Source organism: Punica granatum, chromosome 1 (assembly GCF_007655135.1).
Source record: "Punica granatum isolate Tunisia-2019 chromosome 1, ASM765513v2, whole genome shotgun sequence".
NCBI lineage: Eukaryota > Viridiplantae > Streptophyta > Magnoliopsida > Myrtales > Lythraceae > Punica > Punica granatum.
In genome coordinates, this window is record NC_045127.1 from 162209 (window position 1) to 234297 (window position 72089).

The window sequence follows — 72089 nt, forward strand, 5'->3', positions numbered from 1 at the left end:
GACTAGTGTGTAGATATATATATAATAACAAACACCTGTGCTAATCTCTTATGCCGCTACTACTTCAAAAACTGAATCGAGCTTGTTCTCATCATCACGTCATCAAAGTTATGTAAATTTCCTTTATATGCAGCAATGTCATCAAAACATAATCTCCTTTACATTAAGTAAATTTCTTTAATAATTATTGAGGAAATATTCTCATATAAATTGTTATAGTATAATATATGGTAAATGACACCACATGTCATTTTTTTTTTTGGAATTTCACCTCACGTCATAAATTTAAATATTTTTCACGAAATGTCACAGATTTTCAAATATTTTTCACCGCGTGTCACGCCGTCAACATTCCATAAAAAATTAAACGGAATGCTGACGTGACTCTATTTTGCATAGTTGGACGCACGTTCATGGGTCCACTCCCTTCTCCCTCTCTTAGACAGTTCCAGCTCCTAGCCCAGGAGTTTCTGCCATTGGCGAAAGCCAATGATTTTTCGGGAACCTAATGATGTTAGTGCTGGCGGTGGGGTAGTGGTGGTGGACAGCGTTCGTGGAGGAGGAGACCCAGTAGGATGAGGCAGGGGATGGAGCTGAGATCCTCTCGAAGAAGTCCCCAAACCAGGTGGAGATCCTCTCAAAGAAGTCCCTCGAGAAGCTTCGAGTCCCAAACCCGACTGACCTCGACCTCGACACCTTCCTCTCGAATACCGGGAACTTATTGCCGGTCCCATTTAATAACTTATAAGAGATAACTGAATGGACAATTGTCTGTCGATGTTATTACTAATGAGAACGTGTACATATAGGACCAAGTACAAGGAGAAATAGGAAACTATAAGTAACAGAGGAAATATAAGTAACTAGCCTAAAATACTAATATGTACATAATGACACAAGATGCTCAGAATATTCTAGAGAATCGTAATACTCCCCCTCAAGTTGGAGCGTGAGGATTCCGAACGCCCAACTTGCTGAGAAGAAAACGAAAACGCTCTCGGCCTAATGCTTTAGTAAAAATGTCCGCTAATTGGTACTTCGTGGAGACATGAGCGGTAGTGATGGTGTTGGAGCGAATATGGTCTCGAATAAAGTGACAATCAATTTCAATGTGCTTGGTCCGTTCGTGAAATACTGGATTCGCAGCAATATGTAATGCTGCTTGATTGTCGCAAAAAAGCTGAGTAGGTCGGGATGATGGAACTTCGAGAGAAGATAATAGACTGCGCAACCATATTACTTCACTGACCGTAGCAGCCATTGCCCTATATTCGGCCACAGCAGAGGAGCGAGAGACAGTAGTTTGTTTCTTTGTCTTCCAAGAGATAGGGCTACCTCCAAGAGTGATGAAATAACCCGTCAGAGACCTCCTTGTCATGGGACAACTGGCCCAATCAGAATCACAAAAGGCAGATAGCTCGAGAGAATTCGGCCGGATAAAAATTCCTTGTCCAGGCGACTGTTTGATATAGCGCAGTATTCTAATAGCAGCATCCCAATGATCTTGTCGAGGATTCTGCATGAATTGAGTTAGAATCTGAACAGAGTAACTAAGTTCCGGCCTGGTTATTGTGAGATAAAGAAGTCTTCCAACTAGACGGCGATAACAACCTGGGTCAGAGAGAACATCCCCTGAGTTGAACGCAAGACGATGATTCTGCTCCATAGGAAAATCGGACGGTCGTGATCCTAACATCCCGCATTCAGATAGGATATCTAGGGCGTACTTGCGCTGACAGAGAAATAAGCCGGAATCCATGCGAGATACCTCAATGCCAAGAAAGTATCGCAAAAAATCCCAAGTCTTTGATGCGAAAACATGAACTGAGTGCTAGTTTCACGGGGCGCAACGGAAGCGTAAAAGGAACAGAAATTCAAAATTTCCTACCCGTGAAACTAATTCCAAGACCTACTAGAAGAATAAGAGTAAATAAAAACGTACCTGGAATATTTAAAGTTGTCGACCGAGCGTCCCACGCGTGACGCCTCTACTGGAATCCACACCGACTTTGTCGACAAGTTTTCGAGATCGGCGGTGCTAGCGACCAACACTCGAAAGAAACACCAATGCGACACCCGAAATTTTCAGACTAATGGACCTAATTTGAGTTGAACAATTCAACCCAAATTATATATATATTTTATATGCACACATATATGCACGTACATATATATCTTAGCATATATATATATAATATGTGTGCGCTTTTATATATAAGCATATATATATAAAAAAGTAATCTGCCCCCTTTTTTTATAAGCAACAGGGGAAGGAAGAAAACCAATTCTAGTCGATGTGGGACAAGGAAAATCAAGGCTCCAAGTGACATGTGTCCAAGTAAATGTCATTAAACCATTGGCCCATGTGTCACCGTATTAATCGTGCATCAATTAGGTCCATTTAATCTAATAAATCGAGTCTAATTAATCGATAAATTTAATCTCATTAAATATTCGATTAATCGGTCACACCATAAATCATCTAATCTCAATTAGACGATTTTATTATTTCAAAATATCTCGTCAATTTAGTCGTCGTGTGTGACCCTGTAGGTTCCCAATTACGTTGATAGTAATATCGAAATCTCTATTTCAATATTACAAACAGTGAGCGGCATCTAGCAATGCATCAATGTTACTCAAGTAATCGGAAAGTCAATTTCTCGACGAACCTCGTGACCTACGTTACCGTGTAATATAATCCATTGTCCTCTATATCTCTATTGAGCCCAAGGCATGGTCGATGACATCCTTGTATGGCTCAATATCTCTCTTTCTTGGTTTACTGGGTAAGTCTATCATAACAAATGAGCTCGATATCATTATATCGACTCATTTGGGTATGCATACACTTTTAGACTTAACCACCAAGTGGCCGTGAGATATCGCTCCCGTTTCGTAGGAGGGACAAATCCTATCTTGGTTACTCACATTCCTCTCCATGCTCTGTGATATACCCAATAACTGTCTTTATAACCATCCTGTTACAGTGGCGTTTGACAGTATCAAAGTATATGACATTACATGTAGGAATCTATGGTGACCTCAAGTCAAAGGACCATTACACTATAGTCACTTTGAGATATGCTAATGACAGTCACGTAACAACCCATGTAGCAATCTCATGGTGGGTCAGTCCAATACACATTACTCTTAATGTATACATGTGGTGTGATTTGATATCTCCATATCCATGACCTATGAGACTTGGTCATCAATCAACACTCACACTAGTCTAACCGTATTATCGTTGTCCTAATTAACGATAATACTTTGACTATGGACATTTAGGAATAATGTTCATTAATTATAGGATCTCACAATCAAGTCACACTTGATGCCTATTGAACCTACTATTCCAAGGACATTATTGTGTAAAATCATATTTAGCGCAATCTACACAATAACAGATATGCCTCGTAATATAATGAAATAGATATCATATTACAGAACTGATTATAGATTGCCTCTAGGGCATACACCAATTCCCAACAATCTCCCACTTGCACTAGAGCCAATCTGGCATCTGTCTAATGCCAATAGATCTAGTGTGAGCCTCGTGCTTGCGCTGCACAAGAGGCTTCGTAAGTGGATCTGCGAGATTCTCATCTGTTGGTATTCTGCATATCTTCACATCTCCTCTGTCGATGATCTCGCGAATGAGATGGAAGCGTCTGAGTATATGTTTGGATCGCTGGTGAGACCTGGGTTCCTTAGCTTGCGCAATGGCTCCATTGTTGTCACAATAGAGATCCACTGGGTCTGCGATGCTAGGAACCACAACAAGTTCTGTCACGAACTTCTTGATCCAAACGGCCTCTTTTGCAGCGTTAGAGGCAGCAATATACTCGGCCTCTGTGGTAGAATCGGCTACTGTCTCCTGTTTGGAACTCTTCCAACTCACAGCACCTCCATTCAGGCAGAACACATACCCTGACTGCGATCTACTGTCGTCCTTATCGGTCTGGAAACTAGCATCGGTGTAACCTCTTACAACGAGCTCTTCTTCGCCTCCATATACCAAAAACATCTCCTTAGTCCTTCGTAAGTACTTAAGGATGTTCTTTACTGCAATCCAGTGTCTTTCACCTGGATCTGATTGGTATCGACTCGTCATACTCAAAGCATACGAGACATCTGATCGAGTGCATAACATAGCATACATGATGGATCCAATAGCTGACGCATATGGAATCCTATTCATGCGGTCCTTCTCCTCTCGAGTAGAAGGACACTGAGCCTTCGAAAGGCTTATGCCATGTAACATAGGCAGCGACCCTTTCTTAGAATCCTGCATGCTAAATCGCCGAAGCACTTTATCTATGTATGCACTCTGACTTAAGCCAAGCAGTCTCCTGGATCTATCTCTATAGATCCTGATACCTAGCACGTAGGTAGCTTCGCCTAAGTCCTTCATAGAGAAACACCTTCCCAACCAAGTCTTCACAGACTGTAAGGAAGGAATGTCATTCCCGATCAGAAGTATGTCATCTACATATAACACCAGGAAGATTACTATGCTCCCACTAACCTTCTTGTAAACACAGGGTTCATCTTCATTCTTGATGAAGCCAAACTCTTTGATTGCATCATCAAAACGAAGATTCCAGCTCCTAGAAGCTTGCTTCAGCCCATAAATAGACCGTTGTAGCTTACAAACTTTTCTGGCACTATGTGGATCGACAAAACCCTCAGGTTGCGTCATATACACATCCTCGAGGAGATTCCCGTTCAGGAAAGCAGTTTTGACATCCATTTGCCAGATCTCATAATCATAATAAGCTGCAATTGCAAGCAAGATCCTGATGGATTTAAGCATAGCTACCGGGGAAAAGGTTTCGTCATAGTCAACACCATGAACTTGTCTGAAACCTTTTGCCACAATTCGGCCCTTAAAGGTAATCACATTACCGTCCATGTCAGTCTTCTTCTTGAAGACCCACTTACACCCAATGGGTTTTGCCCCTTCAGGTGGATCAACCAAAGTCCATACTTGGTTAGTGTACATGGACTCCATCTCAGATCTCATGGCCTCCAGCCATTTCTCAGAGTCTGGGCCTATTACGGCTTCCGCATAGGTTGTAGGCTCATCATTATCTATGAGCAATACGTCATTGTCTTGAGTCACGAGAAATCCATATCTCTCGGGCTCATGACGTATCCTACTAGACCTACGAGGCTCCTGTGTCACCTGTGTAGAAGATTGTGCCACAACAACTTGTGATACTTGTTCTGCAACATTGCCCGTCGATTGGTCAATGTCATTTTGTGTTAGAACTTCCCCAAGTTCTAATTTCCTCCCACTAATTCCTTTGAAGAGAAACTCTTTCTCAAGGAATACCGCAGTTCGAGCGACAAACACTTTGCCCTCGATGGGATTATAGAAATAGTATCCTCGAGTTTCCTTAGGATACCCCACAAAGTAACATTTGTCCGATTTAGGGCCAAGCTTATCCGAATATAATCTCTTCACATAAGCTTCGCAACCCCATATTTTTAGAAAAGACATCTTGGGACGCTTCCCATACCACATCTCATATGGTGTCCTTTCAACTGATTTCGACGGAGCATTGTTTAATATGAGAGCAGCTGTCTGTAGAGCATATCCCCAGAAGGAGTCAGGTAAGTTTGCATGACTCATCAAAGATCGAACCATATCTAATAAAGTTCGATTCCTCCTCTCAGCTACACCATTCCATTGTGGTGTTCCAGGTGGAGTCAGTTGAGATAAAATCCCACACTGTTTAAGATAGTCAGCGAACTCATAGCTCAAATATTCACCTCCTCGATCTGATCGAAGAACTTTAATGCTCTTACCCAACTGATTCTCCATTTCATTCTTAAATTCTTTGAACTTTTCAAAGGATTCAGATTTGTGTTTCATCAAAAACACATATCCAAATCTACTGAAATCATCAGTAAATGTAATAAAGTAGAGATACCCACCTCTAGCAAGCTTGTTCACTGGTCCACATACATCGGTATGTATGAGAGCCAAAAGATCACTAGCTCGCTCACCTTTTCCGGTAAAAGGGGCCTTAGTCATTTTCCCCATTAAGCAAGGTTCGCATGTCTCGATCGATTCTAAATCAAACGAGTCCAGTAATCCATCCTTATGGAGTCTAGAGATGCGATTCTCGCTAATATGGCCTAAACGACAATGCCAGAGGTAAGTCGGGTTCGAATCATTAGATTTGAGCCGTTTGGTTTCCACATTATAAATAGGCGTATCTAGATCAAGAACATACAGACCATTACTTAAATGTGCACTGCCATAATATACATCATTCATGTACATAGAACAACACTTGTTCTTGATAGTGAAACAAAATCCCTTCTTGTCCAAACAAGAAACAGATATTATGTTTCTACTAATAGCAGGTACATAATAACAGTCGTTAAGATCTAATACTAGCCCAGTAGGCAAAACTAGGTGATAAGTCCCTACAGTTAATGTAGCAACTCTTGCTCCATTTCCAACTCGTAGGTCCACTTCGCCCTTTGCCAATGATCTAATGTCCTTTAGGTCCTGCATATTTCCACAAATATGAGCACCACACCCGGTATCTAATACCCAAGATATAGAAGTAGTAGATACATTAATCTCTATAACATGGATACCTGAAGTGGAAGTCTCACTTCCCTTCTTCTTCTTCAACTCTTCCAGGTATATCTTACAATTCCGCTTCCAATGTCCAGTGTTGCCACAATGGAAGCAGTAATCATTCTTCGCCACCTTGGCTTTAGGCTTCAACGCATCCAAGTCATACTTGGATGCACCTTTAGCCTTCTTGCCTTTACTCTTGCCCTTGCCCTTTCTTTTGGTCCCCTGGACCATTAGAACGGACATCCCCTTACTGATATCATGCTCAGCTGTTCTCAACATGTTAAGCAATTCAGGCAATGGTTTATTATAGTCATTCATATTATAGCTCATAATGAACTGACTATAACTGCTGGGCAGTGACTGTAGGACTAAATATGTGGCCAACTCTTGACCCAGAGGAAATCCCAGTCTTCCCAGAGTCTCGACGTACCCAATCATCTTGAGTACATGAAGACCCACTGGGCTACCCTCAGTCAACCTTGCCTGAAAAAGTGCTTTAGAGATCTCGAATCTCTCATGTCGGGCCTGCTCTTGATAGAGTTGCCTGAGATGCACGATCATATCGTACGCCATCATGTTCTCGTGTTGCTTCTGAAGCTCCGAGTCCATGGTGACTAACATGAGACATCCGACGTTTACGGCATCATCATGATGCTTACTATAAGCATCTTTCTCAGCTTGGGGGGCATCGTCAGGTGGTGGCTCAAGAAGAGGTTGCTCTAAGACATATAGTTTCTTTTCTTGGGTGAGAACAATTCTCAAGTTTCGATACCAACCAAGGAAATTATTCCCCGACAGTTTGTCCTTATCAAGGACGGATCGCAAACAGAAAATACTAGAAGTGCTCCCTGCCATGGTAACTACCACAGAAATATGCAAAATAAGTATTATGACACTACAATATTTAATGAGGACTTTATTAAATATTGCTCCTACTATTTATATCAAATCAATGACCCTCACCATTGATTCAGAGAATATCATTCTCATAGTACTTCAAGATCCATATCTCACCAAGCTCTGAGTCAGCGAGGGCTGATTCACCCAAAACTGGCTATTTAGGTAGGGAACTCACTTTCCCAATTGCATCACATGCAACTCTTGATTAGTTGGGTGAATAACTCCTTATTCAAATTTATCTTGTAGATCGATGCCTAACTACATGCCTCTGAACTCCTAATCCTATTAGGCTTGCTCAGTTAAGTCCGACCCATTGGTAAACACCACGTCTTACTAGGATAGATGAGGGCATCCTGCGAAGGCAAGGTCTACACACTCATCGATCTTGGTCTTGACGAGCGTTACACGGTGGAAGGATAAGGACTTAATATTTTGAGGGATTTTATTAACATTTAATCGATCTCACCATACACTATTATGTAACAATTACATAATAGTCCACACGTATAACTATTATACTAACACAACTAGGACCTAGTCCATGTCTAACAGTCATGCACCGCAAATATCAAATATAATCATACCAGTACCAAGCATAAAATCATATTTTATGCTATTATCTACTCAGATTCTAACTAGCTAGGCTCTGATACCAATTGCTAGTTCCACGGGGCGCAACGGAAGCGTAAAAGGAACAGAAGTTCAAAATTTCCTACCCGTGAAACTAATTCCAAGACCTACTAGAAGAATAAGAGTAAATAAAAACGTACCTGGAATATTTAAAGTTGTCGACCGAGCGTCCCACGCGTGACGCCTCTACTGGAATCCACACCGACTTTGTCGACAAGTTTTCGAGATCGGCGGTGCTAGCGACCAACACTCGAAAGAAACACCGATGCGACACCCGAAATTTTCAGACTAATGGACCTAATTTGAGTTGAACAATTCAACCCAAATTATATATATATTTTATATGCACACATATATGCACGTACATATATATCTTAGCATATATATATATAATATGTGTGCGCTTTTATATATAAGCATATATATATAAAAAAGTAATCTGCCCCCTTTTTTTATAAGCAACAGGGGAAGGAAGAAAACCAATTCTAGTCGATGTGGGACAAGGAAAATCAAGGCTCCAAGTGACATGTGTCCAAGTAAATGTCATTAAACCATTGGCCCATGTGTCACCGTATTAATCGTGCATCAATTAGGTCCATTTAATCTAATAAATCGAGTCTAATTAATCGATAAATTTAATCTCATTAAATATTCGATTAATCGGTCACACCATAAATCATCTAATCTCAATTAGACGATTTTATTATTTCAAAATATCTCGTCAATTTAGTCGTCGTGTGTGACCCTGTAGTTCCCAATTACGTTGATAGTAATATCGAAATCTCTATTTCAATATTACAAACAGTGAGCGGCATCTAGCAATGCATCAATGTTACTCAAGTAATCGGAAAGTCAATTTCTCGACGAACCTCGTGACCTACGTTACCGTGTAATATAATCCATTGTCCTCTATATCTCTATTGAGCCCAAGGCATGGTCGATGACATCCTTGTATGGCTCAATATCTCTCTTTCTTGGTTTACTGGGTAAGTCTATCATAACAAATGAGCTCGATATCATTATATCGACTCATTTGGGTATGCATACACTTTTAGACTTAACCACCAAGTGGCCGTGAGATATCGCTCCCGTTTCGTAGGAGGGACAAATCCTATCTTGGTTACTCACATTCCTCTCCATGCTCTGTGATATACCCAATAACTGTCTTTATAACCATCCTGTTACAGTGGCGTTTGACAGTATCAAAGTATATGACATTACATGTAGGAATCTATGGTGACCTCAAGTCAAAGGACCATTACACTATAGTCACTTTGAGATATGCTAATGACAGTCACGTAACAACCCATGTAGCAATCTCATGGTGGGTCAGTCCAATACACATTACTCTTAATGTATACATGTGGTGTGATTTGATATCTCCATATCCATGACCTATGAGACTTGGTCATCAATCAACACTCACACTAGTCTAACCGTATTATCGTTGTCCTAATTAACGATAATACTTTGACTATGGACATTTAGGAATAATGTTCATTAATTATAGGATCTCACAATCAAGTCACACTTGATGCCTATTGAACCTACTATTCCAAGGACATTATTGTGTAAAATCATATTTAGCGCAATCTACACAATAACAGATATGCCTCGTAATATAATGAAATAGATATCATATTACAGAACTGATTATAGATTGCCTCTAGGGCATACACCAATTCCCAACACTGAGATACTCCTTGAATGATGCACATTGCCTAGACGAGTTCCCAGCAATGATAAGATCATCCACATAAACAAGCACTGCAAGAAACACCGTACCTCTAGAGAAGGTGAAAAGCGAGTGATCTGCTCCAGATTGCTTGAAGCCAAAGGTGTATAAGGCGTCAGCCAGTTTAGAAAACCAATTCCGAGATGCTTGGCGAAGCCCATATAGAGATTTATGAAGTCGACAAACTTGTCCTGGTTGAGTAGAACAAAGACCAGGCGGAGGAGACATGTACACTTCTTCGTCCAGATCACCATGAAGAAATGCATTGTGCACATCCATTTGATGAATTTCCCATTGCTTAGCTACTGCAACGGCAAGAAAGCAGCGGACAGTCACGAGCTTAGCGACTGGAGCAAAAGTTTCATGAAAATCAATTCCTTCAACCTGCGTGAACCCTTTTGCCACGAGACGGGCCTTGTATCGCTCAACAGATCCGTCAGCTCGCCGCTTGATTTTGTAAACCCACTTGCAACTAATGGGATTTTTGCCTGGAGGTAATGAAGTGAGAGTCCAAGTCTCATTTAACTCGAGGGCTCGAAGTTCCTCATTCATTGCCGCTTGCCAGCGAGGATCTCGAACTGCATCTCGATATGTCTGGGGCTCTGTATCGGAGTCTATAGCCGCCAGGAAGGAAACATACTTATCAGAAGCATTGGAATAAGATAAATATGGTTGTATTGGATAGGACATACCTGAGGAGGATGACGAAACTAGTGAGGCCAAAGATGGAGGGGGGTAGTGTGTGGCAGTGTGGCAAATAAAATCCTTAAGGTGGACTGGTGGTCGCCGAATACGATCTGAACGCCGTATGTGAGAATCAACTGGGCTGGAAATATTACTCTTCTCTTCAGAATTATTTTGTGATGGGCTGCTGGAATCCTCCGAAATCGGGCCGGCCCCAAACTGAAGAGAATCTGCTGATTGAGGCCCAGGCGAAGAAGGAATCGGGTCGCGTGCTGAGTGCCGGGTCGGATTCTGGAAGCCCGCAACGGAAGGCAAGTGACCGGGCCCTCGATTCTGGGCCATGTTTGGGCCGCATCCCAGCCCAGTGGACTCCTGATTCAATATATCTGGGCTGGGTGACTCCCCCTGTCCAATAACTGGCGGAAAATTTAATAAAACCGGATCAAAAAATGGTGTATCTCGAATTGTCATATCTCGACCATCATGGTGCTGATCCGCAAATGGGAAGGTATCCTCGTAAAATTTGACGTCCCTTGATGTAAAAATTCTTTTAGACTCTAGGTCATAGACTTGCCACCCCTTCTTCCCATAAGGGTATCCAACGAAAATGCACTTCCTTGCCCGTGCTTTGAATTTATCCTTCGACAACGGTCTGATTTGTGCATAACATAGGGACCCAAATACTCGTAAACGCGAGTAATCCGGAAGCTTTCCAAAAATCACCTCATAGGGACTCTTGCCTTCGAGAAGTTTTGTCGGGGTAATATTAATGAGATAAGCCGCTGTTAGAACACATTCTCCCCAGAAGCGAACTGGAACCGATGCTTGGATCAAGAGGGCCCGTGCCACATTGAGTATGTGACGATGCTTCCTTTCTGCACGCCCGTTTTGTTGGGGTGTATCAATGCAGGAAGTCTAATGTATGATACCATGTTGCGAGAAAAAATCCTGCAATTCTCGAGAAAGAAACTCCGCTCCATTGTCACTGCGAATTATCTTCACGGCCCGATTAAATTGATTTTTAATGAGATTGCAGAAATTAACTAAATAGCGCTTAGCTTCCGATTTTTCTCGCAATAGGTAAACCCACAAACCTCGACTGAAGTCATCGACGATTGTTAGAAAATAGTAGGCCCCTGAATAGGAACGTGCTCTATATGGTCCCCATATATCAATATGCACCAACTGGAACAAAAAACTTGCTTTATTCATACTATTTGGAAAATGAGATCGAGTCTGCTTAGCCTTGTGACAGACCTCGCATTCCTTATTCACGAATTCATTTGCCGGTAGGCCTCGAAATAAAACATGAGGAGACGGATGTCCGAGTCTCTTATGCCACACATCATTTGTCTTGACAGTTGCAACAAGACTAACGTCGACCTTGGATGCCACACACTTCATGTAATAGACCCCCCTTTGGCGCTCACCGATTCCAATCATCCTCCTCGCACGGTCCTGTACGAGGCATAATTCAGAAGTAAATGTTACTTGGCATCCCATCTCATCAGATAATTGTGACACGGAGATTAAATTGCAAGTAAAATCAGGAATCCATAATACTCCAGATAAATTGAGAACTCCACCAAGATGCACTTTTCCAACCCGTTCAGCTTGAGACGTTTTTCCATTCGGAATGAAAACAGGTGACTTTCCGATAATTGGTGATGCATCGAATAAGTAACTTGAGCAACCCGTCATATGCCTAGAGGCACCAGTGTCTATAATCCAGTCATTGTTACAAGCAATAAATTTATTAAATAAGTTACCAGTATGCATTTCCGCTTCATCAGCACCTCCATTCATTGCTAGGAGACGGTGAATCTGCTGGATTTGGGCCTCCGAAAAAGGAAACCCATTCTGGACTGTTGGGCTGCTCGAGTTTGCTGGGCTACTGAAGTTGGGCGTTGTTTGGGCAGCATGGGCCTGATTCACACGGCCCGGCCCAACTGATTTCTCGGGCTTCCTCCCTGTTCTGTCCCGATATGCCCGATTCTCCCAACTTCTATTCTCCCAGTTTCTTCCTTGTCTTTCCCAGGTATTAGGGTTCTCCGCCGCAGGTTGTCTTCGAGCTGGAGCCGATCGATTGTCTCCAGAAGCCGGTCTCCCATGGAGTTTCCAGCAGGTATTTCGTGTGTGACCCAGTCTATTGCAATAATCGCACTGTGGGCGATCGCCGCTGTTCTGATTTTCTTTGCTTCCTTTCACCATATATGCAGCAACTTCGGGCCCTGTCTCCTGAGCACGAACTACCATTCTTTGCCGTTCATCATGAATAACCATTTGAAAGATTCGATTAAGCGAAGGAAACGGCTCAAGGTTGAGTATATTCGACCTAACCGTTGAAAATTCAGAGTTCAAACCCATTAAGAATTGATGAGCTTTCTCCTTCTCCCTTTGTGTAGCTCGGGTTGCTCCCATCCCGCATACACACGCACAGGTACAGGCGGTGTCTTCAAGGAGATGATCAAGCTCGTCCCACAATCCTTTGAGCAACGAGAAATACTCCGAGGCAAGTCTCCCTTCCTGCCTTAAGAGACATATTTCACACTTCAATTGATAAATACGAGTTTCGTTACCTTGGGAAAACTGTTGTTCCAGGTCATCCCAGAGAACTCTTGCGTTCTCGATGCAGGCAATGCTAGGTTGAAGGTCTTTCTCCAATGTGTTGGCGATCCATGTGACGACTGTCAAATTTGCCATCACCCATAGAGCCCTGTTCGGGTCTCCTTCTCCTGGTTCAGGTAAGGTTCCATCAATGAATCCAATTTTGTTTTTCGCACGAAGAGCTATCCGCATCAATCGGGACCATGTGAGATAATTGTCCCCATTCAGCTTGCAGTTGATCAGCTGAATCCCGGTGCTATCAGATGAGGTGACAGTGTAGGGAGAAAGAAGTGCTGTCAACTGTGCCTGATTCCCTCCGTTGGTCGGAGTGGCTGCAATAGTCTGATCAGCAGACATATTGTATGATGCTGAAGAAGAAGCAACGAACGTGATGAGCTCGCCCTTAGGCCCGGAGCTCTGATACCATAATAACTTATAAGAGATAACTGCATGGACAATTGTCTGTCGATGTTATTACTAATGAGAACGTGTACATATAGGACCAAGTACAAGGAGAAATAGGAAACTATAAGTAACAGAGGAAATATAAGTAACTAGCCTAAAATACTAATATGTACATAATGACACAAGATGCTCAGAATATTCTAGAGAATCGTAATACCATTAACAACGCCAAGGCTTTGCTCCTCGAAGGCAGTCAAGGTCTTGGCCTTCAAGTCCCCTCCTCCCAAAGAGAAGGACGGCTTCTCCCCTTTCCGGAATATGCCCAACTTGGAGGAAGGATGCCACCTTCCACCTTCCTTCTTTCTTCCTTCTGCCTGCATTTCCTCCTCCTCTCTCTCGGCTAAAAAATAGAGTCGCGTCAGCATTCCATCTAATTTTTGACGGAATGTTGACAATGTGATGCGCAGCAAAAAATATTTGAAAATTTATGACATCTCGCGAAAATATTTGGATTTATGACGTAGGGTGAAATTTAAAAAAAAATTGTGATATGTAGTGTTATTTACCCTATAATATATTCATAATGTTTCTTTGAATATATTCATAGTGTTTCGTTGACAGGACAATTCTTATATCATGTAACCACATTATATCAAGGAATTTTTTTTCCTCTCATATCGATTTTCCTAACGTGATATATTTGTAATATATCGTTGATAGGAAATTTCATTTCTCACATCACTGAATCATCAAAATAGAAAATTGTTGTTATAATAATTCTCATATATCATATTTTCTTTATTGATACAAAATTATACTTACTTTTTTCGGTAGGAAAGCGGGGCTAATGCCCTAAAAGACTAAAAAGAACAAAGACGGGTGTGGTGACCCCTACAATATCTCCTAACAGTAGTATCATATTTTTAAGTCATTACTTTTACTAAAACTAAATGAAAACGCGAGCATTGCGCAACAAATATTTCTAATTTTCTTAATTGAAATAATTATATTATAGTAATATTACATTAATAGTAATCATGTTACATTGCTATAATTTAGTTTGTGTTGTGGAGTATTGTGCTTTAGTGGTTTCATTCCACCAAAGTGACAACAAAAAAATTTAATAAAGGTTGGTTGCTCCTCCGCGACCACATAATCTAAAACAAAATCTTAGAAAAGCAAAAAAATTGGAAAGTACATATTTGACTTGAGAAAAGGAAAGAATATCTAAAAAATTATCTTAGGAAAATAAGACTCATTAAAATTTTTTATAATTTTCGGTTGAATATATATAGATATAATTATATAATTATAAATAGAGAACCACAAAAAATAATATCTATCTGTCACATATTTATTGGATAATGTATATTCAGAATTTGAATATCGTGATCTTCATAAGTATCAAATTTCAATTTCTTAGCATATGGATGTCTATTGCAAAGTAAAATTTCCCAAGACTATACAATATCCAATAAAATAAAATAATAATCAAATCAAATATCAAACATTATTTTTCAATATATTCATATAATATCACTTGATAATGAGAAAATTATTTGTGAAATAGCGAAATACAAAAAATATTATTATTTTTGTTTCTTAGTATCAAAGTAAATAAAAATGCAACAATTCTACAAAAAATAATTATTTTGGAAAAAATATTACAAATATAATTAATGTCTAATCTTTCATACTACATCTTCTCAATGTGATATAGTTATCGATATTATAACAAGAACCCTAATGAAGATTTAAGTACTCAAACCGAAACTCCTAATGAAATATGAAAAGAGAAATTGGATCCTTTCTTGTATAAATTGTTCTTATATAGGTAGGACGTCATCTCATTGTAGTGTAGTATATTTGGAGTCGATCACATCCTCTTCCACTTGAATTTGGAGTAGGACTTTGGTAGTTTGAAACATAATGGAGAAAATATGCTTGTGACAATCCATCAAAAAGAAAGAAAAAAAGAGAAACGACTTTTATTCGAGAATCTAAAATTTGTTTCTTGTCAAAGAACTCAAGCAACATGAAGTACATATTTTTAGTCAATAAAGAGATATAGAAGTCTAAATTTAATAAAAGAAAATATAATATTTAAAAATTCTATAATAATATATACATACATACATAATTAGAATAGAAATATCTGCATACACTATTATATTTTTTTTTGTAATTTTTTACTATTTTATACGATTTAAAATATATATTAAATATAAAATTTTCTATAACTAAGTCCAAATGAGAAATTTGATTTACTGAATATTTTAAATACATAATTACGAATATATTATATATAGCTGCCAATGTATATGTTCAGTTATATATAGTAACTATTAAAACGGCTACACATATATATATACATCTGTTATATATATCAAATATTTAATTGTATATCAGATATTCCACTATATATAATATTTATATAATTAAGATGATGATGCGACTTTGTGAGAGGGCCTATGGGAGATAACTTGACTTTTCCGCATTTCATTTTGATAAATGATAGCGTATAAATACTAATATCAACTAGACACTATCCCTCTCAAGTGATCATAAACAGTGTTGTAAAGACTTATGGCACGTTTAGTAGGGAGGAAAGGAATTGATTGGGAATAGAATCAATAGAAAAATGAATTGATGAAGAATGGATCCACCAAAGAATAAAGAGATTTCCATAGTTTGGTAGGGCGGAATGGACTCTCGGAAAAACTAGGAATGAAAAAAAAAACTAAAAACTTGAAAAAGACCAAAATGCCATCAATATTAATATTCTTGGTAGCAGAGCTTTGAATGCTACTGATACACTATTTCAACTAGTTTTTCCGCTCGTGCATTGCACGAGTTATTTTTATTTATATTTATTCATGATTTTATTTTATCTTGAATTTTATTTTATTTTCTCCATTATGTAAATATTATATACTCATGCTTATATAAATTAAAAAAAGAATTTTGTATGGGTTATTTTTATTTTTACTTTTATCATGAATTTTATTTTATTTTCTCCATGGAGTAAATATTATATACAAACACTTGTATGATCAAAGAAAGAGAATTCTGTCAATTGATAGGACAAAACAAAATAATGACAAAAAATTTTAAAATTCATGAAATTATTGAAATCGTCAAATTAAAGTAAAATACAAACCATTAGAATTATGAAATCATAAAATTAATTCAGTTTTATGAAACTATATAGTCAACAAAAGATATCAATGGTAATAATTTTCTTTGTTGCGCCATAAAATATTACGAAAAAGAAGAAAGATAATAAGAAGTCATAAAAAAGGGAACAAACTAATAAGATTTCGAAATTCGATTACGCAATATTGTATAAAAGCAAGCATCAAAAATACTTGTGGCGTATATATTAGGGTTGTTCGATACAAAAATTAAATAAACGGGATTGTGTCAGAGTAACCATATATTCTCATGAGTTTTATAAGGTTGATTCTAGAAAATAGGATGTTATAAAATTTATCTTGTCATTAGATATATGAATTGTGCAGAATATTATGTCATGCAAACATTGCTTGTGGATTGAAAGAAATAACATATATATTTTAATATGATATTATAGAATAAAGAATCCAAGAATAAAGAATCCAAGAGAAATATATAAATGTCGTTGGAAACATAATTATTGGTTGGTACATATTCTTGCAAATTCCCTATATGGTATCTCACATCATCCAACTTTTGCTACTTAATTCATATTTATTACAATATTTACTGCATGAGATTAGTGTGCTAACTATACATATTTAAGAGGTGAGATTTGCATAGCTAGAAGCCAAATGAGTAATTATAAAAAAGATAAAAGATAAAATAAATTATGATTTCTCTTATATTAGAAAATACAGTATTTTATTCTTATACAAATATTGGCGAAGGTTCTAGGATGAACTAAAAGAGCAAATTCATTAATATGAATTAAAAAACACATAAATAAATTAAATCTTTATCTTGAAGATTCAACCAGAGCTTATTAGCTTAAAAAATTAATTATATGGGAGAATGAATATACTAAAAACTAATGTATTTAGCGCATGGAACAAAATTACTTGATACCTGATAGAAACAAAGCATGGACTCTAAAATGGGAAGACTTCATTCTTCTTATTTCATAGTTGACTCCATAAGATGCACCAACCTTACACCAAAGCAAAAGCAAAATAAATAAATAAGAAATATGAGAATTATAAAATAAATTACATACCATTGTAGCAGGAAACAGAAAATGGGGGAATATCAAATCATGATGTCCGGCTTTGGCAATTGAGCTTTCTAAACCTGCTTGCATATATGGTGTCTGACCAAGGATGCAATTGATTGTAGCAATTACTTCCCTTAAAAGTATCACCAATTTTAGTCATAATAAAATCCAATTAATATCAAATTTTTAATTTGTAAAAACAGTCACTATAATTCACCCTAAAAAAAATTGTTACTGTAATTATTCCTAAATGACTGTACGTAAATGCTCCTAATATTAAATGTTATAGTATTTACTAAAACGGTTATAATGTTGTCATTAAACATTATATATATTTTTCATATTCTTTAATTCACATTTTTTTGGCAAAGAAATTGTAATTCAACATAAATTCTTCTATTTAATCTATAATTATATCTTATCGGTACATTTGATGTTGAGCCTGAAATTTTTTTTTTATAAATGGTAGAGACTTTCATTAATCAAAATGTATGTACATCAAGAGGCCATTTACCCAACAAAACTACCAAAAACACCAATTAGCTATAAGCTATATCAGAATGGTTAAACATGTGACTAACTATGATAGCATTTACAATTTTATGAGAGAGTCGGAGGTAAACACAGAACTTCGCTTTCACATCTGCAAAAATCTTCCAAACTACAACCGCTAGAGATAAGCTTTGCCTTTGATAAATCTTTACGTTCCTTTCACGCCATATACAGTATATGGAGTGAGTCCATAGAAGCTTCAAACAAATTACATCGAGCTTCTTGCCCCGAAGAGAAGAAATCCAACAGAATTTCGTATTCCAACTCACCATAGTACGGTGCAAGCCAACTCGAGCCAACAGACTTCTCCAAATTTCTTGGGTGACTGGACATTCAAAGAAGAGGCGTTCGCGAGTTTCCCACTGTGTATTGCAAAATTCGCATTCAACTGACGCAAGCTGAATCCCCCATGTTAATAGTCGGTCCTTTGTAGCTAATCTATTATGTACACAGAGCCAACTAATGAAAGAAGAACGCGGAAGCTGTCCATCAAACCAAATCGCATTACTCCATTCCAATGTCTGAAATTCAGGTAAAAAAGAAGTCCATAAACTAATATATACGGGCCCGTTTGGTTTCATGATCAAATTTTAGAATCATGATTTTGATTTTAATTCTACCCACTATACAACAAAAACACACGTTTCCCAAGTCAAATTTATAATACAATCTCATTTGTCCTTTTCCATAATCAAAATCAAAGTTACTTTAACTCTGAAACCAAACGCACTCTACATATATATAATAAGTTTTTGGCAAAGATAATGTAATTTAAGATAAATTATCATTTTTAATCTATAATTAGAACTTATAAATGTGTCAATTTTTCTCTAGATCAAATCAATACATCAATTAGCTATACTTTTAGTATAGCCGAGGGTGAGATTTGGGCCAGAAAGAACTCCGTTAACTAAAATATATTTTGAAAGTCCAAAAATTATGTATTGTAGATTTTTTCAGATAGAAAAATCATTTTATTTTTCTTAAAAGAAATTCATTATAATGATAAAGAAAATTAATTCAAATTTCTCTCTCTAATTTTCTTATCTTGAAACTAAATTTGATATAAATTAGACGTTTTTCAGATAGATATTAATTTTCTTTGTTCTTAAAAAAATCATTATGATGATAAAGAAAATTAATTCAAGCTTGTCTTTCTAACTTTCTTTTATCGAAACTAAATTTAACATAAATTAGACGTAAATAATTCTAATTTGATAAAATCATTTTCTTTTGTAAAATCTCTATATATATAATAATATACATATTAGTCAAATATATATAGTAGTTAAATGGGAATTGATCAACACTTACAAATTAATCAATATAAATTTACCTTTCTAACCTCACAATATTATTACATTTACTTATATGACCATATTTAGTCGGTTACAATTATATATATATATACTTATATGCCTCCTGACACTGGTTCTTCTCGAGATCGTTCCTCCTGATCTTTTCGGTGGCTCGGAGCTGTGCGAACCCCTCGTGGATTGGAGTTGGCGCTCCACGACGAGCACTGTCAAAGGATCTCAAGCTATCTTGCCTCTCGCGAGCTCGGGTTCCCAAAGCTCACTAGGTAGGCCTGATTAGGCGAAGAGTCCGGATTTGGCTATTCCGGCGCTAGTCTAGGTAGTTGAGGTGCCTCTGATCATCGGAGGTGGAGCGCCGGAGCGGCGCCGGCGAAGAAAGGGGCGAAGGAGGGGATGAATCGAATGGCACATGCAAAGAAAATTCAAAGGATAATTGAGGGCAAAATTGGTTTTTTAGGTGGCATTAGTTTAAGCATTGGACCGGAATCAGGCCCTATCCGAAAAGCTGAAGAAGGATCCAAATTTGCAACCTAACCAAGGAATGGGCTTTCAGTACGGAATTGGCCCGAAATAAGAAAGCCCATTCTGGGCTACCAAACAGGCCATTATAAATTGCTTATGATCTTTAAGGTATAACTACATAGAAATTTAATGGTCCGTTTGTTTTTAGAGTTGAAATCACAAAAATTTTAATTTTAACTTTAACTCAACTCACTACACAACAAAAATACACATTTTCCAAATCAAAAATTTTAACTTTAACTTTAACTAAACACACTACACAACATTTGTCCTTTTCCACAATAAAAATCAAAATTACTTTAATTCTGAAACCAAACGCATCGTAAAGGTCGAAAGCAACTTATGAGAAAGAAGTTGTAGGTTTTTACATCACTCAATTTCGTTGTGTGGCTTAAGAGTTTTTGCGTAATAAAAATTTTCGATTTTATGACATAAGTTCTAATTTTGACATCATTTTTTTTATGTCATTCCTTATAATTTCGAATTTCTAATTGATAATAAACAGTAGTACTTCTTTTTTATGATGAATAAAATGATGGGCAGTAATAATGGCAACATTCCCGCCTCCGGCTACGCAATGTTTGGACTCTCGTGTTCAACCGCGAACATATCAGATGAACTGAATAATCACTGCAAATATTGGTCATGTCAGCGTAACACCGCCAGAGACCTAGTATAGTTCACGAAAACCAGAGATAACCCTAAGCCTAAGCCAAAAGCCCATCCTAGCATATGTCCCCTGGGGATTCGAACTCGAGACTTGAAAGTCTCCAAACCACATAGGAGTGAGCTTGAAACCATATAAACTGTACTGCTCCATACAAAGTTTCCAGTGATAATAAGAATACCCCAATCGGAGGTACGACGAAAGGGAAAAATGTTCCTGAAATTGATACTTTAGATAAGAAGAAGAAAAGTCTTCAATTTCAGGGAGAGGGGGGACCGTACATAATTTTCACTTAGATCAGGGAGTACCGTGCAAAATTTTGAAAGTCGGGAGGTAAACCTAAATGTAGCCCATAATAGTTCAGGGGGCAAACAGGATTTGCTTCTTTTTAACTGAAACCATTTGCGGCTTTGGGTGATCAAAGTCAAGAAGAGAGTTCGGCCAAAAAGAAGAGTCGCAGAAGAAAGTCAGAGGTTCATCGCGTATTCTTTTCTTACGGGATCTGGCGTCCCCTTCCCAATCCCATCTTCAACGTTACAGCATCTGTCTGGTGTGGCTGTGAAGGTGGGGGTGCGTTAAATTGTTAGTCTTTGTCCCTCTATCTATAATGTCATCTTCCTCCTCCTCCTCCTCCCTCCTGTTCTTGCTCGTTTTCTCTCCGCCCAATGGCGCAGTACGATCCATGATGATCCGTTGATTAATTGTGGATTGATAAGGTCCTCACTGTTTTGTTTTTCCCTCATTAGTTTCTTTCGATTACTACTTACGTTACTAATGCATTTATTTTAGGAATTGTTTGCAGATCTGCTTTCCAAGATTTCCCTTCTGTGTATCTTTAACGTACTTTTGCCTCGACTTAGAAGTTTTCCTATAATCTTCGTGCACTGTTTCTTCTTTTTTGTGTCGAAAATGGAGATAGATGCAGCCCCTGACGAATAATGCGCAGGCTTCGTTTTCCCTCTTTTAATCATGTTCTCGAGAATATTATGAATGAATTTTTTGTTCTGCTTCCCTGATTGAACGTCAATCATCTAAAATATAATGAATTTTTTCCTTCTTTTTTCTTTTGGCAAAATTTTTATTATATGATCTTATGAAAATCTTTTCGGAGAGACTCCTCGAGTTTTAGGTTTTTCTTTTTATGTACTTTCGATTGCTGGATGCTATATGAACTAAATGCTGTATGAGATTTCATTGTCTGTTGGGAAATTTGTTATTTCGCCTTGAAATCTGTAATAGTTTCTTTTCACTTCTTCATCATATTTTATGCATTTTGGAGTTCAGCAATACTGCATTTCGTTTGGAATCGTACTGTTATGCGTTTAATCAACCGAGCCGAGGAAGGTTTGTCATGTTTTCTCTCTTTTGGTGTTGCAGGTGTCCCGATGGGAGATGGAAGCCCTATGGCCACATATACAGTTGACGAAGCTCTGACTGCAATGGGTTTTGGGAGATTTCAAGCTCTTGTGCTTGCTTATGCAGGCATGGGCTGGATTTCAGAAGCAATGGAGATGATGCTTCTTTCTTTTATTGGGCCTGCTGTGCAGTCTTTATGGGGACTATCTGCTCAGGAACAAAGCCTCATAACCAGCATAGTTTTTGCCGGCATGCTAGTTGGAGCATACTCATGGGGAATTGTTTCGGATAAGCATGGGCGAAGGTCATTTCCTCTTCTTCATTCGAGTTTCTTGTGATCTACTACCTGATCTTAGAAGCTTTGACAGGTTTTAGGATCTTCCGTTGCTTTAAATGTTCAAAGTGCTACTTATCCACTATGGCCGTTGGATCACTTAAACAGAATTTTTTTTTTTTTTAAATCTCTGGATACCAGTGTGAAATTTATTTGATTGAATGATAATCTTCTCAATATTAATAGAAGGAATGATGCTTGGAATAATAAGCACCAGACGAAGTATGTCTTACTCATATAGCAATATCTTATGAGGAAGTTCAGCCACTTGTTCTCGAGTGCCATTCTTTGAGAATGTTATTATGATTTCCCTTTATCTCATGAGCATATGGTTCTGTGACATTCGAGAAAGGATTATATGATTTGAATGACTTGGTTAGTTAGTTTTATATTTGAGGAGCAAGCTTGCATAACATTGAAAAGACATTTCTGTTTCCTGCTGTGCTTTCCCGGAATTCAACTGAATACAGATTCAGAATTACTTTTGTTTCCTTTTGAATTATTTTATCATCCCCCTGTGCGTGTTTACTCTCCAACCTTAACTTGCAAAATGATATGCCGTCTCCAGATTTTGTAGGCCCAGATTCTGTAATGTCGTTGCTGTTTACCCTCATTTCCACCTTGACACTCTAGCTTGACTAACAGTGCATAATTCAATTTCAGATAGAGAGCAAAAAGTAGACAGAAATGAAGACATTTCTTTTCCATTAATGGGCAATGTGCACGTGGTTGACAAAGATCTTCCTTATAAATTACCTGAGGAACTTTATGACTTACCATCTTGATGGAGAACCTGACTATCTATTGAGTTTAAATTCATTTGGATTTTCTTTTGTCTGTCTGTTTATACTTCAGGAAAGGCTTCCTTATTACAGCAATAGTAACTGCTGGAGGAGGTTTTCTGAGTGCCTTCAGCCCAAACTATATCTGGTTGATATTCCTTCGATGTTTGGTTGGTGTTGGTTTGGGAGGTGGTCCTGTGCTGTCATCCTGGTTCCTCGAGTTTGTCCCTGCTCCTAATAGAGGTACCTGGATGGTTATATTTTCAGCCTTTTGGACCGTAGGAACAATTTTTGAGGCATCACTGGCATGGGTATGTTTGCCATTCCTCTACTTCTCAGTCCTTTACTGTAAGTTAAATATTCCGAAGTTTGTGAAGCATCTCCTATAGATTTTTAGGGTATTGGCTCCTATTATATGAGGTAGAGGTATTGCAATCCAAGGATTGCATCATTGATGTCCATAGTAGTTTCTGCATTCACATTGATATCTTTATTTTTAACATCTTCAGCTGAACTTTGCATCCTAGTACCTGAGCATGTTGAAGGGCTCCGTCTTTTGAAACAAAAGCTCACTAAGAGCTCCAATGACTGCACTTTCTTTTCTCTGGTCAGAGAATGCAGTTTAGAAATGCTAATAATTGGATTGTACTCTTGATAGAGTTTCTCCAGGCTGTGGGTCCAACAACCTTATGTCATTTGATATTCTGACTGTAACTCGTGTGAGGTGGGTAAAGTCTTATCTGTGCAGGCAAAGGGAGATTGTCATGCAAGGTGATGCAACCAAGTTTTCAGTCTTGGGTCCGACAACTTTTATTAGAAGCTATGAACTGAGCGGTATTTGTCCTGTTGAATGTTTCCTTTCTGCAGTTTGTGATGCCAACATTGGGGTGGAGGTGGCTGCTTGCACTATCTTCTCTACCTTCAACAATTCTCCTTTTATTCTATGGGTTGACACCCGAGTCTCCCAGGTACTTATGCATGAAAGGCAAAATGACCGATGCTCATAGCGTGTTGAAGAAAATAGCAAGACTAAATGGAACAGAGCTACCTTCTGGAACTCTCGTCTCTGATCACCATATTCAATTACATGAGAAGAATATTCCATCAGAAGACGTAAAATTGCTTTCTCCAAGAAGAGATGAAGGTGAAGATCAGAAGAGCTTGGATCATAGCTCTGTGGGTCTCTCATCATTGTCCATGCTTCTTTCACCTACCTTGTTGAAGTCGACTTTGCTTTTGTGGGTTGTATTTCTGGGAAATGCTTTTTCATACTATGGATTGGTATTGCTAACTACTGAATTGAGCAAGGGACGGAACCAATGCTCCTCGAATGATTTGTATTCAGAGAAATCCAATGATGTTAGCTACAGAGATGTCTTCATCACTAGCTTTGCTGGTAATAGTTTCCTGTTTGTTTGTTTGTTTCATTTTGAATTTTTTTTTAAAAAAAGAGATGATCTTATGATTTATCTGAACTATTAATATATCGTGTTTTTCGTGGCTTTTCCTTTGCATCATCACCTCCCTACCTGAAACCGAAGAGCTTCCTGGACTTGTTATAGCAGCTGCAACAGTAGATAAACTTGGACGCAAGCTTTCAATGTCAATGATGTTCTTCTTGTGCTGCATCTTTCTTCTGCCATTGGTAGTCGATCAGCAAGCTGGTCTGACAACTGCCCTCTTGTTTGGAGCTCGGATATGCATCACAGCTACTTTCACCATCATCTATATCTATGCACCAGAGGTAAGGAGAAGCAACAATTACTTTTCTAGTCCCCCATATTCACCAAACCGAACCTGCCTCTGATGATTAGCACATTTTTGATTTTGATGGCATGCAATGCAGGTGTACCCGACCTCAGTTAGGACGACTGGTGTGGGAGCAGCTAGCTCAATGGGTAGGATCGGTGGGATGATTTGTCCACTAGTTGCTGTAGCTTTAGTGCATGGATGTCATCAAACTGCATCCATACTTCTGTTTGAGGCCGTCATTCTCATGTCTGGAATTTGTGTACTCCTCTTCCCAGTCGAGACAAAGGGGCGTGATCTAACCGATAGTGTTGCCACTGTAAAACACATTGATGTGTTAGAATGAACATAATCATGTTACTGCCATAAATAAACTATATATATGTACGCAAATACATAGAGCAGTGGCCTTTGTGGTATATGTGAAAAATACCTTCTCCATGATGTAGGAAGTGTGACCTGACCACTCCCATGGAATGAAAATTTCATCGGGAATATGTAAGACTAGTGGTAAGTTAATTTCATAGATAAGATAAGAAAAACAACTAGGACTATAGTACATGAGTTATAAAAGAGGTTAAAAAAAAATTGAAAAATTCTTGTCTACCAATTTCGAGAGAAAATATGCAAAAAAAAAAAACAAAAATCCAATCACATTACATAGTGGAGTGATAGCAATATTTTTTTTAGAGCTAGATCAGTCGTATTCTGCGTGAAGTACGTCCACTGTTTATAATGTATCATACATAATTAAATATAGATAATGCATTATATATATATATATAATGAAATATATTATATGATTTATATTTTGAAAAACAAATACAACGCATCATATCTATGAAAAATATGATCAAATTTATTTTTTGAAAAGTAAAGATGATCTTAATTTGTATTACCTGATCTTTTCATAAAATATTTTTTATTTTATTAAAAAAATCGAGAAAAGTGGCAGTTGATCCCCTTAAAATTTTGATGTATATAAAAAATCATAATTTTTTTTCTTTTCATTTTTAGTGAAATTACTTGAATTTATCCCCTAACTCAACAAAGTTATTTACTCTTTTGCCCTCTTAAAGACTCATCTCCGCTCGACCAAAATCCCAAGTCTGTCCCTGCTAATGGTTGTAACTCTGTTGACTTTCTATCAACTTTTACCTTTCTCTTGACATTCCAGTAATCGGGACAGCGTAAACATAAAAGAAAACGTAAATGCTAACATTGTATCCAATAAAGGCAGTTGTTAGGTTGATCGCCACTCTCTAAATGGATCTATGCAAGGTCTGACCTCGAAAGAGGTCTGAGGATGCTGGCTATGAATCACTATTCAAAAGATAAGGGTTAAGAAAAGTAAATGGAAAAAAAAAATTGACAGCATCCTGTTTTAGCAAGCATTTGAAACATTACTTGGTCTTTTTTTTCTCTACAATCAGAACATCAGAATAGATTTGAAATTTAATTAAATGATGAACTATCTTATGCAATCAACCCGGTTAGTTTTATCATGCAATATATAGTTCGTGTCATTAAATTAATCTGCAAAAAAAAAAAAGAAGGAAGGAAGGAAGAATATAAAGAATGAAGCAGATGTCCATGTCATTTGTCAGACGAGACGAGGACCATGGGAGCAAACTGTCAACTTTGAAGCCGCAACCTCTCCCCTCGACTATGGAGTTAGCGCGGAATCGGATGCAAAGAATCCCCGCTTTTTCTCTTCCCTCCCACCCCCAACAACCAATATATATATATATATATGGGCACACCTACGTTTTCAAAATAAATAAATGCCTACGTCAATTTCTTCTCTATTATTATAAAGTTTTGGAGGGCACCTTTCCTCTCATTTTTTCCTCCAAAATTACCCATACTAATTATCTTTAGGGTAAATTGCACCGGTGGTCCAAAATATTTTACAAATATTTCATGATGGTCCAAAAAGTTTTTTTCGCTACATGATGGTACAAAATGTTTCAAAGTTGTTTCATGATGGTACAAACCGTCAACTCGAGTTGACGCCGTTAACATTTTGCTGACGTAACGCGTCCTATGTGTCACTTTTGTTACGTGGAACCAATCATAGTGCGCCACGTCATTTAAGACAAAATAAAATTTTAAAAGTCCAAAAAAATATAAAAAATAATTTTAAAAATACAAAAAAAAGAGTAAAAATTTTGAAAAAAATAAAAAATATTTTAAAATTTTGAAAATTTTAAAATTATTTTTAAAAATTTAATTATTTTTAAAAAATATTAAAAAAAAATACAAAAAAGAGTAAAAATTTAGAAAAAAAAATAAAAAAAAATTTAAATAATTTTTTTATTTTTTAAAAGGGTAAATTTTAATATTAAATTTTAAAATTTTAAAATTCTTTAAAATTATTTTTAAAAAAATTATTTAAAAAATTTAAAAAAATTTAAAATTTTAAAAGTATTTTTTTATTTTTTCTAAATTTTTACTCTCTTTTTTTGTATTTTTTATATTTTTTTAAAAAAATTAAAAAAAATTTTAAAATTTTCAAAAATTTAAAATATTTTTTTTTTTTTCAAAATTTTTACTCTTTTTTTTCAAAATTTTCTCTTTTTTTTGTATTTTTTTAAATTATTTTTTGTATTTTTTTGGACTTTTTAAAATTTTATTTTGTCTTAAATGACGTGGCGCACTATGATTGGTTCCAAGTAACAAAAGTGACACGTAGGACGCGTCACGTCAGCAAAATGTTAACGGCGTCAGCTCGAGTTGACGGTTTGTACCATCATGAAACAATTTTGAAATATTTTGTACCATCATGTAGCGAAAAAAACTTTTTGGACCATCATGAAACATTTGTAAAACATTTTGGACCACCAGTGCAATTTACCCTTATCTTTAACAAATCAGAACCATTAAATAGAAAATAAAATAATAAATCTTACCATAATAACTGCCCATTTACCTCTTATATAGTCCTATCCATCAGATTTGGGCTCCTCTTACATTTATTTGATTTGTTCGCATTTCTTATATGTAATTTCCCCGTGTAAGGTGATCACATCTAGCTATTACAAATTGGAGAAAAATATTAGATGGTCTAACTTTAACTTTTTTTCTTTCCCAAACTTATCCTTCTTCAATTTCTTCTTATTATTATTTTTATTAATTTCAATTGTATTTATTTAATTATGTCCCATTTTGTTGGCTTCGGGAATTGTCGATTTTTGGGCAATTTCTTGGTCTTTTAGCAAGTCAGAGACCTTTCAAATGGTCGCTCGTCTCGATCACGCCAACCCCCCAGTTTAGTTTAGTTTAGTTTAGTTTGATTATGTCCCAGTTTAGTAGGTTGCCATACCTGCAACCAACTACCATTCCTCAGCTCAGTCGTTACGTTGTTTGTATATATTCCTCTCTTCCCTCCCCCCCGGCTGATTAATTAAGACAAATAACAATCCCTCCACACCAAATATCATATGTGTAACGTAACACCCCCGTTGGTATATGCAGAGGAGAGCTAGGCTAGGACTAGGAGTGGTTAAATCCTAGCTGAACAACTCTAACTATTCCGCTCTACAATATCGGAACTGTTCTAGCTAATAAGATAATTATTATGTTCTCTCTCCCTGAGACTTTCATAGACTAGACTAGACTGATGGAGTAGTTACCCGCCCCCTTTGCGTAACTGTACTAATTCTGCACAGATATATAAAGCGAGAGATGACCATATGTTACATTACATTTAATAATAAAGTAACGGTCTCATATGGCACGGCGGGTACTTTCAAATCAAAATAAAGGAAGAACATGAAAAATATCATCCATATTATATTTTCCCCAACCCCAACCACCCGGTATCTCTCGTCCTTAATTTACGGAAGAAAGTAGGAATCCGATCTAGCATGTAATAGAAAATGGGAAAATAATCGGTTGTATATAACATCTCTCACCATTGAGAATTGAACATCTGTTAAAGCTAAGAGTTCTACGCCCCTTGACCTTCCAAGCACCGGTTGAGGGTACCCTTTTCTACCATGGTTGTTTCAATTTCTATATATATAGAAAGAATATAATTAACTGGTTATCATATATGCATACGAGAAGAGAAAAAAAGGTTGTTGCAACTAGTCAGTGTCATGACTAAGAGCGCTGCGGTGGTTGAGAATTTCTTGTGCGTGCCCAAGTCAATCATGAAGTTAATTCAATATATGCATATATGATGATTAGTAGAGATTATCAAGATCATAAGGTACGATTTCAAGCAATGGCTTCTTGAAACATACAGAGCATATCCTATATTAAATCAGTTGGACAATTATGGCCGCATGCTAATCCATCCATATATGTAAAAGTAAAATTGAATCCCGCAATATAATAAATGACATATTATTAGTGAAATAAAATTATTAAAATTTTTTTGTAAAAAGGTTAAGAGATTAGATTTAATCATGTTAAAACCGTTTTATTCTCTCGACTTATTAGAAAAATGCCAAATTCAAAAAATAAGTGACATATAAGTACGCTAACAATAAGTATTTATTTGAATGTTAACCTGATTTCTATTATAAGATTTTGTTATTATAATGAATGTATCAATTTGTTATAAAATTAAAATTAAAATTAAATACTTGAAATAAGGATATAATAAAATTTTATATCAAGGAAATGTATCACCGAGTTTGTGTTAGTATTTATGGAAAACTGTCTAATAGAAATTATTACAAGAAATATATACAATGCATACTATTGGAAAATATTTATTCAGTTATTCGAAATTACTATAATTTCATCAATTAATATTGCACAAAATTTAAAATTAATCATTGAAAATATTTTATTGGTTAAGAAACAAATATGTGCTAAAAAAGTTAGAATTTGCCATAAGAAATAATATATAAACTTGTTAAAACGAACATATACGATGTGAAAGATATAAACTACAAAAAATTAAACTGATCATATAAAGAAATTATAGAAAAAAATTATGAACCTGTAATACATATACATATATGATGCATATTAATTAAAAAAGGTAAAAAAACAAAGTTTTAATCTAATTATTGAGTTTAATATAAGTGACATATCTAATTAATAATTAACTCAAATATATGATGCATATTAATTTAAACAATTAGTTTCAAATTACTATTATTATAATTAATTTACTCTAATTTGTAAAAAGATTATTGAAGATTGCTATTTTAAAAATTAAGATTAATAATTGAAATTATTATAATTTTATAAGAGAATTAGTATTTCAAAATGTAAATAATCACAATAGAAACTATAATTAATTTGTACGGTGCACGGGACAAAAGACTACTATATATAAATATTATATATGAATAAACTATGTATACCCATGACAATGCCGCAAGAGTAAACTAGCAATTACTAGTAGTTAGGGATGCCAGTTTCAAAATCATGTCACTACATGGATCGATATCATTATGCATTAAATAATTTTACATATTGAAGCGCCTATTGTAGATTTTCAAGTTGTAAAAATTTAGTTGCATGAAATATATATGTCACAAGAAAATGACGAGCACTCTGTTAAAATATATAACTCACTCACTCTCTAAAACCTTATTATGACTGATTTTAAATATATTTATGCATCATTTTTTATTGAATAAAAGATATTTTAAAATCTTCTCAAAGAGTGGACATAGATACGCAAGAAAATACCTAATAACATAGGAAGAAAATAAAAAGAATACAAATGAAATGAAAATTAATAAAAAGTTTGTAAAAATTCTTAAAATAAAAGAAAATAACGTTGGGACATGGGGTGTCATGTTGCACACAGACAAGAGCGAACATAGATATGCGAGAAAGTACCTAGAACAAATTATAAAAAGAAAATGAAAATGATAGAAATGAAATGTATTAAAAATTTGCATAAATTTTTTAAAATGAAAAAGTTATGGTCCACGTGCATCATAAAAAAATTAAAATTCTTAGACACGTGGCATCATATGATGCACACGGACTTGGCCCTTAAAATGAAAGTAAAAATAAAGTCGGGACATGTGATGCTGCACAGGGACTAAGAACGGGTATGGATATGCGAGAAAGTATCTAGAAAAATATTACAAATTATACAAAGAGAATGAAAATGATACAAATAAAAAAATAAAAGTTAAGAAAAAAGAATTTGAAATAAAATGGCTCTAGTCCGCACGCATAATAATAGAAAAAGTTCCGAGACACGTGACATCAATGCATCATTTGATACACATGAACCGTGTATGAACCGGTTTAGTGAATTTAGTATTTAGTATTTATTAATTACTAATAGTATTTTTTTATAAGAGAGATTTATGAATTTTATACAATGAAAATATAAATTTTAATAATTAATAAATGAGTGAGAGTGCGTCATTACGCTACATCATATTTTCTAATTAATAATAGTAATAGTAAATTAGTAATTAGTAATTCTTCCAATCAGCGAAAGGGAGCTTGAATTTTAGTGGCCACTGATAATTTCGAAGGACTCGTTCTGGAACTTGCTATCAGTGCATCAGAAAGAGATTCAAAGTTTTTGTCCATTTCCTTGGTCAACTTTCCCATTTTTGGAATGATCTATGTAATTATGTACATGCATTCATGAATATTACATATAACTACCCAGCAAAAAAAAATCTTTTCAAAATTGATACAAGATAGGATTCCACTTGTTGAATCTGCCCATACGCTCTTCTAATGGGGTCGACTCAATAATCAACTAAAATAAATGAAAAGGAGAAAAAAAGAATTATACGGATATTATAGAGATTTTTACTTAAAATGGCTCATGATTTACTCGTTTTGTCAAATCTATCATATGTTTTTTCTTGTCAGCTATATCTTATGATTTACATTTTGCTTTAAATCTATTATGCCGTTATCTTTTCCGTCGACATCTAACGGCCGTGCTGACGTGGCATCCACGTGGCAAGTGGGGGCCCACTATCTCTCCACGTGCCACGTCAACACAACTGTTAGATGTCGACGGAAAAGATTACGCCGGGATAGATTTGATACAAAAATTAAACCATGAGATATATCTAACAAAAAAACATATAATAAATTTGATAAAATTAATAAATCATGAGTTATTTGGGGTAAAAATCCCTATATTATATGTGGAAAACCCTTTCTTTATAATGAGGGTAACATTCACGATAAGAGGAGACTCGTTATGACTTCTTATTCAACAATAACAGCGGAGCATAGAATGAGAGGAGGTATTCTGAAGGCATGAAAGCCTAAACCAAAAGATCAAACCTAACTCTCAAGAGATATCTTAGACTCACACAAAATACTGCCTTACTCTCCCTGCACCCATACATCAAAGCTCTCAACTCTATGTATAGGACCTAACATCAATATCCCATTTTTACCACTATGTATAATATTCCTAAAATACAATATTATCAAGATATTATTCCGCAAAAGATAGAGATTTTAAATTTAGAAAAAATCTCCGTAATTCACCCGAAAATTAGAAATAAAATTGGATCAAAATTCAAGATACACTTATAATAAATATCAACATTGTCTTGAATTCTTCAAGATTTTGAAAGTAATATGTAACATCACCTCACTCAATCCAAAATATTAATCGAGGGAAATATTCACCAGTAAAGGAGGCTCGGTGACTTCTCATTGAGCAGAAAACTAATGGAGAGAACAAAATGAGAGGTGCTGCCCTGCGATATGATGGCCTAAACTAAAATATCAAAGGCCTCTCACACTCACACTAAATACTCTTCCGCTCATTAGGCTCTTTTCTCACACCTTATATAAGGTAGGGGTATAAGTGAAACAGAAAAAATCGATCCTACTCGACCAAAAAAAAAAACCTTAGTTTTGGTACCTGTCAGCACCCAATTTTGGTCCATCGGTTTCAGAGGGGCAGAATCGTCGTTTTTTTGCCGCCCGTGAGGGAAGTATTTCCGATTAATTACCCGAGTATTCACGACTTTTCGGAGATAGCACATTTTCCTAATCTAGCACCAATTTTATGATTTTTCAAAAATAATACTATTTTGGGACGTTTTCAAATTTCGCGTACATCGACGTCAATTTTCAAAATTCGGGACAAAATTCGAGATTGAAAATAATTTTATCGCGTAATATCGATCATCAAATTTTTCGAAGCGTGATGGCGGTCTCGAATTATTTTTCCGACGTCCGATCAAGAAGACGAGATTTTTAAATTTATACGCGCGTCGATTTTGAAATTCGAAAAAAAAAAAAAAAAAGTCAGCAACGGTCAGAAGTCACTGACTTCTGACCGCTGCTCCTCTTTCATCATTTATTTTCCTGTTCTTCTTCTTCCTCTTTTCTTCTTTTCTTTTTCTTTTCTTTCCTTCTTCTTCTCCCTCCTGGCAGGGACGGACCCGAGCCTCCCGCGCCGCTGCACCCGAGCCTGCCACACGCCAACTCCTCTGCACACGCCAACGTCTTCCTCTGCACACGCGAATGGATTTCGTGCACGCGATCTCTCTCTCTCTCTCTCTCGATTCCGGAACAAAACCGGAAGCTCACACGAAAAATGGGGGGGCGGACAGAAAAAATTCCCGGGAGCTTAGGTTTCGTAGATCATATGCCTTAGCAATTAGGTGTACCATGTACCCCTAGACCCGGGTAACTTGCCGGCCCTCGACCTTCGGATCGTAAAATGGCAAGTGGCGACTCCTTCTCACGTGCGTCCGTCGCGCGTCCCCGGGAAGGTGGACACTCCCAAGCCACGTTGCATAGGCGCGCGCATTGCGTGCCCCGTCGAGATGAAAATTCGGGTGCGCACAGTACCCTAAATCAAACTTGGGTGGTTTCTTAAGCTGAAAAAATCACCCGCTAGAATTAGATACCCAGACCGAAAAAAAACCGAAGGAGCCGACCCACCAACTAGGATTTTAAATGATTATTTTATACTTAACACTTCGTATATAAACCTATTCTTCCTTGCCTAATCTCACTTTATGAGACAATGTTTTAGTATTTTGGACGTGAATGATGTTTAATTTATCTTGATGAACTCATTTAAGTATCGAGTATGGTGTATCATCTCATTGTGATGTTTTTTATTCGTTAATTTTTATATTTGATAATTTATAATGTCAAACTCGGAGACCAAAAAAACCAAGTCCATTAGCAGGTGGTTTTTCATTCCCAAAATATATTTTAGGCGGTTTTTTTTATTTGAAAAACCATTCAAGAAACTTGGTACCCACCCATTTAAGTAAAAAAAACCCACCCACCCACCCATTTATACCCCTAATATCAGGACTCTCAATACACATATAAATATCAAGACTCTCAATACACATATAGAATCCCTATTCACTTTCAATATAAAAATATTCATTTTATCTTTGTTTATAATTAATATCCAAAAATAAAATATTTTGAATATTCTGTGCATACATATTACATTCCCAAAGTGAGAGATATTTAAGTCTAAAAAAACGAGAAACGAAATTGAGTCAAAATTGAAAACACCAACTCAACAAATGTCCACATTATCTTGAATTCTCCAAAACATTAAGAGCAATACGAAGTCAGAAACTGAATCGTGGGTCCTAAATTATTGTCTTTGCCAAAAGTCAGAAGCTGAATCTTGGGTCGCCTTAGAACTTTTCCATGTCGAATTTCACTGTACTCATCCTGGATTTGGTCGACTACAGAAAAATCATAACCTTGACTATGGCTCTGATACCAGTTTATATGTTATCGACTCAATATAAACAACAAACATAAGCGGAAGAGGGAAGAAACTGCATATATGTGGTAATTAAAACCCTTTCCTTACGAAGAGAAAAATATTCATGGGTAAAGAAGGCAAACCTCAAGGCACAGATGGCCTAACCAAAAGGAGGAACCCAAGACCCTAAAAAACTCTCGTTTGACACAGTCTACTCCTACATTCACTAGGTGCCTTTTCCTGGTTTGAACTTCATTCATTCCTTTCAGGTTGCAAGATTATTTGGACAGATCATGCCTTTCTTCACTAACAAGGCAAGATCCGAGAATCGCACATATAGCCTGTAAACTAAAACTATGATCGATTTAATAAAGTTAGAATATCCGGGCTTAGGCCCCGTAATTTCCCAAAAAAAATCAAATTAGAACATTTCTTCATTATTCGTCGCGGGCAAATTAAGGAGAAAAAGGGACCTCATGGGATTGATGGAGTAGTAGGATTTTGCATATGTGGATAAAAAGAAATTATATTACCGTGGTTCACAAGCTGGGTTGTTGGCAAAGTACAACTATATGCACACTATAGGACGACGCTTGCACTGCGATAGTGCTATGTACCAACATTACATCACATACAGGTAGGATCGATGATCCTCCAAGCTGATGAATAGTATATATTTATTTATATACGTACTATTATGGCTTAATTAGGTAATGGAAGGTCAAAGGCCTGAAGACATGAGCAGCCTCCATCTCAATGGAGAGGAGCTGCCATTTGGGGAGGTGCATGTAGACAATCCAATCGTCATTGTCAAGTGGACTGGGCATAGGCATAACGTAGCCGGCATCCCCTCCCCATGGGAAATGGTATGACGCGAACGCGGGCCTCCCCCACCCAAAGTTAATATCGGCCACAGGGAACCTCTGACCGGACGACACCACGAAAGCGGGGCCATCTTCAGTCCCCTTGCAGTAGATCCTAGCCAGGCTCGGCTCCGGGCGGTGAGCTTCCACCCAGTCTATCAGCCCCAAGAAGTGCTCCTCAGTGGCTGCAGCCTGGAGGAACTCGTGGACTCCGTCAGCTATCCAGCTAAGAGGCTTCCCAGCTAGCTCGGACACACTCTTCTCCCCGAATGGGATGGACAGGACATTCCCAAAGTAGGAGCTCAAGTCTCCGCGCAGCTTGGTCCGCCCATCCACCACGATCCCCATCTTTGAAGTTAATGACATCCTGGGATTGCTGCTGCTAGCTGGGTGGTCTTCTGAGCGGAATGAGGAGGACTGGGCCACCATCTTCCAGAGGAAGGAGCTAAAGGACTCTAGCTTAGTCCTCTTGCAGTCATTGGAGCTGGCGGCCAGCTGGAGCTGCCTGAGCTGGTCCGCAGGCACATAGTAGATGCGGCTCACAAGTTGGTCCTCGCCCACATCAGCTGTTAATAATGGGCTCTCGGGAGGGGGAGGAGGAGTGGACAGATTGGAAAGGGTCACATACATGTCGTCAATGGCTGGGTCCAGGTGATAATTAGAGGTTGACTGGTGTCGAGGATATAGGAGAGAGCGGCGGAAGGTTGGGTGGACGGAGATGGAGGACGAGCGGCACATCTCTGCCCATGATGAGAGGAACATGTTGGCCGAGTAGGCATCCGCTATGCGATGATCAAACGTGCACGCCACTACCAGTCCGCCGCACTTGAATTCTGTTGCCTGATCCCATATACGAGGGTAATCATATCGCGAAATTAATATACATAACATATAACATGTACGTGTACTGCTGAAATACATCGTTCCGATGTCATGTGTGTGTGACTGTGTATATATGCACATACATGTATCTATATATAGTTATGTAGGAGATAATTATTCGATTATGCTTAACTTACAGAAAACAACTTTTTCCTAAGAATTAGGATTGATTAACGAAGTATATAGCTGCACGTAGCCAGCAAGTAAACGTAGAGAAAGATCAGATAGAAGACCTGAACAGCAAGTACGCCACGTTTCTTGGAGGGTACAAGTTTGCCTTCAACGGAATCATCAGGATTATAGAGGTTGAGGTGATGGAGGCGGATGTCAGCGAAAGCTTCGATGAAGTCGACGCCAGAGTTGTTACAAAGGAGCTCGGGCTCGCCAGCGGAGTTGACAACCACCTCGCCAGCAAAGGCGTAGTATGAAATCAGGACTTGTGCCAGGGACACCTTCAGAGCCCCAACCATGGACCCAAATGTGGGTAGAGGCGCCGGCGGGGTGGTCATCATATCAATATCTTTATCAATGTTGCTATTACTGGCTGTGGCCGGGATGTAGCAAAAGAAGACGCTCACATCCACTGGAGGCAACAGCAGGTCGAGGTTAGAGAGCGGAAGCCAATGCTCCTGCAAGGGCAGCACCGCTGCTACCACTTCTCTCTTGCTGACCTTCACCCTCACCATGGCCTCATCTCTTTCCCCTGCACCGCCCATCGATCCCATTCTAATGGCTCACGAAAGGACCAAATTAAATGGGGTGCGTAGGAAGAGCAAAATTCCTATGCGTGTCTATGGGGAAATGATGACCTTCCTTTATTTATAGGCCAAAATTCACTCGTGATTGGTAATTAAAACAATAATTGTGGGTCCAATCTAGCTATCAGGAAAAAAAAAATGTGGATCCTCGTTTAATAACCAAAAGATTCTTGATTAAATATCCAGTGGGACTACTCGTGGCGATTTATTTGATACTATGATTTTTATTTCATTGTACTAGGCCTACAAGCCTTCATTGTAATTGAATAAAAAATGTATGTCCTATTAGGGAAAAGAAAATGTTTGTCGAGCGAAAATGAGTTAAATGCAATGGCATAAGAGATGATGTGCAAACACTTTTTCAAGACTGTTAAATTTTTTCACTTATATAAAAATCAATAAATAACTAGCCATCTAATGTAGTAATCTATATATATATATATAATATAATATAATATAAACTTGAATACAATTGCATTAAATAGTGGCCTCATTGTAAATATTGCAATTAATTCACATTAGTAAACTATTTATGAAATAAATAGATAAATAATAAAATAAATATATATGTTCTGAATATATATATATATATGAAAATCTATTTTGGTAATTCTTTTAAATAATTATCGGTAAAAAAATGATCGTATATATTTATAGATATATAAAAAAAATTATATGTTCGTTAGTTTATTTAAATTGTTTATATTACTAAAATACAATGCAATTTTTCACTTTATATAATTTTACACATTTATTATAATCATAATTTAAAAAAAAGATATGAAAAAAAGGTTCACTTTTAGAGTTAACTATTTTTTTTATTATAATATAATTCTTATGATCATCATAAGATCTAAAAGAATTCATATGGTATATTTTTAAGAACAAAAATATATTTACATACATACAAAACACATACAATTTATTAATACTATGTAAATGTAAAATAGTGAAGAATTGTAAATAAATTAAGTACTCTGTATAAAAAATTTGTATGTTAGATACATTTGTAACTATAAAATCCACATTACAAACATTAATAAATTCAATTTCTTATATTATAATGAAATGAAATTTTCTATCGTAAATTTTTTTATAGACTCCGTGCAACGCGTGGGTCTAAAAATCTAGTAATGTTACTAAAGTTGACAGCACTATACATTAATTGCACCATAGATGAAATTTAATTCGTTTCTCATGATATTTATACCATGCCCCATATTATTCACAGATGACATTTATAACCTTTTCTTTCGCTCGATTATGACATTTATAACCTAATGAATGAATAAAATACTACTGTTAGTCTGCCCTTCTGCCCTTCAATATTGCTTACTTGTGGAATTTTTCTAATTAACTTGGTTAATAGCTTGTTACTTCATGTGCGTACTGACGTATTACTTCTAATAAATTCGAACACACACAATCGGGTTAGGTCGAGAGAATTAATTAAGTAAATCTTCCGAAGAGGAGGGTCCGAGGCAGGTGAAGACTTGGGCAAAATGATGGACGAAAAAGTAGCCTTCAGGGGGCTTTTAGGTAGCAACATTAGATACCTGTAGGTGCATGGAAACACTTCGGAAACGGGGTAATCGGGGTGTAATTACCTTTCCACCCTATACTTAGGCACGGGACACTATTGCCCAGTTGTTTTTTTGGCACATTACTTAACAATCAAGATAACGGCACTTACTTTAAGTGACTCGACACTTGTTCCCCTTAAATAAGATATCGACTTCAAGTTTTGTGAATAAAAAAAATTTACATTGAAATAACTTTATTTCTTAATGAGCCGACTCGGTTACCATCTTTCTCTGTTAATCTATATATCTATCTATCTATCTATCTATCTATCTATATATATATATACACACATAAACAAAACGTAAGTCGAATTCTCACTCCGTCACATCATCAAAAATAATAAATGAAACTCTCTCGTTTTGCCACATCATCACTTATGTATTAAAAAAATTATCATTAATTATGCAATAATATATATATATATATATTATTTGCGTATAGCCCAACATAATATATACTATATACCTCAAATACTATTCAAGAAAATTTTGATGTTGTAGTAATCGAATTGTCGTTATATATTGTAGCAAAATATAAAGTGGAAAACCAATATTTACTAGGGCTTATAATATTTATAGAGTTGTCATTTGCATTACAGACAAATATATTCTTATAATATTAACCACAATCAAATTCTTTTGTTTGTGCATACAATCAAATATATTCTTATATTATTTATTTATTTTTACTAATCTAACATTAAATATTCATATAATATTTTCTTATCTACTATATATATATAGAATATGTAGATTATATTTTCTTCATTTTAGAAATATATATATTTATAGTATACATATCATATATTTAGACTTAGACAACTATTACGATTATATATATGCCGTATATATTGTATAGTGGAACTTAGACTATAATTTTCTGATATAAAATTTTCATTATATTGGAACTTTTATATTCGATAGGAAATTTTCATATTAATATGTATGACGTTTGCACTATATATATTTTCCATGTTTATTAGATATATTACCACCGATATCTTACATCAATGTGGTTGATTCGCAAGACTTCATCAGCATTTTACTATGTTTCGTTAGGTTTTCTCGAAATCCATATTCATCAAATTCATTTTTTTATAAAAGTAAATTTTTAGGGTGTTATTTGGATGTTAGTTTGTTTGGTGCGTTAATTGCACGAAATTTTTCTTTTTTAATCTATACCTTACTAGATTATGAGGTGGTACAACGGTTTATCATATATTAAAAGAATTTGGACGGAAAAAAGTAACAAAATTATCAATTTTGATATGATTTTCCTTGATAAAGAGGTATATTATGCGTGTTTGACTAAGTATAAACTTTTATTAATCAAAATTAAATTTTTATTAATTTATTGTTTCTAATGAAATTTGGATTTATTGATGCATGTAAATATAAAAAAAATTCGAATTGCTTTGTTTCGGGCCTTACTTTTAGAAGAAAATTATACACAATTAATAATTTCAAGATAATTACACTCTCATCGAAGTATCATCCAGTTGATATTCAAGTAAAGATATTATTTTTGCTTAGTCGATATGAATGATTTTTTGTATTTTGTTGATATCCTTAACATAATTCATTTGGTTTTAACTAAATTATATTTATGCATAACATGTAAAATTATTTCTATTTGCAATAAAAATTATTTAATTGCGCCCGCACAAAGCACGGAATATCAATTAGTTCCCCTCTATATCTCTGTCTTCCTCTCTCAGATGGTTCATTGATCAAGTTAAATGTTGCTACAAAGCTACTCGGTTTTAATTTTATTTATGTCTAATTAATATGTTTCCAGTTCCAGTTCACCGAAAAAAAAAACATTTTTTTAAGCTCCTCAAAAAAACAAAGCCCCATAACATTTTGAACAAACTCCCGTTCACAGTACACATCAAAACCACTGAGATTTCCCATCAAAAAGACTCCAGCACATGAAAATTTTTAGCGGCTTAATATTAACAAACATTAGGATATGGTAGAGCTCTAAAGTCAATATATATGGATGCCCTGAAGAAGCGAAGCTACTGAACTGGTCTGGCTTGAATAGTTCTTTCTTTTTTCTTTTTTTTCTTTTTTTGCCCTCCATCTAAACATAATTAATTAATAAGAATGACAGCTCCAAAGAACTTCAAAGGAAAATTACCTCAAGGCCAAGTTTGGAGGAAGTTACCCAAACCAATTCCGCAGCTCAATTCACCGATTCATCAAGACCAAATTATGAACATAAAAGTCATAAACTCTATTAAGAAGAACGTATTGAAATTCATCAAAAAACAAAAGAAGAAGAAGAAGAAGAAGAATAAATTGTCACCGAGTAACAATGAATTACCTATTCTTAGTCAATTTTATGTAAGGCATGCAGGGTAGTTTCTGAAAAAGAAGTGGCTAGCTAGTTAATTACGTCTTTGCTTATGCTATAATTTGGAAAAACTGCCACTTTCCTGGAAATTAATTTGGTAGAGGTAGTACGGTGATGTAGTTGAAACCAGCAGCACCATCTCCTTTAGTGTGAGTAAGAGGTTGCGGTACAAACTCTGCATTCAATTGGAGCGGTTCAATCATAGTGCGTATGAAACTGAAAAAAGAGTTGGTTGCTTCAGTAGGCTTCAGCACATAGGAGGATTAGAATATATATCGGGGTTGCGCACAGTATCGCATGTACATTTAAAATTGCACTTCGTGTCAGTTATCATGAATTCAAAATAAAATGGAGAAAGAGGTGTAAGTTGACAAGAGAATCGCATATATATAAGGACGACATGTTATTATATATTTTTCATTTCTTCTAAGCATGACCAAAGCAATTTATGATTAATACTTATATGTATTAACTGTTTAAGATATACATTTAAAATCAGAATAATATTCTTCTTCATTTTAAGTAATGATCATAACTTTAGCATATAAATTTCGTCAGTAGTTCTTTTTATAGAAATTTTATTTAGGAAAAATGATACTAATGGTCCTAAAAATTTGTCATTTTTTGACATTGAATCCTAAAAATTTAATTTTAAGAAATTAAATCCTAAAACGTTTGGAAAAGTGAGAGTTTTGGTCCTTTTTGTCTCTGCCCTTGACGGAACTGCCAATATGAAGATGACGTTATTAAGTGCGTCTAGGTGGCCGTTAAATGCTGACGTAGCACGTATGGCTCAACACACAAGCTGCCAGATTCCTCATCAGGCTCAGACTCAGAACCTCTCTCTCTCTTTCTCTCCCCTCCATTGTTGATTCCTCCTGCTCGACCATGCGACCAGACCAAACTAATCTCCGACGAACAAAGAAATCAAAGCTCCGATAATTGCTTCGATGAGTTTCTTTCTTGAAACCCACGACCCCCCAAATTTCTTGCTTTTCCCTTCTTTCTTTCTAGAGAGAGAGAGAGCAGTGACTGAACTGACTAAATAGGGAACGTTACGAGGAGGTTAATGAGAGGAGAAGGAAGAAAGGAGACATTTTTACTGAATATCTCCTGAATCTTCCCCTTCCCCTCCCCCCACCTTTTCTTCTTGATCTGCTTTAAGCCCTCCCTTTTGCCTTTTGGAACCCAACATCAAACCCCACAAACCCAAAAAGCTTCCCTTCCGGGAAGCATTGCCCAATTTCCAAACCCACTTTCTCCTACTTTCCCCGCCTTCTTCCTCTTCCTGCACAGAGTTCCCGTCGCCCTCCCCTTTCTCAGTCTTCAAGGTTCAAGTCGGGTTAAAATTTCAAGCCAAGAAAAATCGGGTCATCCTCTCGGGTGCAGTCAGGCCATATGTACCACGTCAGCATTTAACGGCCACCTGGACGCACTTAACGACGTTATCTTCATGATGGCAGTTCCGTCAAGGGCAATGACGGAAATGATCAATGTTGCCACATTTCCAAACTTTTTAAGATTTGATTTCCCAAAATTAAACTTTTAGGATTCAATGTCAAAAAATGACAAACTTTTAGGATCACTAGTGTAATTTTTTCATTTATTTATATAAGTGTACATAGTACGTTATGTTCCATCACTTTTTCTTCTGGTTACATATGTTTCATCACTTAAATAATACATATTGTTGCACACCGAAAAAGAAATACATATTGTTATCAATTTTTTTATTGAAATTGAAAGTTTCAAGATAATTATTCTAGAATTTGACATTATATTTCCATATGTCGAACTCAAGACAATGTTAGAGACAATATGTCAAGAAAATAATATATGGACAATAATAATATAAGAAAAAAATAATTATGAGGAAAAATGTTATGCGAATATAGAAATGAAACCCTTATCAGAAACTTTTCATTTGATGAATGACATTACGATTTGTTTAATATGTTATATTTAATAGTTTTATTTTAAGAGTGAAAATATAAATGAAATCTATTTTTTTATTTAAATTCTTTTATGTGGTGTACAAGCTCCTGTTTCATAAATATGATATAATTTCAGCAATTCATAATTAATATTTCATTTATATTTTGGTAATATTATTTCTGTAAAATTGTTGAGAATTTAAGTATTTTTTAAAATTTACTCTCATTGACTAAATACAACCGGTAATGGTATAGTAAACTGATGTTTATAACTAATTATAATTATTTTGTCTAATTTCATAAATATAATTTTTTTCTGTTACAAGAGAGGCTCATGGGCCTAATTACATTGAAATAAAAATCTTAAATATCTTATAAAGCGGCACAGCCCACTGGATATCGAACCTGAGACCTATTAGTCACCAAGTAAAAGGTGCACCACTGTGCTATATCCTCTCTTGAAAAATGTGATTTAATTCTGACAATTGATAACATTATATATGTACTTTTAATGATTTTTTAGAATCATTCGTAATTAGATTATTTGGTAAAGTAGAAATTCTTTGAAATTAATGTCTCTCCTAATTTCCATTTATTCTATTCGCCTATATAATATATATATATATATATATGTATGTATGTATGTATGAGGGTTGTTACACCCTCTAAATCATCACCAACGAGTTTCAAACTATCAATAGGATAAATATCCTACTAAATTATAAAAATAAAATACAATATAAATTAAGTGAAAGATATTGATAAATTTTCCATAGTTGTAATGAAATTCTATAAAAAAATTAACTAAGTGCAAATATTTAGTTGGTTTCTATGAATTTAAATTTTTTCGGTGAATATAAATTCCATAACTTACACTTAATTTTCAAAATTGAATGGTATAAAATATTGAGTAAAATCATTATCACTCCATTGCACAATCCATCTATATAAGTATTTCACTATTTCATTCGGTTGAAAAGATGAAATTAGAAATATATATTACTAGAGATAAAACTATAATTATTTTTTCATAATTTTTAAATATATACATATTTTTCATAGAGATAAAAAGAAAATTTTTATTAATTAAAATTTTAATTGATAAAATTAATAAAAGAAAGAAAAGAATTGTATAGAAAAGAATTGAGGGTGCGACCAAAAAATAAAAACTGAACAATTAAGCAAGATGGGAGATAGAGAGCGGAAAGACAATAATGGAAGGAGTGGAGAAGTGAGCATTATTATCAGAACCGGACCGGACCGGCTTGTTCGACCGGTCAGACCGAGAACCGGCACCATGTCCGGTCCGATTCGCCTGAAATCCAAAATGCACATTTGAACCGCCGGACCCATAGAACCGGCCGGTTTTGAGTAAAATTCCATTAAACCGGCCGGTTCTATGGGTTTTATGGGTTTACTATTTATTGTAAAAATTGTTTGATTGTGTAAGGATTTGAACTCATGACCTCTTACTTTTTATACTTAGTATACTACCAACCAAACAACCACTACTTTCTTGTTCTTTTAACTCTACTTTTAAGTACTTATTAAAATTCAATATTTATTTTGAAGTAAGAAATATTAAATATATTTATATTTTCTTACACTATTCTCATATATCTTTGAAATCATCATACTTCCATTTTAATTATCATAATTTTTTTAATAATATGAATATTTATTTTATTTTAATTAAACGTGCGGTCCGACCCATCGAACTCCCGGTTGGACCCATGAACCCATACCCCTTCCGGTTCATCATCCGATCCGGTTCTAATAACTCTGGAAGTGAGAAAATATGAAAAGTTAAAATTACAATTTTAAGGAGTCGAGAAGTGGGTTATTATAAAAAGTCAAAACTATTTTACCCTTAATTTAATTAAAATAAATTTATTTTATTATTTTTTGACGGGTACTATAGGTTTATTAATTTGATAAAATTTTATCAATTGTTAGATGAAATATTAATTTAAAACGCCATTATTTTTTTGGAGTCCAATAAATTTAAAGTACTGTAGATTATCCTCACTTTTGATTAAGAAAAATTTTTAAAAAAATTAAAACTCCCTTGCACATCTGCTCATATAAGTATTTTTGCTTATCGTAAAATTGATTATTAAAATAAGGCTTTTCTTTATAAAGATTCCTCGACAAAAGAAGCTAATTGATAAATAAATAAATATATATATATATATATATATCGAATTGATAGGTTGATCTTGGAGTTTATAATTTGCCTAAATTTATAAATGAAAGGATTAAGATATAATCAGACTGTGGCATGACAAACCCTTACAATTTTAAGTTTGTGATAAAAAAAATTAGTATAACAAATAAAAGAGTTAATAACCAAAAAAGTACAAATTTTTCGTAGTTTAACAATTCTAACACAAACATTTTTCATTAACCTAAAAATGCACAAACTTTTGATTTAATAACAATTCTAGCATTGTATCAAATTTTTCGTTAATTTAGACGGAATCAAAGATACAGATGGTGCTGACAACCCCAATCAGGAGGAGGGCGCCGGCGACCACAATCGAGGGGGTGATGGCCAAGGTCATGGCTCAACCCGTTGGATTCAAGAGAATTCCCAATTTGAGGATTCTCCCGATTCCGGGGGGTAAGGGCCTCGATTCCGGCCACCACCCCTCGATTGGAGTCACCAACGCCCTCCCCCCGATTGGGATCGCTGGTGCCTTTTGTGGCCTCGATTCCGTCCAAATTAACGAAAAATTTGACGCCGTGCTAGAATTATTATCAAATCGAAAGTTTGTGTATTTTTAAGTTAAGGAAAAAAGTTCATGCTATAATTGTTAAAATGTGAAAATTTGTGCCTTTTTTTTGTTATTAACCCCCAATAATATAAACGTATGCTCATTAAAAAAACAAAAGCACAAAAAAATTGTTTATAGCTGCTACTTATTTGAAATAGAAAGGTATAATTACACTCAAAAAAAATTTATGGATTGTAATATTACGTTGGAATGTGATGGTTCAAGAAAATTTCATAGAATATCATGTTGATACGCACAAATAAATACAGCTAGTTCTTAAATATGAGTGGAGATTCGTGCGTTGAGCAGAAATAAAATATTCGGACTATCATTTGTTTTTGTAATAAATGATCATGAAGAAAAATCATGAAAAATAAAGCGGTACAAATAGAAAATTAATTGGTGATACATAAATAAAGGGCTGATTTTTTATATAAAATTGGAATATAGGATAGAAACATACAAAGCGAAAATTAATGAGTATTATTTCTTTGAAATTGTTAGATAATGAAATGAATATACTTAGGGTGACAGACTTAATTACACTCAGCGATAATCATTGGATTGAGATATTAATGAATGAACAGCATAGCCAACAAATAAGAAGAGTTGGAAAAAACTACGATTTGGCTCGTTTGGTTTTACAAATTAATTTTATTTTTATTTTTAATTTTACTCCACTTAATTTCACTTATTACACTTTAACAACACAATTATTACTTTTTCCTTTTCTAACCATTCAATTCAATTTTTAATATTAAATTATCTAAACTGTTCATTACTTTTTACACAATTTAATAACACAATCATTACTTTATTTCAATTATTTATTATTTTTTTCACAATTCAACAACACAATCATTACTTTCTCTCAATTATTCATTATTTTTTCACACTTTTTCTCATAATTCAACGACACATCATTATAAACTAATTTAAATCAAAACTCAACTCTACCCAATTCTAAAACAATAAAGAACATAAGGAATTGGAAGTTAATTTGACATCCCTCTATCCGAATCCAAGATACATCACCTTGGGGTTATAATGGCCCTTCTCGAAAAGCACCTTTACCTGCAAATAGCAAGTAACGGTGATGTTATCAGAAATTATGTAAATAACTTCTTCACAATCACTAAAAAAAAAAAACAAAGTTACTCGCCGAGTCTCTAGAAAAAGGGAATATGATACGTAAATCGTCATTCAGTTTGAAGTTAACACGATAAGCTCTGATGAATGAAGAATTTTTAAACAAAGAGACAATGACCCCAAAGATTATAAAAATGAAAAAAATAATTTTCTAATTTAAAATAACAAAAACATAAGATCACACTAATTGTCTAAGTAAAACCTCAAGTTGTCAGTCATAATACTTACACCACCAGAGTCTGAGAGTATGCAAAAAACCGTACCATGTTGAGTAATTTCCTAAGAATCGCCTGAGGTTGAAAAAACTCTAGTTTCCTGTATATATGAAGAAGCATCTAAAGCATTGTTATCAGAATCGGACCGGACCAGCCGGTTCGATCGGTCGGACCGGGAACGTCACCATGTCCGGTCCGGTTTGCCTGAAAATCCAAAGTGTACATTTGAACCGTCGGACCCATGGAACCGGCCGGTTTTAAGTAAAATTTCATTGAACCGGCCGGTTATATGGATTTTATGGATTTACTATTTATTGTAAAAATTGTTTGTTTGTATAAAGATTTGAACTCATGACCTCTTACTTTTTATACTTAGTATACTACCAACCAAACAACCACTACTTTCTTGTTCTTTTAACTCTACTTTTAAGTACTTATTAAAATTCAATATTTATTTTGAAGTAAGAAATATTAAATATATTTATATTTTCTTACACTATTCTCATAAATCTTTGAAATCATCATACTTCTATCTTAATTATCATAATTTTTTAATAATATGAATATTTATTTTATTTTAATTAAACGTGCGGTCCGACCCATCGAACCCCCGGTTGGACCCATAAACCCATGAACTCATACCCCTTCCGGTTCATCATTCGGTCCGGTTCTAATAACACTGATCTAAAGAGAGATTTCAAAATGCGACGACTTTCCCGCTGGAAATTAACCTTTCAAGATTAAAATGCAGGTTTGGAAATATTTACCTCTCAACCTTTTGGTCCTTCGAGATAGTGCAAAGTTACTCTGTTGTTCTCTATATGGACTTCCCTTTGTTTAGAAGTCTCAAGGCATTACCCTGCTGCCGCTTCACATCATTTTGTCCTGAACAAGAAGATTCCTTGGGGACATTCTACAAAGGATCTGCCCCATACATGGACAGTCCAAATCAACAACGGACCATGACTCGTGACTATTGTAAGTGAAAGAAAACAATACCAAAAATGTAGCGAAAGCGAAATAAACAATAAATTAAAATTTCATTCATTCATATATGTCGGATCGACATTCATAATCTTATTCCGAATGCGATATATTACTTTGCCACGATTAAATAACGGTAATTTGACAATCCTATTAAGGTTTATCGATAGTTAGCTTGTTCGCAAAAATTCCCAGAAGACCGCAAAGTATTGCCTTCTTGAATAATCGCTTGAAGCCGCAAGTGTTCGGCCTCTCGCTCATCCACACGAAGGCGCCTATAGCCAAGGGGTTATTCCTCCTTGCCTCGAACTGGTCTCCACGGGTTGCCCACACGATCGAACTATGCTATGAGCAAAGGTGGAATGAGCGGTGAACTCCACGTGCAACTGGGCGGCCAATGGAAAAACAATTTCTCCGATCGGCCATGAGCAAGGGATGGCCCGGCTGCCTTTGTTCAGCCGTACATCTCTTCTCATTCTTTTCTCTATTGGCTATGTTTGACCACCTTTCCATGCACTTCATATATATCACACATATATCTTATATATATATACATATATATATATATATGTTTATATATATGCCAATTAGTCCTTAGGGTTATTTGGCAATTATAATTAATTTAGAATTAATTACAATTTGCAAATAAGTCCCAAAGACTTAGGTAATTTGTAAAACTACCTGTAAATTATCTCATAACTTACATATGTCCCAAAAAAGAAAAACCGTAATGCATTTACTTATATATAGACGTTCTATATATATAGTAACTTTCCATTTAATGACACTATTATATTGAATATAATAATTCGTTAAACAAGCCCACCTCAATGTTGGATTTGACTTCGGGATGTACTAGCACCCATGTAACTACATTGCAAGTTTAATCCAATAATTGATTACTAATTAACTGCTTTAGTTAGAATCATTTAGTTCTTGGCTCAAACACGTTTTATTGTGTGTGACTAATTAGGTTCATCACTAAATGGCAATGAGACTATAACGTCAACCACTTTAACATTATCAGGAACTCTTTTCGACAACCAAAAGCACAATTCCCAAAATGCCCTTGGTTCCCAAAAATCATGTGTGACGCCTAGCAACATATTACGATAATTCAATTAGTGACGAATGTGAGATTAAGACATTTTGATAAACCAATGACCATATATGACATGCACTCGAGTCCCTTCATTGCAGATTTCGATCTAGCCAGGGTCATGATTAATGTCAAACTCTATAGCTGATCATATGGAACCTCTAAGTTTCCTCATAAATCAGTAGAACTTAAACTAGAAACTCTTTTCTATTTAAGTCCATTCACCTTGGCCAAGGATTTCTCGATCAAGAACAATACTCAAACCCAAAGGATATTTTCATGTTTACTCGATTAATGAATCTCATCTTGACTAGACACCTATCTCCATACACAATTAATTAGTACCATCATCTGTTGAATACCTATGCTTAGCACAAGTATATAAGCAGGAGCGAATCCTAATACCCATGTATGAGATAATAGTACAATTTCAGGTCTAAGGACTGTGTACACTAATACGGTCCAGTCAATGAAAAGTACCGCGTGAATATTTACTTGCGTGTCACAGTTCGACTTACTTATAAGTGTCCACATGTCTGTCTCGATATCAGATATCGAATAGTATGAGATTCACTATTTCATCTTCAATAATATCTCTATATTAATCATGGATATAGACAGAGGCGACGGTCTATCCAAAATGATAATGTCCGGCTAAGATTCCTATAACTGCGAACGGTTTAAAGAAACTTGTACTAAAATACTCCGTCGCTCATATTCTCAACTATTTAAGGATGAAACGTCTGCCAAGTATCTTATGGACTTACTCCATTAAATATAAACGATTTATGAGTAACAGAAAATATCATTGCCATAAATAGAAATTATCAAAATACATATATCGGCTATAAGGCATATAACTAATAGTAAACAGAAGTGACTCAGAGAAAACAGACCAGTATTATGGAGTCTAAATCCAAAGGTGCGTGCACATCTTAAAATCATAGATAAATGGTATTCTCCAATGTTGTTTTTATGCTCGACTGCTCTCCACAATCACGTTGATATAGATTCATAACTTCAGTAACAATTTATAATTCACCAAGTAGATGACTTTCTGAATCATCTTATAAGAGACTCTTTCTCATTACACCACCATGAACTCGTTGGCTTCCCTCTCTGGAAGTTCGTTTGAGTGAGAAACAATACACTGCGCTGAAGATTGGGGAATCCCATCAGTTGTATCTGCTTGAACATATTTTTCATGATTCACCGCACTTTTATACATCTAATGATAAGTCAGAAGAGCCACAAAAATCAACAGAAATAACATAATTCAGTCCTAATTAATAAAGTGGGTTAGCAAAAAAGATCTGATCAATCCTCAATAACTGGGATCCTGGTCCGTAATGATGTTTGATGGCTCATTTTCTCCTGCGATTAATCTTCATTGCGCAATTAATCTTTAGCAGCACCAAACAGAGTGGGGATGGACCTCTAGGTGCCAGTGCAACCTGTGTAAGTTGTGTACATACAGACTGTTGGAGTTGGATGAGGGGCTTGTGAGTGTCAATTGGAGTTCGATCCAGGAAATGGTGGGAAGTGTTTGGTGATCAATGTAATTTGTCTACAATTACACAACATAAAAAGCGGTAATCTATTTTATTGTCATCTCTCCGTTCTTTTATGATATTACTCATAAGTATCAGCCATGACAACAGAAAAGCCCCTATTCGTCATCTTTTCTTTCCCATTTGTAATTCCCATTTCGAAAAATCTATCAACCGAACCATAACTCTTACATTATGCGCTCTGGACATCACAATGTGCGATGCATCCATTTCAGCATCGATAATCGGAGGAGAAGACAAGCTTTCATAATTGAAAATTGAAAACTATGGATCGGTTGGCAACTGACCCGAGGGTTGGTATGCGTCCCGAAACTTGATAAGTGGCATTCTCTTCATTAACTGAGCGCCCGCCGTCTCTTTGAATCTCTCTCGATCTCTCTCTCACGAAGAAAAGAATGTGGATAGAGAGAAGCAATTGTTGAGAAAATGCCAAGCACCGTTCATGCAGTCTAAGCAGTACATGTTGCATCCGCTCTTGTGGGACTCTATACTGGTGAATTTTTGGCAGAGGCTTCAGTCATGGTGGCAACCTGTTGTCGTCATCATCAGGAGCCCCTGCATCCTCTTCTTAATCCAATCAAGAAGAACCATAAAAATCAGAATTTCACATTGCCGTATAATCAATATGAACTGAATCATGCTGCTTGTTGTCGAACGATTCGATCAAAAACAGCTCTCTACAAAGCCATTGCCCTACAAACAATCCTTTAATAGAAAACACATTTTGAAGAAATAAAGCAATCAAGATTCTTTGAAAGGAGACAGCCACCTAAGAAATGAATGATCTTCGGTTCTTGGGCTTGATTTCTCGGGGAGAAGTCTCCGATCGCCAGCGAAAGACGAAGGACGAAGATACAGAGTCAGAGCGAGGAGAGAGAGAGATTATGGGGGTACAATTTGATTTGGGAGATGAGAAGGATGAAGAGGAAAGGTGAAGAGCTTTTCGGGGAAAGCACTGGTATAGAGAAAAGTGGATGTCTATTAGCGGGAACGTGAGATGAACGCGTATTAGAGCAACTGAGCAGTCAATGATATCGCTAGGGGTGGTTATATTCTGAGCAGATGAAGAGTCAAACAACCACAAGCTGTGGGTAAATAGTCGAACAACCACAAGCTGAGTTTTTCGAATGGAAGTGAGTCGATAGCACTTTTCAGATTTTTATATATATATATATATATATATATACACACTAATCGATAGGCCCATACTATCTGCAGGTTAGTATAGAAATTTGCCAATGTAAATCACGAACGTTCGATAATTTTACGTTTTCTCTCTTTTTATTATTTTTCCCATCCTTGTTGATCAATCATTATTCTGATGAGAAAGCAATATAGCTAAGGTGAAGAGTCGACTGAAAGAATATGATGGGTGAACACTTCTTCCATATCGTTTTTTCAAATTTACTTTAAAATCACTTATTAAAACAACTTTCTCCAAAATTTCAATCATATCGATGCTTATTTTGATGTAAAAATTTCGAAAGGCCATCTCAAATATATTGTGTAGACCTCACAATTTCTTTTATAATATATATATTCATTGTAGACTTCACAATTTCTTTTATAATATATATATTCATTAATATATTTAATGAATTGTATGATGTCATTACCATATTATGTCAAATATTATTCTTCGATTGGCTAGCATACGAAGAACCACTTAATATAAGGCCTCATTTGTACTAAGCGGCACAATTTGATGTTTTGCGCCAACTTTTAATATTTATATAGATATAGATGTTGTCTCTGCTAAATGCAGGCTGCTGAGACTAGCTAGGCAGGCAGGACATATAACTTTATCAAGGACAAATCGTCCCTGAAAGATACAATTTTTTAAAAATCGTGCCTGAAATATTTGAATTATACAAGTTAGTCTCGCCGTTTGAATCGTTTGGACGCGTTAGGGTGTCTTTGTTTTTTAAAAAAATTTCAACTCAACTTAACTGAACTCAACTCTAATTATTTTCAATTCAACATCACTATCATTATTTTTTTTCATTTTTAAATTTTTAATATTAAATTCTCTCAACTATTCATTACTTTTTCACAATTCAACAGCACAATCATTACTTAATGATTATTTTCTCTTAACTATACATTATTTTTTCATACTTTTTTCTCATAATTCAACAATACAATCATTACAAATCAATTAAAACCAAAACTCAACTCAACTCAACTACAAATCCAAACGTATTCTTAATCTCTCCGTGCAACTTTCCATCTCGTACCTGATGCAAAACCCTGAAGTGGCCCATTATGTGATGAATTGGCCCGTTAAATATCATGTCGGCCACGAACACTCCAACATAACGTCGTTTTTTCCTTAATAAATCAACTTTATCTCAAATTAAAAATATATATATATTTTAATATTAGAGGAAGGGGAGCACATGGGGCCCACCTCCCATTCTGGTGACAGTCGCAGGAACGGGAGGGGGGCTCCGATCTACCCTTCCCTCCCAAAAGTCAAACCCTCCCTCTATTATTAAAAAGATGTTTTTGTTTAATTTGAGAAAATTTTGAAAATACCACACCGTTTTCGTGACTGACGTGACATTTAACGAATTAATTCATCGCATAACGGACCATATCAGCATTTTTTCGCCAGGGACGAGATGAAAAATTGCACAGATGAACTAACGTGTCCAAACTTTTCAAATGACGAGACTAATTTATATAACACAAATCTTTCAACGATGAATTTATATAGCAAGATATCTTTCCCGAACCAATTTGTATGTTTTGTCCTTTATCAAGCTATCAGTTGGTTGAAAAAGATCCCTTGTCAGTTTCATGTTAAAGTACTTCCAAATGCGGTTGATGAGTTGAACATTAACAAGAGAGGCGCTGCCTTCTCCTTAATCATTGTACTAGAGATCCTAATCCCAACCCTTTTAATTGCTAATAATGATAGCATTGGCTTGGCAAACGAGTTTCTCCAGCAATTCGAGACATTCAAGGTGAAGAAAAACTGAATTATCACCATAAAATCAGTAGTATCACTTGTGCAAACTTCCGCATCTTCTAATACGCAACTCACCAAAACAAGCAGAGGCAATCTGCAAACTACAACCATTAAATTTGAGACGGTGATAAGACCTGGGCAGATTCAGGAATGCCTGGCTGAAGTAGGTAGGTAGGTTGTTTATCCTGGTCCGACTTTGGGAATGTCATAATGTTCGCTCATGTTGGCAAGGTACTGATTGAAGTCCTGAATCCTGTCTCGGTGAGATTTGTTGGCAGTCTTTGCCAATCTCTTAACGTCAATCCTTTCCCTCTGCTCGATGTATCGCCTCTCAGCAGGCGTTAGATGGTCATCATGTGGAGCAGCCGCCTTGCCTTCTCCACTCGATTTCTCTGCGCCTTTGCCATCTTCTTCGGGCTCCACAGAGAGTTCAGCATTGTCATCTATATAATACACAACAAACAGGGCCGCTTATCAGAATTAAAAGACCTGGATCGGAATGCGACACATCCAAAAAAATGTTGACCACTTCATACTATGTTATGTATGTAGGAGTCATGAGAGCAGAGGAAGGAGAGACAATATCGATCCTCCTCCTAACTAGCAGCTTTGTAAATTGAGGAGAGACAATGATGGTTTTATCATTCAGTCAGAGGGTCAGGAGACGAACCTGGTGCTGCCACCACCGCCAGCAGATCATTTTCAGTGATTTTGGAGATCTCGCCTTCATAGCTGCCAGCGCCACCATCATCGTCATCTGGATGATGCTTGTCCTTATCCTTCTTTTTCTTCGTCTTCTTCTTCACTCCTCCAGCCTTCACATCCAATGCTTTACCCTTCAGCTTCAGCTTGCTGCCAACAACATTCTCATATGCTGACATTTTCCTTCCCTGCGGACGCAACACAAATCAAATTCATTGATGATTTAAAGGAAATTTCATCGTAAGCTGGAGCTTGAGCATCCTACTTGCAAATGGAAACCCTAAAAGCCCTTCTTGTCTGTATCGATTTACTCTATCACTGCAAATCGTCCATACAAACAATTTTAGGGCAAATCAAGCAGTAATAGGGAAATTACAAATCCTGGGTTAATATCTACATGAAACCCCCCCACCCCACAACCAGATAAATCAATCATCAGCACACGCATCAGAGCCAGACAACATAATAATCAATACAATTACTTGTTGAGAAGACTTCAATACCTTAAGGTTAAGCTCGAAGCCCAAGCTAGAATTGAATTTAAGAGGCCGACGAATTACATACAGGGGATAAGAGAGCACGACCCCTCTCCTCTCTCTCTCTCTCTCTCTCTCTCTCTCTCTCTCTCCCCTAAATCAGTTTTCCCTTCTCCTAAATCAGTTTTCCCTTTCTTCTCGAGTCGAGAACTTTTGAGAGAGAGAGAGAGAGAGAGAGTGACGAACGATTAGATTATCGACGATGGAGATTTCGGGTTTTGGACTGATTGGGTTCTGGACCATCTTTTTTCTTCTTTAAAAAAAAAAAACTGTCTGGGTATTTGGGTTTGGGTTTGGGTCGTGAATGTAAGGACTAATTATATAAATGTTGGTTTGTTTAGGAAAGTAAAGGCGGGCCCAACACAGTACCCTAAGGCTGAGCTTCCCCATTTCCTATATAAGGCAGGCCTTGGCTTGGCTGGGCCGGGCCCTTTTTGCCGCTGCTGCTGCTGCTGCTGCTGCTGCTTGGCTAGCCTAGGCTGAGCTTCCCCATTTCCCATATTAGGCTTGGCTGGGCCCTTTTTGCTGCCGCTGCTTCTGCTGATACAATATATAATATGTTAGCTTAGTCACAGCTGCTGAGTTTACTGGTCTTGTATGTGTAAATGCAGACTTACTAGCGTTGTGTAGAGCTATATTCAGGAATAAGCTATTGCTACTGTTAATGATTGTTCTGCCAGCGATGACAAGGTTCTATGCATGGACGACAGACAAGAAGAACCAATTCACTGTCTCAATCAAGTGCTTGGAACATAATTAGGGAGAAGGATCCTGAGGCCAATTGGGACCCGTTGTTAGGGTTTTCATCATAGCATGCCTAAACGCAGCTACATTTCATTCATGGCTACCATTCATGACCAGGTCGCAGATTCTAGACAGAGTTCCTTTCATGGAAAAAAATGGGATAAGATAAAGCCTGTATTCTTTGTAATCCCGCTTAAGGAAAATCGGGATCACTAACTCTATGGCCATAAATTTTCCAAGAAGATATGGAAAGAGGTTCTTTCTATAAATGGCATAAGCGGAGCAATTTTTCACTGGATATCAGATGATCAAAGTGAATTGGAATTGTGATCACTTATTCCATGACTGATTTTTCCAAGCAGATATAGAAAGAGGTTCTTTCTATAAATGGCATAAACAGAGCAATTTTTCACTGGATATCTTGATTAAGCGAATTCGGTTGTTAATCACGTTAAGCGGAAGTCATATCGGACCACCATAGTCAAACTGGCTTGGAGTTCACACATCTACTGTACGTGGAAGGCAAGGAGTGGCAAAATTTTTGTTTATTGGCTGTATCTGCAAAGAGAAGAATATCTACTGGAGTGACTCGAATTGGATTGGGGTATATGTTATTTCTTTTTATCACTGTTGTCAGATTTTGGTGAAGGTAGAAAGACGGTTTCCATTAAATGAAAAAGATGTATATAATTATGGAGTTAAAACAAGAAGAAAGAGGGATGGACAACTCAAACCAAAATTACAGAGGATGGCCTACTCTGCTTTCCATCGAGGCAGATAGTTTAGGCTCTGAACTCATGTGTAAGGTCGCCTGTAGAATAAGTAGAAGGAATGCAACCATGTTGAGACATTTTGAGCAAACAGCAACAGGATGAGGGTAAGACCTTCTGTCAACAAACTGATGAAGTCGTGACTGTATCGCTGACGATATGATGCTACCGCCACAGACTTTTGAACTTGAATCGTTGAGGAGACCACCCTACCGCTAAAAGCTTAAGATACCTAAATTACTCCTACTCATAAGGATAAAAGCTCGTCTGAACTATGAAATCCGCAGAGATTTTGTTCGTTGAATGTGTTGTTCATGTTGAAATCTTACGAGATCTTCTAGTATTTATAGAATCCTCATACCTTAGCGGTTACAAAATCTCCTCTCTTATCCTTTGAAAACGTGGGTTCCTTGTTATCCAACTGCCTTTAACCGTCATCTTATCCCCATGTGATAATTATCCAAAGTCTTGACTCAGTCCACCTCGAATAAGCTTTATCTTCTCGATCTATAACTGCTTTGTAATCGTGATTTAGAGACGGCGTCATAACTTCTCATATTCTGAGGCAGTTATTATTCAGATACGATGTCATCACTATTCAGATTTAGAAGCCAGTCAATCACATAATCTATGTCATGCAGTTGTATGCACAGTTACTTTTAGATTCCGTCTATTCACAAACTTGGAATCTGGGTCTACTCACTGTATCAAAGCGACACCATTCTTCAAGGGTTTCACCAATATTACATCGGTACCCCTAGACTTTTATAATTTACAAAAATGCCCCCTAAATGTCTAATGACATGATTGAGCCACGTGGGGGGCTTTGAAAATTATTTTATTCTGGTAACATACGGCCCCTTGCAAGGGGGAAAATCGAAAGCATTTTTACGCAAAGATTCATAACACTTAACCACCATTTCTTTCTTCACTCCCGAACCACTACGCCCACAATTCCACAACCTTCGTAGTGCACTATGCTTTCTCGGAAAGGATAATCCCCAAATAAGCAGCATCAATTTCTCCCCGTCAGCAGAAGAAGGTTCAAAAGAGTTCTAGAACGATATCAGAGGACCAGCAGTTCATCAACAATCACCTAGTAGATTGGCATCCCCAATTCAGATCCCTCGTTTCTAGTGATGAAGTGGGTCATAATGTGAAAAAAATAGGACCTTGCATCCCATCTCCTATTGAAATGCCGACTATTTTGATAAACCAGCAGTTAGGTTATGTAAAGGAGCTGATATCGAGGTTTCCAAGAAACTTGAAAGAGCCAATCTTCCTTGACCCAGCAAGAATTCAAGGGTTTCAAAGGTGGAGTGGTACTAACAGATTCCCAATACAGGTTTGGCTTTTCCCTAACCCCGATTACGAAGAAATGTTACGTTCCCTACTATCTAAACTAGGAGTAGCAGAGAAATGACATGCTTTAGAGATTTACGAGCTGATTAATGTAGCCTTTAGGAGATTTCATTTCGATAACTCCTTAATGACGGTACTAGTGAGCTTCTAAGATGTGACCTCAAACTCTTTTCTACTTCCTAGTGGACTCCTGGGAATCACAATGGATGATTTAGCGGCTTGAGTCAACTATTTTTTGTCCGGAGAAGAAGTCACTCTAGTGTCCAATTATAAGTATGTATCTTTAGACATTCGTCTCTCAGCTAAAGAAGAGGAAGATTAGGTCCGGAAGGAAATTGGTTTGTACATGCTGTTCATCAACAAGTTCCTGATCTATAAGCACTCTGTCGAGATTCAAACACCTTTTGGTACTATGGCAGAACAATGGTATAGAGCTAAAAGTCCTCTTGCCATAGGGCCACTATTATTGGGAGTAGTATACCACTATTTAGGCAATATGATCCAGAAGAGGGAAAGGTCCCCTTTTGACTATAAGAAAGGTGGACCCCTTTGGTTTGTATAACTTTGGGCTCATTTATACTGTTCTTACTTGTGTATGGATGTCACATCTACTTCTTTATCCAAGAGTTATACCAGTTATGGTGATTATCTAAGGCATCAGAAGTTTGGGAGAAAGAATGACAAGCCAAAGGATTTCCTGAAATGTTTAAAGGGTCTACTCAGCCCCAAGTCTTATGAATTCTAGACCCTATTCATGGACAAGAAGTATGGACCTGAGTGGTTTTAGAATGAAGCTCTATGGAGTGGTGAGAGTTCCTACAAGTATTGGCATAGGATCTTGGCTTCCCAAGATTTACATGTCTAGCTTCCATCTAAAAGGGTAGAACAATACAAGCCTAACTTGTTTGCCAGACAGTTTGAGATGTTGCAACGCATTCTAATCGCTTTCGTGCATACCAAGAATAGTAACTGATCGAAGATGGTTGAATTGACTTTGGATGTCCTGCATCAATATACAGCCAAGGCCACTTCCAATTGGGAGTCCATGAAGTTCTTTTCAGCAATGCTTTATGCAGCTCGAGCTTGCAAGGGATTCATATAGCAGTATTCCTTGTATTGGAGCAAGGTTGATCCACTGCATCAAAGCCAGCTATTGTTGAAAATGTTCATTAATCCATGGGAATCTTTAAACTGATCCCCAAATGCTTCTAAGAACATCCCTGAAGCTTTAAAGAAAAGGAGGACCTCTAAGTGGCCATTTTCTGAAGGAAAGAAGAAGTTGGATGGTGCTCCCTCACGGAATACCAAGAGGAAGCCAGTTATCTTAATGGATGAAGGTGATGAAGTCGAAGAGAAGGAAAAGACTCCTCTGAAAAGTAAAAGATCTTATCTGCCTCGTGACTCAGGTAATGAAGGCTTTTGATCTGATCAGTATGCTAACTTCTACATGTAGAAACTTAACCTCATGTTTTACTTGCAGGCAAGGCTACTGCTAGTAGCAACTCACTGGTTGGCTCCAATAGCACCTCCTCAACCCCTTAGATCTCGAATGATCAAGACAAACCTGGAGAAAGGTCTTATTCTAGGGAAGTGGTTGCTACCACAGAGGTTGAAGATGCTGATATAGAGTCCAGCCCAATGCCTTCAAAGCCACAGCATTCAGAACCTGAAGGAGGTGTCATACTTGAGCTAGAGTCTACCCCTAAAAAGCCCATTAATGACTCACCCTCAGATACTACTAGAGAGGCTGAAGCTTCAGAAGAACCTACTGCAGGTAATGTCTCTAGTTGACTTACGTTGGGTTTTTATGTACGATCAAGGAATTTGACCTTTTTACATGTTCAACAAGTCCCTCGATAGATTTCCCTAAGAGAAAAGAGAGGCTTGTAAGAAGCCTTCGAACTGCTTCAAAGGGAGTAGTTCAGGATGTCCTTCAAATGCTCACGGAAACGGGTTAGGTATGTCAATGTCAGATGGACTTGATCACTAACAGTCTTGACTGAAAACTGATCGTTCCTTTGTTCCCATTTGTAGGAGTCCAATGAAGTTTCCACTTTTTCAAAAATACCTCCTAGCCTGAAAGAGTTGATTCAGCTCCTTAGTTAGGGGGCTTTGAAGATTGAGGATATGACTAATTACACAAGGTTTGGCAAGGTCAAGAAGCTGCTTAAGAATGCCTCCAAGTTTTATGTTGATTACTATCCTGAAATAGTTAGGAGGTTGAAAGAGCTTCACCATCTAGCCCACAGTCTTGAAGCTGATTTAGCCAAAGGGGTGGATTATAAGGATATAGCAAAGGTGAAGTGGCAAGCAATAGCTGAACTAGCTTTATCCTAACAAACTTTGGCAGGTTTGGATCATAACTTGAAGGCCCTATATGGGCCTAAAGTCCAAAGGATGTAGAAACTCACCTCTATGAGAGATAAGATCAGAGAATTGGAGTTTGAGATCCACAAACTGAGCAAGAAGAATAGAGACTTTTAAAAGTTGGGGACCAGATAACCTAGGATAAGCAAATTTGCTTGACCGGACGTCAAAGAGCTTAGCAGATAATCCAAGATCATTCCAAAGATTTGGCTTTGTTGGATAACAGCTACCAAAGAACTCGAAGATTTATAGCGACTCTAGTTGAGAACGTTGATAGAATGGTGGCTACTCTATCTAACATAATGGATGACATTCATGCTTCCTCAGTTGTAAGAATGGGTAAAAAGCGGAGAGTTTATGATGATAGTAGTTTAGACTCTGCCTCGTAATTTGTAATATCTTGGACCTCTATCATTCAAATAATATATTTTAGGCCTATATTTCTGTATATTTGTTATTCAATTCATTGAGCCAAGCCCATAATTATGATTCGAAACCTTTAGGCTCATGTGTACTCATAAAATGCCCGCACTTAGAATTCACGCACCAGAAGTGGCGATCGCTTTGAATAATGTAATTCATAATATGAAATATCATATATTTTGAATTTGGTTTAGAATTCAAACCGTCACGCGGCATCAATCAAAATCCTGAATTTAAAATAGGTTTTAATGATGCACGCAACCGTTTCCTAATGTAATGCCATCATTACCCTCCTAAGTTAAAATCTAGCTTTGAATCATCCTCCTCTAGATTTCACAAAGGAAAAATTAGAGAGTAAGAAAATGGTCGGAAGCAAGAGGCCATCAGAAAGTTCCGCTCTAATGAGCCCATTGGGAAATAAGCTGAAGCCCGAGGAGAATGTCGCTCCTGCTGAGGCTCCTCCGCTAAAGCCTCAAGTCTCTTGAGCCATAACCAGATTGAGTGGGCCGTTCAGAATGATTTAGAAATGGGCCATTCAGAATGATTAAAAACTAAACCACGAAAAGGTTATTTGAACGAGTTCAAACTTTTGGCAGTTTAAAACCCGTGCACTCGGACTGAGTCAAGCTTCTAATCGTTTAATGGATAAGGCTTAGTTCAAATGATCATATGTTCTTATCTTATAGACACGCCGCACTTCTCATGTAGTGGACCCATATTCGTCTGAAGGTAACTGCCATTAACCATCCATAGACTTGTGAACTTGAGGATATGATCTTACCGCCACAGACTTGTGAACTTGAATCGTTGATGGGATCACCCTACTATTATAAGTTCTGGATATCTAAATTACTCATATTTCTAAGGATAAAAGTTTGTCTACGGTGTGAAATCTGTAGAAATTATGTCTGTTGAATGAGTTGTTCGTATCGAAATCCTATAGGATTTTCTGGTATTTATAGATTTTGCTCCTACCTTGACGGATACAAAATTTCCTCTCTGATGCTTTGAGAACGTGGGCTCCTTGTTATTTAACTGCCTTTAACCGTCATCTTATCCCCATGTGATAATTATCCAAAGTCTTGACCCAGTTCATCTCGGATAAGTTTTATCTTATTGATCTGTACTTGCTCAGTAATCATGATTCAGATACGATGTCGTGACTATTTAGATTCTGAGGCAGTTATGATTCGAATACGACGTCGTCACCGTCCAGATTCTAGAAGCTAATCAGTCACAGATAGGAGTCATACAGAGCCATGCACAGTTACGTCCATATTCTGTCTATTCACAGAATCAGAATTTGAGTCTACTTACTGTATCAAAAGCAACACCGTTCTTTTGGGGTTCCATCAATATTACGTCGATACTCCCATACTTTTGTAATTTATAGAAATGCCTCATACATGTCTAAATACCTAATTAGGCCAAGTGGCGAGGCTTTGAAAATTATTTTATTCCAGTAACAATCACTAATTAAACAAGTTCCTGTAAATTTCACACGTGAATAAATCATCATCTATATATATATACATGAGAATAGCATAAACAAACATGCCCCTTCACCAATAATCAATCCATTCCTCCTAAGGATAAGATACCAAACTACATCCTTTTAGGCCTCAACAAGAACACACCAATCTTAGAACAATACGAACCACCCTCCATATCCAACTTAACATACCTCCCGCAGCAAGTTATGTGATCCGTCCACTCCATGGGACACGCTCTCGATATTGTTGGTGACAAAGACAACATAACACTCGCAGCAAGTTAGATTGATTGATTAACACAAAAATGAGGCTAGTACATACTAGACTAGCAAAGGAGAGTCGTCTTGATGGCACGGTGATATCAAGAAGATGAAGAAACAGAGAATGAGATATTGTGATCAATTAATTAAATTAATTAATTAAAGCTCATGATCATTATCAGCTTAATGATGATCAGCGTCTAGGTTGATGATGATGATGTTGATGCGAATGCTTGTTCTGCAACTTCTCTGATGTCTTATGCATGGTATCCCCCGCATACTCAGCAACCAGCTTGGCAGAATCCTCTAGTGTGGACATGCCCTTCTCCAGGCTCATCGTAACCGCTTCCTTCAACTTCTCCCCCATTCCTCCTCCTCCTCCTTCTCCTCCTCCTCCATCCCTTTGATTATTGCCTTCTTGATCTCTGCCTTAATTCATCGCCCGTAGGTCGCCTAAAACTACTTTTTACACACACACATATATATGCTAGCTAGTTGTATATAGTGAGGACTTGACTTACTCGAGACTTGGAGGGAAGAAGCGAGACTGTTTTTGCAAGCCAAGGCTTTAAGCTTCTTTTACTGCTGCTATGATGACGACGACGATGACAACATAGAAGGCAACTGATCAGCTGGTTCCCCTCTTGCAATACCATCTCCACATCCAACTACTGCAGTATATGAAGAGGAGGATGACGATGCTGATGATTAATTGTTACTGCATACGACTACTACTACTACTACTACACACACACACACATATATATATATCCCTCCTTTCAGAAGAATCCCACGCCCACAGCAAAGAAGGAAAATAGGGGTTTTATAAGGACTTGGGTTCAAAACTCAAAAGTTCGAGCTACCAAATTGTGAGACCCAATCCTATAGAAGCCCTTTATTTTCCTTCTTTGCTGCTGGCGTGGGATTCTTCTTTTCCCTTTGACTTTTCTATTCTCAACACTCACCATCATGTGGCACCGCGTTATCTTTCTCACTTTGTCTGCGCACATGCCACGTAAACCTTAACCACCCACCCTCAACAACTTACCTCAAGCCGGCCTTGTAAGATTAATATTTAATCTAATAGCAATAAATTATGCAGCGGAATAAACTGACCTCCAGTCATTACTTTGATGACGTCGATGATTTTTCACTCGTCACACGATAGACCTGTAAAACAAAATAAGACCGAGAGTGTCTTTTAACTCCTAACCTCTCCATGTGGAACGTCTAGATGAAGACACAAGCCCTTTTAATGAGGCGGAGCTCGGGACCCCTCAGAATATTATTTCCTTATATATCCTCCCATCAAAAGGATATTAACTGTAATACACAGGATATGAAATATCTCACTCAAATAACCGAATATTTTGTGACATGAGGGCCACATAAATAAGAGATTATTTCCTTAATTATGTAAATACATAATATATTCTTACATTCTCCCACTTGGCCCCATGACACATATCTATGAGTGATAAACTTTATTTGGCCAAACTTGATATTCCCTGAACTGTGGAAACCTCCCACTTACCCTAAGAATGCTATACACGAACCATGGCGGTGATACCTGGTGAGAGAGTACTTCCTATCCATGTGTCACGATGTACAATACTCCCAAAATAAGCACTAAAGGAAAATTTTGTAACTTAAGATAAGTTACATGGGTCCTACTTTATATCCCAATGAATTCAATACTTTATTTGCTCAACTGATGGGAAATAGAATTCAACTTTATTTTCTAAAATAACAAAAGTAATACATAATTGTCCAAAACATATCAAGAAAAAACTACATTGTGTATAGACCCATACATCCAACATGACCAATGAACTGTTTTACCGGTAAACCTTTGGTCATTGGATCCACAATCATAGCATCTGCACTGGTGTGTTCAATAATCACCATGCCTTTGTTGATATACTCCCTCACACTAAGGTACTTGATATTGATATGCTTACTTCTGCTACTACTTTTGTTATTCTTAGAGAAGAACACAGCAGCTGTGTTATCACAATAGATCTAGATTGGTCTCTGTATGGTATTAATAACTTGAAGACCACTTATGAAATTCTTCAACCATAGTGCCTGTGTCGTGGCTTCATAGTACGCAATAAACTCTGCCTCCATAGTAGATGTAGCCACCATAGATTGCTTGATACTCCTCCAGGAAATGGCTCTTCGAGCAAGAAGAAACACATATCCTGAAGTAGACTTTCTGGAATCTACACATCCGGCAAGGTCAGCATCCGAATAATCAACCACCCTCAAATGGTCGGTATGCCTGTAGGTCAATCGGTAGTCCTTGGTTCCCTGAAGATACCTCATCACTTTCTTTGCAGCAACCTAATGTTGGATCCCATGATTACTCTGGTAACGTCCCAGCAATCCAAATGCCAGACATATGTCAGGTCTCGTGCAGACCTGAGCATACATTAAACTCTCAACTGCGGATGCATATGGGATGTTCTTCATCTACTCAAGTTCCAACTCATCCTTAGGTGACTAGTCATTATTGAATTTATCCCCTTTGATTATAGGGGCTGGAGAGGGCCGACAGTCTTTCATATCAAATCTCTGCAATATCTTATCAATGTAGGCTTTTTGAGACAATCCTAAAGTTCTTTGTTTCCTGTCTCTGTGAATCTCTATGCCAATGACATAAGAGGCTTTACCCATATCCTTCATTTCAAAATTAGCAGAGAGAAACTACTTAGTCTCTTCCAGCAAACCCAAGTCACTGTTTGCAAGGAGTATGTCATCTACATATAGGACTAAGAAAATAAACTTACTCACACTAAACTTAAAGTATATACATTGATCAACAAGGTTCTCAGAAAATCCGAATGAGGTGATGACCTTGTGAAACTTTAGATACCATTGGCAGGATGCTTGTTTTAGTCCATATATAGATTTCTTTAACCTGCACACTTTATGACTATCGTCATTAAACCCTTCAGGTTGTTTCATGTACACCTCCTCGTCAAGATCCCCATTAAGAAAAGCCGTTTTCACATCCATTTGGTGTAACTCTAAGTCCATATGAGTCACCAATGCCATAATTATCCTGAGCGAGTCCTTATTAGAAATCGGAGAAAAGGTCTCGTGGTAATCTATACCTTCCTTTTGAGTAAAACCCTTGGCGACAAGTCTAGCCTTATATCGTTCGACATTACCAGAAGCATCTCTTTTGGTTTTATATACTCATTTGCAGCCAATTGCTACCGCCCCTTCTGGTAATTCGACGAGATCCCAGACTCCATTCTTAGCCATAGAATCTAACTCATCCTTCATGGCATCTAACCAAAATGAGGAGTTATCCTCACTCATGGCCTGTGAAAACGTTGTGGGGTCTTCCTTAGGTCCAACATCGAAGTCGGACTCTATAAGGTATACAAGATAGTCATCAAAAATAGCAAGTCTCCTAATTCTTGAGGATCTCCTTAAATCAACTTGTTTAGTGCCCTGAATAATACAAGTTGGCTCTTCTGGTTGAACCATAACTTCAGCAGGAGCAGTTTGTTCCTGATTTGGTTGCTCTCTATGATCGACCGATCGATTATGCCTTAATTCAACCAAAGGTATTGTAGGTACCGAAACACCTTCTTGAGTTTCTTCAAACTCAATAGTTCGAGTACCATTACTCCCACTAGGTTCAACATCCTCAAGAAACCTTGCATTATTTGATTCGACAATTCGGGGACTGTGTTAAGGGCAATAGAATTTGAAACCCTTCGAATTTACGGAGTAGCCAATGAAAAAACCGCTAATAATCCTTGTGTCCAATTTCTTTATGTAAGGATTATACACCCTTACTTCAACAGGACAACCCCATACGTGTAAATGATTCAAACTAGGTTTCCAACCGCACCAGATCTTAAACGGTGTTTTAGGCACTACCTTGGTAGGAACCCTATTTAATATATACACAGTGGTCTTTAAAGCTTCACTCCATAATGATAGTGGCAACTCAGAATGGGCAATCATGCTTCTTACCATATCCATAAGCGTTCTATTCCTCCTTTCAGCAACACCATTTTGTTGTGGTGTGCCGGGCATTGTGTATTGAGAAACTATACCTTCACTTTCGAGGAATTTCGCAAATGGACCACTCATTTGTCCATTCTCTGTGTACTGTCCGTAGTACTCCACACCTCTATCAGATCTAACGATATTGATTTTCTTGTCTTTCTGTTTCTCTACTTCTGCCTTAAATGATTGAAAGTATCAAGAGCTTCCGCCTTTTCATTTAGAAGATAGAGATACATATATCTAGAATGGTCATCAATGAAGGAGATAAAATATCTCTGACCATTAAAACAAGGAGTAGGAAATGGACCACAAATATTAGTATGTATGATTTCGAGAAGCTCAGAACTCCCTCGAGAACCCTTGGATGTCTAGTTGGTTTGTTTTCCCTTTATGCAGTCCACACAAGCTTAAAATCAGTGTCGTCTAGAGTATTTAAGACTCCTTCTTTTACCAATCTCTTAATCCTCTCTAAAGAGATATGTCCGAACCTCTTATGCCAAAGTAGAGAGGAATTTTCATCCACAGGATTTCTCTTAATACCAGCAGTTGCATGCAAACATAAATAATTCTGCTCAAAGTCGAGAAGTAAATCAACTTTAAAGAGATTATCAGTCATGGTACCACTACCAATTTCAGAATTATTTCTAAAAATTGTCAATTTATTCTCAAATAAAAATTTGTAGTCAAATACAACCAGTCTGGAAATAGAAATCAAGTTTCTAGAAAAGTCTGGAATGTAAAAGACATTATTCAAATCTAAAACATATCCCGAAGATAGAATTATCCTAAATGTCACAACTCCAACTACTTGAGAGCATCTCTTATTTCCTGAGTAGACGAATCTCTCACTTTCCGTCGAATTCCTTAGGTTGAGAAAGCCTTGCATGGTGTTCACAATATGGATTGAAGAACCGGAGTCAATCCACCATGTATTCTTAGGAGCTTCAACAAAAAATGATTCATGACATACTAAAGAAATCGAAATACCTATCTTTTCAAGCCACTTCTTATATTTGGGGCAATCCTTCTTTACATGCCCATCCTTCCTGCAGAAGAAGCACTTCACCTTACTGCCATCCATCTTGGGTGGCACCTTATACTGCCTCTTCCCATGATCTTTCTTGCCCTTACCCTTTGGACGGGTAGCCAGATGGGCAACTTCAGGCTTGTCATGCTTCATCCTCTCCTCCTCTTGAACACACGTGGTCAAGAGTTCTGTAATGGACCACTCCTCTTTATGTGTGTTGTAAGAGATCTTAAAAGATCCATACTCGGCTGGTAAGGAGTTGAGAATGAAGTGAACCAAGAATGGCTCAGAGATATCAATCTTTAGTGTCTTGAGTTGAGCTGCCAAGTCTCTCATTTTCGTAATGTGTGCACGCACACCCTTTGAACTGTCGAAGGTCTTGCTAGTCAATCTCTTCATCAGGGTACTTGCCAAGGCCTTATCTGATTTGGCAAATTGTTCCTTACTTGCCTTCAGAAAATCCTTAGCTCTAGTCACCTCACCAACAGCTCCCCGTATGCTTTTACTTACACGGGACTTCATGAGCATGGGGCTTAAGCGGTTGGTTTTCTCCCACCACTCATACTTCTCCTTGACCTCAGACGCATCTATATCCGCGGTGGCTCCTCCTCACAGAGCGCATAGTCCAGGTCCATGTACCCCAGAGTGAAAAGAACCGACTCCTCCCAGTCAGAAAAATTTTGTCCATCAAGTATAGGAACATAAGCAATATTTTCAAGAACAGAAAAATTGAGGAAGTGCTGCAAAAATCAAGGACATCAATTAAGTACTATGCAAAATAAGAAATAACCATATCTAGTAAATTCCTCCTCCCTTTGGGGATAGGCCGCAAAAATGCATGAATTTACTAGTGAGACAAGCAAATTTGATAATTACGATGAAACTATTCTTTAATCTTTTGGGCATAGAACAATCCCACCATAATACCAAAATTTACCTTCTCAGACTAATCTAAGTCCCAAGACTTATAACTACCCTTTGGGGCAAAGCAATTAATCTCACGACTCGATTACAATTTGATGCTAATAACTATATTGTAGTTTAACTAAAAGTGATTTGCCTTATATAAGATGTTTTGGCTACTCCTATATCCTTAAAACCACACTACATAGCATCAGAACCGGACCAGAAAATAATTAAACCAGTCAAAACCGGTCAGAGTTACCCGAACCGATCAAACCAGAATCAAACCAGTCAAACTGGTCATAGGGCCGGTCAAACTGGGCTGAGGTTTGACTTAATGGGCTTGAGCCCAAGCCCAGCCCAGAAGGACTGAAGTGAATCGGATGCTCAGTTGGGCCGAAACCCAAACACTAACTCGGGCCGGACTAAAACTGGTGCGGGCCGAGATTGGATCGGGCGAAACCGAAATCGATCCGAGTCGGGTCGAGCTGCATCTCCTTTACCGGACTCTTCCCGAACCCTGCGAAACCCTAAGCACCCCACCTCCTGAGAACCCTAGCCTCCGCCTCCTCTCATGGAATCCTAAGAGCCACCGCCATGCCCACCGGTCACGGCCGCCTTTCACGACGGCGATCGCGCCGTCGCTGGCCGCAACTGTCACTGACTGGGCTTGAGCTCGAGAGAGTCAGAGATCGAGAGCAAAGTCGCGACGGCTCGGGAAGATTGAGACCGGGAAACCGAGATCGAAGAAGGGATCGACTGGGTCGACGCTCAAGGCCAGGATTCCAACCGTGTAGGTCTCAGACCTGATGACCCACGACGCGAGACGTAGCCCCGCGACCTCTCACAGGTTGCTACCGCGACGGGTACTCGAAATCACGGCTACAGGGGCCACGATAGTGGCTGGTTTGGTTCGCGACCACCATGTCTCGGGCTGCGATTGATTTCTGTCGCGAGAGAGACACACCCTCTACCATGCCCGAGACCGATGTGCTTGTCGGCCGCCTCCTTCAGCCGCTAGCAGCAGCCTTCAGCCGTCCCAAAGGCTGCCCGCGGCCACCAGATGCCTCAAAAGTAATAAAAAAAACCCTTAATTCCGACCCAATTAAATTTAATTTACTTTAATTAACCCTAATCCGACTTGATTAAGGTCGAATTCAGATCATTTATAGAAAACAAGCAACAATTGCTATAATTGAAACCCTAATTGCAAGAATCAGATCTAATCAACCTTAATTGACTGGTAAATCATAAACCCTAATTGCATGATAAAATCATCAAACACGACTATAGCACCAAGCATGGCATGAAGGTTGGCTCTGATACCAACTGTAAGATTAATATTTAATCTAATAGCAATAAATTATGCAGCGGAATAAACTGACCTCCAGCCATTGCTTTGATGACGTCGATGATTTTCCACTCGTCACACGATAGACCTGTAAAACAAAATAAGACCGAGAGTGTCTTTTAACTCCTAACCTCTCCGTATGGGACGTCTAGATGGAGACACAAGCCCTTTTAATGAGGCGAAGCTCGGGACCCCTCAGAATATTATTTCCTTATATATCCTCCCGTCAAAAAAATATTAATTATAATCCACAAGATATGAAATATCTCACTCAAATAACCGAATATTTTGTGACATGAGGGCCACATAAATAAGAGATTATTTCCTTAATTATGTAAATACATAATATATTCTTACAGGGCTCTCCTTGGACTTGGGCCTTAACACCTCGAGGTAGGTTTCATTTTCCACACTCGAGCGAGAGGTTGCTACGAGCTAGGCTTCCACTTCCGAACTCGGACTTCATTGACGCAGTGTGAGTCCCCACGGGCGGGTGCATATCCTAGGATCGTTACCATGAGCTCTGATACCATCTTAAAATTTTGTTGAACTTATACAAGCAAATTTAAGAAGATCGAAATTGTAATCGGAATATTGGAAGAGGAAATTGAATTCTATGGGTTCATTGGTAAAATTTCTTCTATTATATTATAAATAATATATTAATATATATATATATATCTCACATACATACATACAATATACAATATACAATATACAATATACAATAAATAATATAAGAGTACAGGAGGGTAAGCTTTAAGGACAAGAGAAGCGAAGCTTCAGGGTGGGGGGAGGAGGAGGAGGAAGAGCCCGTACTAACTAATTATATGCAAACAAGGTGTAGATGATGATCTAATCAGATCAGAGATCAGAAGGATTGAGTTACGGGAACGGTGAAGTTGAAGGGTGTATGTGGCTACATACGCAGGTAGTAAGGTGTTTCACTCACAATCTTGACACGTTACTGATTTGTGGCTATGTTATAACACAAAACAAAAACCATTACGCAATCTATATAATAATATATAAACTTAATAACAGTGTAGTAAATAGTGGTATAATTGTAAATATATTTATACGACATGCATTAAATTAGTAAATACACATAAAATAAAAGTTTATAAATGTTTTAATTTATTTATGCATACATATTTGGGACATGAAATACTTTAATATTCTCAAAATTTATACATAAATAATATAATTACAAAATTATCATCAAAACTTATGTTTACTGATTTTTGATTGAATTTCGAAAAAATAATAATTTTGAAGTTACTTTATTATTTTACTTCTTCAATAAAGTAGTAATATGTTAATTAATCATAATTCGTTAAGATATTTGGATATATTATAAATTATAGAGAAAAGAAATAGCGTTTATGAACTTTTTGAAATTTAACTAAAGATAGTGTTTGAATTAGATAAATTCAAATATACTTGTAGTAAAAGTTTCTTATGACGCACGGGATAGTTCAATATATATAGCATATTTTGTATTGCATTAAATTAATTAATAGTAATGTGACTAACACTGCGAGTGCTCTTCGTTCGTTCTTGTTGGTTTGGGCTGGAGGGTGGCTTGATTTTATTTTGTTCCTGCTAATCAAGCCACCCCTATTAATCAATTTTTAAGCGCAAAAAAAAAAAACGAAAGTAATTTAAACACCTCTTGAATATACCGACAGTTAAAGTTCTGTATAAGACGATTCCTCTCTATGATACTTCCTATATAAATCATGCCTCAACTGACAATTTTTTTCCCTTTCCCCTATATGTGGCCTTCAAGATAGCGTGATCTTCGCGTCAGCAGAATCGTGATAGTCTATTATGGAACATATCATAAGTGCCTTGTTTAGCATACGCTTAGAAGTTAGAACTACTTGAACTAGTTTTAGGGTCAAAATTTAGGACTATCATACTTTTAGGAGCAAAATTTAAATTTTTACATAGTTTTAGGACTCCTGCTATAATTTTACCGTTTCATAGCATAGCATTTGATTTTAACACTTTGTTAGTTGAGGTTATGATGGAGAGGCTCGAGAGGGAAGGGAGGGGAGTGCAGAGTGGGGTGAGTTCTAAAAGGGTGGAGTTGTGTGGATTATGAAAGTGTTATCAGACTTTCCATAACTTTTGCTTGGATAAGCTCAATTAAAGGGTAGGACGAGATTGTATGAGAATGTTGAAAAAGATTTTGATTCTAAATTGTTTTTTATAATGTTATTTAAAT

The 72089-nt window shown here is 36.8% G+C and overlaps 3 protein-coding genes and 1 long non-coding RNA gene across 9 annotated transcripts; 1 reads left to right on the forward strand and 3 right to left on the reverse strand.

Moving 5' to 3' along the window:
* Positions 1-21232: 21232 nt before the first annotated feature.
* On the forward strand, positions 21233-25493 carry LOC116191181 (organic cation/carnitine transporter 7). 4 transcript variants are annotated; one of them, XM_031520238.1, is made up of 6 exons: positions 21233-21423; positions 22231-22513; positions 23399-23636; positions 24193-24721; positions 24867-25069; positions 25172-25493. In XM_031520238.1, exons 2-6 carry the CDS (start codon positions 22239-22241, stop codon positions 25418-25420), a joined length of 1494 nt encoding a protein of 497 aa, XP_031376098.1. In that variant the 5' UTR covers positions 21233-21423; positions 22231-22238; the 3' UTR covers positions 25421-25493. The 4 variants fall into 4 exon arrangements, with proteins under 4 accessions (XP_031376098.1, XP_031376096.1, XP_031376097.1 ...); XM_031520236.1 differs by having other exon boundaries at positions 21239-21417; XM_031520237.1 differs by having other exon boundaries at positions 21241-21435.
* Positions 25494-35244: 9751 nt separating this feature from the next.
* Positions 35245-37287, reverse strand: LOC116195125 (shikimate O-hydroxycinnamoyltransferase-like). The gene is made up of 2 exons (XM_031524103.1): positions 36717-37287; positions 35245-36441 (listed from the first exon to the last, which is right to left on the reverse strand). The coding sequence occupies exons 1-2, from the start codon at positions 37206-37208 to the stop codon at positions 35434-35436; spliced, it is 1500 nt and encodes a 499-aa protein (XP_031379963.1). The 5' UTR covers positions 37209-37287; the 3' UTR covers positions 35245-35433.
* A 12958-nt stretch (positions 37288-50245) lies between these two features.
* Positions 50246-52060, reverse strand: LOC116195736. Of its 2 annotated transcripts, XR_004154695.1 has the most exons (3): positions 51682-52048; positions 51200-51476; positions 50246-50526 (listed from the first exon to the last, which is right to left on the reverse strand). It is a non-coding gene; the product is annotated as an uncharacterized LOC116195736 (long non-coding RNA). The 2 variants fall into 2 exon arrangements; XR_004154694.1 differs by lacking the exon at positions 50246-50526 and having other exon boundaries at positions 50920-51476; positions 51682-52060.
* A 1815-nt stretch (positions 52061-53875) lies between these two features.
* Positions 53876-55326, reverse strand: LOC116186945 (protein FAM32A-like). Of its 2 annotated transcripts, XM_031520906.1 has the most exons (4): positions 55092-55326; positions 54854-54906; positions 54557-54776; positions 53876-54329 (listed from the first exon to the last, which is right to left on the reverse strand). In XM_031520906.1, the coding sequence occupies exons 3-4, from the start codon at positions 54765-54767 to the stop codon at positions 54067-54069; spliced, it is 474 nt and encodes a 157-aa protein (XP_031376766.1). In that variant the 5' UTR covers positions 54768-54776; positions 54854-54906; positions 55092-55326; the 3' UTR covers positions 53876-54066. The 2 variants fall into 2 exon arrangements, with proteins under 2 accessions (XP_031376766.1, XP_031375105.1); XM_031519245.1 differs by lacking the exon at positions 54854-54906 and having other exon boundaries at positions 55092-55323.
* Positions 55327-72089: the final 16763 nt, after the last annotated feature.

What these genes read in the sequence shown, in the direction of transcription:
- LOC116186945 (XM_031520906.1), bottom strand. Translation starts at nt 54,767, where the DNA reads ATGTCAGCATATGAGAATGTTGTTGGCAGCAAGCTGAAGCTGAAGGGT. An exon ending in GGCGGTGGTGGCAGCACCAG is followed by an intron (nt 54,330 to 54,556) that starts GTTCGTCTCCTG and finishes TGTATTATATAG; the next exon opens with ATGACAATGCTGAACTCTCT.
- LOC116191181 (XM_031520238.1), top strand. Translation starts at nt 22,239, where the DNA reads ATGGGAGATGGAAGCCCTATGGCCACATATACAGTTGACGAAGCTCTG. An exon ending in TCGGATAAGCATGGGCGAAG is followed by an intron (nt 22,514 to 23,398) that starts GTCATTTCCTCT and finishes TTTATACTTCAG; the next exon opens with GAAAGGCTTCCTTATTACAG. An exon ending in CTTCATCACTAGCTTTGCTG is followed by an intron (nt 24,722 to 24,866) that starts GTAATAGTTTCC and finishes CTGAAACCGAAG; the next exon opens with AGCTTCCTGGACTTGTTATA.
- LOC116195125 (XM_031524103.1), bottom strand. Translation starts at nt 37,208, where the DNA reads ATGGGATCGATGGGCGGTGCAGGGGAAAGAGATGAGGCCATGGTGAGG. An exon ending in GTGGCGTACTTGCTGTTCAG is followed by an intron (nt 36,442 to 36,716) that starts GTCTTCTATCTG and finishes ATATGGGATCAG; the next exon opens with GCAACAGAATTCAAGTGCGG.